At 41.7% G+C, this 71,652-nt stretch overlaps 4 protein-coding genes across 7 annotated transcripts; 2 read left to right on the top strand and 2 right to left on the bottom strand.

Annotated features, from left to right (window-relative positions):
• Positions 1-6,457: 6,457 nt before the first annotated feature.
• Positions 6,458-9,049, top strand: LOC6593409. 2 transcript variants are annotated; one of them, XM_002018827.2, is made up of 3 exons: positions 6,458-6,520; positions 7,404-7,471; positions 7,535-9,049. In XM_002018827.2, exon 3 carries the CDS (start codon positions 7,547-7,549, stop codon positions 8,951-8,953), a length of 1,407 nt encoding a protein of 468 aa, XP_002018863.1. In that variant the 5' UTR covers positions 6,458-6,520; positions 7,404-7,471; positions 7,535-7,546; the 3' UTR covers positions 8,954-9,049. The 2 variants fall into 2 exon arrangements, with proteins under 2 accessions (XP_002018863.1, XP_026843488.1); XM_026987687.1 differs by having other exon boundaries at positions 7,530-9,049.
• A 21,104-nt stretch (positions 9,050-30,153) lies between these two features.
• Positions 30,154-54,254, bottom strand: LOC6593410 (zinc transporter 2). The gene is made up of 8 exons (XM_026987856.1): positions 54,115-54,254; positions 51,775-51,953; positions 45,749-45,859; positions 44,616-44,736; positions 39,964-40,143; positions 31,542-32,076; positions 30,927-31,074; positions 30,154-30,470 (listed from the first exon to the last, which is right to left on the bottom strand). The coding sequence occupies exons 1-8, from the start codon at positions 54,144-54,146 to the stop codon at positions 30,325-30,327; spliced, it is 1,452 nt and encodes a 483-aa protein (XP_026843657.1). The 5' UTR covers positions 54,147-54,254; the 3' UTR covers positions 30,154-30,324.
• A 382-nt stretch (positions 54,255-54,636) lies between these two features.
• On the top strand, positions 54,637-59,163 carry LOC6593412 (SET and MYND domain-containing protein 4). 2 transcript variants are annotated; one of them, XM_026987500.1, is made up of 7 exons: positions 54,637-54,686; positions 54,851-55,441; positions 56,086-56,326; positions 56,385-56,665; positions 56,730-57,777; positions 57,846-58,188; positions 58,478-59,163. In XM_026987500.1, the coding sequence occupies exons 2-7, from the start codon at positions 54,990-54,992 to the stop codon at positions 58,783-58,785; spliced, it is 2,673 nt and encodes an 890-aa protein (XP_026843301.1). In that variant the 5' UTR covers positions 54,637-54,686; positions 54,851-54,989; the 3' UTR covers positions 58,786-59,163. The 2 variants fall into 2 exon arrangements, with proteins under 2 accessions (XP_026843301.1, XP_002018866.1); XM_002018830.2 differs by lacking the exon at positions 54,637-54,686 and having other exon boundaries at positions 54,800-55,441.
• Positions 59,164-60,697: 1,534 nt separating this feature from the next.
• On the bottom strand, positions 60,698-62,904 carry LOC6593576 (nucleolar protein dao-5). Of its 2 annotated transcripts, none has more exons than XM_026987371.1 (2): positions 62,698-62,904; positions 60,698-62,163 (listed from the first exon to the last, which is right to left on the bottom strand). In XM_026987371.1, exon 2 carries the CDS (start codon positions 62,131-62,133, stop codon positions 60,841-60,843), a length of 1,293 nt encoding a protein of 430 aa, XP_026843172.1. In that variant the 5' UTR covers positions 62,134-62,163; positions 62,698-62,904; the 3' UTR covers positions 60,698-60,840. The 2 variants fall into 2 exon arrangements, with proteins under 2 accessions (XP_026843172.1, XP_002018867.1); XM_002018831.2 differs by lacking the exon at positions 62,698-62,904 and adding an exon at positions 62,225-62,282.
• Positions 62,905-71,652: the final 8,748 nt, after the last annotated feature.

The following is a 71,652-nucleotide window of genomic DNA, read 5'->3' as shown; positions in this document are numbered from 1 at the left end:
AAAAAGAAAAAAAAACTGAATACTTTTTGTTTTTCTTGGAAATTGCTGTTAAAAATAACAAAGCACATCGTGAGAGTTCTTCCTTGCTTGGCTGCCAACTTACTTCCTTCCTTCCTTGGTATCCCTCTGCTCCTTCGTCCCCCCCCCCCCCCCTCCCCTTTTACCCCACTTGTTGTTGTTTATCTTAGTTATACCCATGGCCTCCTCCACTTATTCAGTACCACTCTGATTCAATCCTCCCACGAAATCTCCTCCAACCTCCCGTTTTCATTTACTTGACTCCGAATCGGTGGAAATTGAGACACACACACAGGAGACAGCCAGCCAGCGAAACGGCAATTGTATTTATTTGCACTGCTAAATGGCATAATCGAAGACAAGTCGGGTCAAGGACTTGCCAACAGGCGTCGCTGCTGAGGGAATTCTCGAAGCGAATACCGGCCGTGACAGGCTTTGTTGCCATGTTGTCTCTCAATTGCAATGGATCTTCTTGTGCCCTCGCTCTGATTCTGGTGTTAGCCTCGCATTTTGACATTCACTGGGGAGAGCAGACAGAGGAGTACACAAGTAAACAAATCAGAAAATCTCAAACAGATTGAGGACTTGGTTTTTGAAGAGTCACAAAAGGAATGATATAATGATTTGCAAGGGAAATATTCGATGGAAATAAGGCAGAACAAGTAGATACATACTTCCTTAGAAAGGAAGCTTAGAGAAAGGATTGGAGCTTGCTAATGTGGATTGGAATTTAGATTGGAAAAAGGAACAGATTCAGCTTGAAAAAAAATATGAAAGACCACAACATAAAGGTTCCAATAACACCAAAGAATTTCTTAAAATAATATCTTATCTCAAGATTGAAAAGGGATTGATGTTAACTATTATTCGATGAATAATATCTCTGTTTATTTAAGTACAAATACAACAATTAAACAGTTTCCCTTTCCTTGAAATAAGTCCTAAATTTGATACACTTCTTAGGTGAAAAACGTATAAACTTTTCCCAAAGAAAACCCTGAACCTCAGACAATTATTTACCCAAAAAAGCATTGGTTGCCATTCGGTTTACCCTTCAGAATCTTTGTTTGCTTTTCCCTAATGAGCCCTAATCGATAGATGGATGGATGGTTAGATGGTTGGGGTTGTAGGGAAGGGCACAGAGGCCTCTTGTTGACAGATTTTCTCCCCACAAAAACATTTAGAGCCTGCTTGAAAACCAGGGAAAACTTCAAAGCAATTTTAGGTAAAGTTAACAAGGAGAGCATTTATTAAATTCCACTTAAGTTTCCGCAAGTCTTTAGTTAAGCGCCCCTCCCTCCTCCCACTCGCCGACAGTTTCCCAGGAAATTCCCAGCTAAATAGCAAGAAAAGCTAACTAAAAAGTTGTTGCTTTTTTCACTCTCAACATATTTGAGATGCCTTCTCATCTCTGGAAAAGCGCCTGGCATAGCTCTTCGTCTCTCTCGCAGAGGTCTTTCTCTCTTGAATGAAGGAAAACTTGCGGCCTTGCGAGCAATAACTTTAAAAGAAAGACACAACTTGGGGCTTAAATTGTTTGTCATCAAATTATGTGCAAGTCGATTGTTGTTGCTGATGCTCTGGGCTGTGGTCACTGGGCTCGGGATTTTTTCGTTTCGGCCAAAAAAAAACCATAACCAAAACTGAAAGAAAAATGTGGCAAGAACTACCGTTGACACTGCAATGTATGAATACTCTTTCTATAGCATAGTAAAAATATATTTTAAGCTAAAAATCGCTTTATCAAGCTGTTGCCCAATAAATATATAAGGAAATATTCTTGAATATTTGTTGAATTAAATACGAATCATTTTCCAACCTTTTTTTATAGGTTTAGATTATTTTTTTTGTTCATATATTTTTTAAACAATTTTTTTAAAATACTTTTTTTATTTTTTATATTTTTTATATTTTTTTTTTTTTTTTTTTTTTTGTCATTTATTTGAATTTTATTTATTTATTTTTTTTTGTGATATTTGAATTTTATTTATAATTGTTATTATTATTATTTATTTTACTTATTTTTTATTTTATTTTTATTATTCTGTCCATCTTGTTTTCTTTCACGCATTTTTTATCCTTCTCAATTATCCATAAAAAAAAGAAGCTTCCCAAAAGTATATCCTTCAGATACGTATTTTGAAAACTAAAGATATATATGGTTAAAATATACTTCCTCAAATTGGAAATATTTGTCTTTCTGTTTTGCAAACATCTTTTAAATTTTACAATACCCTTCCAGAATATAGATACAAAATTTTAAGGAAAGGGAAACAACAAATGGGCATCATTAAAATGCTGTTACCGAAACGCCGGAACCTTTGGACTCTTGGGCAGTGGGCAGTGGGCAATGGGCAATGGGCAATGGGCAGTTGGATCCTGGGTCTTGACCCCCGAAACCACTTCGAGATTCGGGAGGCTTCTGTGCTTCTGTGTCGACAGAGGGCAACCGCAGCCAAGATTGCTCAGGCATATACCCTTTTTTAATTTGCAACATGTCATTGGCAGAAAGACAAGCAAAAGGGACGCGTGGCGTGGTGCAAAAACGTGGAGTGGTGCCCCATGAAGCATGCCCAGAGTTTTGGTTCCTGCCAGAGGAGGCTCCGCAGCCACAGCCACAGCCGCCTGCCTGCGACTGGGCCTCGGCTTCGGCCTTCGCCCGCCAGTCAGTGCACGCTTTGTTGCGCCTTTTGTTGGGCTTTCTCTGTGTTCTCTGCTTTCTTCTGTGTTCCTCCTTTTTTGGCCGCTTTACCCGAATAACCCAAGCAAAAACAGAATTAGCAGCAGAAGTGGAGGCAGGAGCGATGACGACGACGACAGGACATCGAAGGGGAGAGGGAATACAAGATGAGAAGCAGGCAAAACAGGACACAGCCGAAATATCCAGCGAGGGGAAGTTCTAGAAGTTATTGAAGAATATTCAGTGCAAACAATTTCTATTTAGACCAAAAAGAAGTTCAATAATTGGTATATACTCAATTTTAAATGCTTAAAAATTCATTGGAAGAATGAATATAATCATTTATGAAAGGGATTTGAAATATTTACATTCGGATTCTGAGAAAAATGGCACAGTAAAAAGAAATACACCTATCTAAGGATTAAAATTGTAAATATTTATTTTAAATACGAAAGTCGTAAAATTAAATGGATTTTTCTTTTATTTAAATAATAATAATATTTAATTCACAAATATAAAACACTTTAAAAATATATATGTATTATATTAAATTTATAGGAAATATATTGAATTGAAATATAATAAAATAGTTAATTAAAATATGAAATGTATTTATTTTATTTTTCATTTTAATTTGATTATTGTTTATTATTACTATTTTTATTATTATTATTTATTTTATTTATTTATTATTGCTATTTTATATATTTTATTTTAAATATGAATTATATTTAGATCAAATATTTTCATATTAATGTCAAAATTTAAGTGAAAACAGTTAAATTTTAATAATTCCAGTCTTCACTCAAAATATAATATAATATAAATATTAAAAGTGCAGTGCTTTTTTCTCTAAATGTCCTAAATATAATTTTGTTGTAAAAGAGCATAATATTAAAACTAAACGCAGAAATACACCTAGAGTGTATAATATCTAATATTATTTTTATAAACATATAAATTTAAACATGCTTTATGCAATTTTTTTCTGTACATATTCAAACATTAATTTATTAATTTTGGATACAAAATTTGATAGTAGAGGGCAAAATGGTCTTAATTTAATTAATGTAATTCACTTTTAATTCGTTAATAAACGTAATTAGTAGATCCTTTTATTTAGCTCTATATTTTTTATTTAGACATTAAAAATTTGCAAATGAACCTCACGATCAACCCTCTAGTATGGTCACCGCAAAAACATATACAATGTGATAGACGATGGGAAATGACCAAAAAAAAAAAGAGAGAAGAAGAAAAAAAAAAGAAGGAGGAAACAGAAAAAATAAAAGGTAGGTGGAAAAGCAGAAATACACCAGAGAGTAGAAGAAGGGAAGGCGGTGGGTGGTGGGTGGTGGGGATGCCAGATAGGAGTAGAATGTCATACAAATGACCCATATTAAATTTATTACGGCAACGGGAGGCAGCACAATGAAATCCAATAGCCAGGGGATAAAAAGAGAGAGCGAGTAGCAGGGGGGTGGGGGGGAGAGCGAGTGGGTGGGGGTAGAGTAGTGGGTGTGGAAGCTAATGGCAAACAAAACAAATCACCGACGCCTAAACCGACAGACATATACATATATAATACATAATGCTACTATATATAGGAAATTGTTCTGCTTTTTCCAAAGAGGGGGGATGCCGAAAAGAGAAAAATCAGCTTAAAGTCGATTTTGTGGGTAAACTTTTTCCGTCTTGTTTTACATGTTTTTTGTTTTCCCAACGTCTCTGGCATTATTGTACTTGTCGTTACTTTTTGGTCGGTCGTTTGGGTACCCAAATTGATTTATAATCCTGTGCCTGTCTCGAATTTCGCCCCCTTTTTTCCCCCGTTGTTGTAGAAAGTTTTGTCTTTGCAGCGTTTGCCTGTTCGGATTTTAATGAAATATTTCAATTACTTTTCCATTAATTGGTAAAACCTTTTCCACTGCATAATCGAGAGGTGTCGCGTCGCATCACAGCATTGCGCTGAGTCGTGTCGAATTTTCCTTTTGTCAACCGGTGTGCGCCACCGACGACATGTGGCACGAAGCCCATTATCCTTGCAGCTAATTAAGAAACGTGAGACAAATGACAAGCGCAGAAATATTGTACGACAACAAGTATATTATTTTGTTGTGCCACTGCCACTGCCACAGCCACAGCCACAACCTCAAGCGAAAGAGACAAAGAGAGAAACAGAGAAACAGAGACTGACGTGTGCGAGTGCAAATAAAACTATGAGACGACTACGCGTACAATAAATTGAGAGGATATTGAGGGAGACGGATGTTCAGTGATCGTCGAGAAGGATACTCTGCATATACAAAAAATATCAAAGAACTAAAAGTAATATTTATATATTATGTAAGAGAACATTTAAATACAACTAACCAATATTATTGGGTGCCTAAAATTAAAATATAAATATATCAGTAAAATCATTTTATTTTCAAATTTTAAGCCCCACGGGCCTGTTAAGGGTTAATCAACATCAACACATGCCGTCTTACTCACACTGACTATACTATGTGCCTTTCACTCGCACTTATTGCTAGCATACGTTAAGGGGTAGCTTTTTACCGACGAGACCACCTTGCAAAATTCCATCTTGCATAATGCTATGTCCTACGATATCTCTCGTCGTGGTCCCGATATTTTACTCATATCGGCGCGAGCGAACAAGGCGAGTGGGCCGGGGGTTGGCTCGCGAGCGACTACCTCATAGTAATATCATATATTTCTTTAACCACTACAGCCCTAGGTGCAACAGTACACGCACTCGATATAGAGCTAAAAAAAATGAGGAGAACTATTCAATCGTGAAAATTAAGTAACCAGAAAGTTCTGCTCTTCCCCGTAAATGTTCTGGAAAAAATAACCTATTATGGAAGCATCGTGGAAGCAGGAAGCCGACAGACTATTCCTTACCTCATGGACTTATCGTTTTTTTTTTTTGTATCTCTTTGTAGTTTTATATTCATATATTCATGATATTCATAGTTAAAATGTGTATATTCTGTTACATTAAATTGTTAAAAAAGTTGCACATAATTTTAAGAGCGAAAATTCTACACATACAAAGCAAACCTATAGCAAAATGCAATCAAATCAAAAGAAATCAAGCGAAATTTATAGTTTCTCCCAACGCTGATGGGAAATTGTATGTTGGCAACTCTGTTCAAGGCCTCGGCAAAATGCAAGTCATCGTATAGTGTTAGAAAACTGAGCCAGGCTTGGCCTACTTAAACGATGCAGCAAGAGGAGCCGTATCGATGTCCTGAAAAGTTGTAATACTAATTTAATTTTCAATGCAGCCTGTACTTTGCAATAATGTCGGAAATAGTGTGACACGTGACACGGAGACATGCTGAGGGACTGCTGCTGTCTTAAAATCAATTTAGCTGTCATTTACATACATTTTTCAATTGTTGGAACCCTTTCCCGAATGTGGAAAGTAGGCAGAAGGCACAAACCATAGAGCGCAGGACATTTTCTTCTATCTGATTAAAGTCCCAACTTAATTAAATCAACTCCATTACGATCTATTACAGATTTGCAACAGCTTTGACTAGGTGGACACCCTTTAGGCTGGCAACCCTCTTGATTTAGTGGAAACCCTGTTTTTTGATGGCCCTGTGTCAGGATGAAAATTGTGTGTCAAAGTGAAAATTTTTCATAAGTCGTTTTAGCAAATAGGGATTTATTCAGACGTATATTTTCCTGTGCACCACCCAGAAATTCCCAATACCCGATTGAAAAGAAAAAAAAAGGAAAAACACATCGAATAAGAGTCAGATACACACACAAACACAGAAGCAACAGCACGGCACTAGAAAATAAGTAAGTACATGTCTCCGGCAAAAACATACTCGAACGTATATCCAAAAAGCTCTTCGGGGCTTAAGACAGACGCAAGAAATTTATTAATTATCAATCCTCGAGGTCCGAGGTCGAGGTGGCAGAACCTTCCTCCTGTGGAGCTCCTGCGACGGCTCTCAATCCATACAAACACCCACAGACAATCACAGCAAAGTCCTGATTGGCATTTAAAGCTCTTTAGGAGAGAGACAGAGAGAGAGAGAGGGATAGAGAGAGCTCTTCAAGACGGAGGCTATGGGCTATGAGGATGGGGGCGTACTAGCTGAAGAGGCTGACAGCAAAAATCGAAGTAGAGTGGCTACAGTGAGCCTCAGCTGAGCTGCTTAACGCTGCCAGAGTTCTGACATAATCCATGCAATTGTAAATTTAATAAGGGTTTCCCTGGAAAGGGGCATCCGCTCCGCTCAGAGATTTGTTTGGGGATTGACCCCCCCTCAAGACAGTGAGTAGTCAAGGCAATTAAGCGTACGAAGTGGCTCTGGCTCTGGCTCTGGCTCTGGCTCTCCGGTTCTGCCCTGCTTCTGAGCTTTAAGAAAATGAGCAAAGAAAACTTTCAAGTGTTCAAGTGTGTAGTTCGAGTGGCGGCCAGGCAAGGGGCATCCTCCACTGCTCTGGTCTGAAGGTCAGGCAAAAGGTTGCCAAGCCATTCATAGGGATTCTGCTTACACTGAAACAAATTAAAGCAGGCTAGAGATTAGCAAGAAAAGAGAAAAAAAAACCCCCCATCTAGTGGTCTTACAATTTCCCATCATATTTTCAGCAAATCATTTGAACAAAAGCCAGAAGCCTGCAAGTATAAGCCCCATTTTTAAACAATATTTAATCTAAATTATTTTATTCTTAGGTTTTGCAAGACCTTCCATTACAAAAGGACACTCTTGAGTCTCTGATTAAGTACCCTCTCATATTTTGGTAAATAAGTGAAATATTTGATATGTTTTTCAATCGAAATGAAAATCCTTTTTTCTAGAATAGCAAATAATCAGAATGGACCCGCAATTTTTCTCTCCGCTCTGTGATTTGTCACGGCAAATGGGTTTGATCTCGCAGAATCAATTGAATATTATTTACGATCATCTGGCAATCTTTGAGCTCCTCGACAACGACTTGAAGTCGTCGCAGAACTATGGTGACTGGATACTCTCGAATATGGATATTTGCTGGCGTGGACGATTGATTGAGACACTCTTTTTCTATTTGGAGGCAAATGCTTGCCAGCGGGATCCCGATAATGCTGTGAAAGCGCTGCGAGTCCTTTATCATGTGACCACATATTGCACTGAAATCAAAATGCAGCACATTTCGATGTTCTCAAATCTGTTCGTCGTTCTGAAGGTCGTACTGGAGCTCACTCAGGTGCTGGACACAATAGTGGATTGCACCCTGGACTTGGTTAGCAATTTTTTGTTTTCCTCCTGGATGATACGCGATGCCATCGAGTCCTCTGGGCTGCTCAGTGCCATGCTGAATAAACTAGACTGGCCTCCTGGAACGGATGTGGTGAAGCAAAACTCGCTGATCGCCAAGATTGGGCTGCTGTTGTATCAATTCCTCAGGCACAAGACACCCGGACCAGCAATCACTGCTCTGGAGAAGATAGCCAAGACCTTGGCCGCTCTTCTGTCGGTCAATCAGGACTTGACTATCCTTATGCCGTTGCTAAAACTCACACGCCTAGTCGCCGAGCACCAGTCGGCCACTGAACGGGTGATGATCAAGACGGGCCTGTTTGCCAACACCGCATCGTTAGTCCAAAGTCCTCTGTACGAGGTCAAGTATGAGGCCATCTTCATTTTGGCCAACACATGCCAGCTGTACGGCAGAGTGAAGCGACACAACCTGTACCGACTTCCGCCAAGCACTCTGCGATACATTCATCACTTGTTCCTGCATCGATGCATGAAGATACGTATCATGGCCTTGCACCTGCTCACCGGCATTACGGATAATCGTGCCATAGACCCGAGCCTAATGTGTGGCATTATGCCGATGGTCATTCGGTGTGCCAGCGAGCTGGAGCTTGAGGTGGAGGTTCGTGTGGCCGCTGGCTGGACCCTGGCCAGCCTTACCCTCCACTTGAACGTGAGAGGCATGGCTTACTTTATGCACTCTGGCGGGGTCCATGCCATGTGCTACCTGCTGAAAACAGTCCAAGAACTCCCGATACAATTAATCAGAAACATCCTTACTGCTTTTATAAAAATATGGGAATCATATAGATACCTGGCCAGTCATCTAGTGAATATCCTGAGAGAGTGTGGCATTATGGATGGGCTGCAACAGTACATGGACAGCCCAAATCATGCCGTCAGGACTCTGGCAACCCTTCTAAAGGCTCATAAGGGCTATGACATTTGTTGGGTCGAAGTCTTGGCTATGTTAAACATTGATTAGAAAATATTTATTCATTATTCATGTAGAATTCAATCTATCCAACTGCAAATAATACAAAACGCTGCAGGCATTTATACAGATTTATCTCATTGAATTTTGTATGGCTCAAATTATAATAAAATTGGTTTAATAAACAGAATTGAACTCGTGATGTTTTTCGGGTTCCATTGTGACACTTGTGCCGCGACAAAAAGCTAACGACTGGCACACTGAAATATCATGTGAGTCGGTGGACGAGTTTGTTGTTGGTGTCTATCTCATAAAAGTGCGCATTTCGGACTCGATCTCCCGTAAAGCCAAAGCAATAAATCGTCGATAATGTAGCCACCGAATTAGTATTATTTATTTGCTCTGCAAACAATAGCCATTGGGACAGGGGAGCGGAGGCAGCAGAGCGAACCCGACAATCAGCAGCAGCGGCGAAGTGACGGAAACGAACAGTGAATAGTCCAAAGAGAGGAATACAGGCAATCCAGAGAGAGTAAGAGCAAGAGTGCAAGCAACAGGCCCGCTTACGCTTTCCAGAGAGTGAGTAGGCGATGCGCGAGAACAGTGCACACAGAAGAACGATGATCCAAAGCAGAAGAGATGAAAGTAACAACATGCTTGCGCGAGTCTGTTTTCACGTTCAGAATTATAAATTTATATTAAACGACTTGTTAGCTACCGAATCACAGTTGATCCACTGCACACTGTATATAAGCGAAAGAAGAATCGCCTCTCTATCCCGCCTCCTTCGTTCCGCGCTCTATCTTCGGATCGTGCTCGGCTTAGCAGCAAGCCCGAGCCGCTCTAATGTTCTCTCTCTCTGGCTTTCTGCTACGATTTGCTACGATAAAAGATTTTCTCAGTAGGCACGAATGCGTCGAATATTTGGTCCGCCTCGAACATGCCGGAGGGACGTACGACATGACGATAGATCCCTGCACTTGGGAGGCTCTGAGTAATGCGAAAGGCATTCTTGGTTCTTGCCTTTTCCATCTTTTTGTATGGATTTCTTCCTCGATTATTGTGTACTTCCTTTGCCCTGTTTTCCCCTTATGGAATCAGCTTAAACACCCCCTAATACACCTTAGTTTAAGCCACAAAAAAAGCAAAATCTAAAGCGAAAAAAGGGAATGTCCAATTGCTTTGCCTAGTTGGGGAACGATTCAATTATTTTTACACATGCTAATTGAATGGCAACCAATCTATGCTAATACACATATTATTTATGCATTTTTCCTCCAAAAATTTGTTTTTCCACACATTTTCATCGAATTTTTTTGCGTTGTTTTTGTTGTACATTTTCCAGACGAAAACCATAAAAGTTCCTCTGTCGCATGGCGTTGCCGCTTTTGCCATTTCAATTTGTTTGTTGGTTTCGCTTCTCTTTTTTTGCTTCTCCATTTGTATACCCTGTACGATGTGGGAGGTCTTATTATTTTGATAAGATATTTGCGACAGCGAGAAGATAAGGGATAACGAGACATGGACGTCTGCCTGTCTCTTTCGAGCTGCAAGGGATGGACAGTCGATAGTTTTCGAGGCTTTAGTTTCTCAGGGACTCCCAGTACATCCATTGACTGCTCTTTCTTTCTTGGAATCACTTTTAGAGGCATTCCAATAATTAAATTAAATTATTTAATAATAATACGACGAGTTTTATGGTAGATAAAGCTTTTCAGTTGATTATTAGTTTAATTTATAATTATTAATTTTATTTTTTAATATTAGGACAATTATTATTGGAAGACAATTTGATGAATATTTGGAACATATAGATATTTAAGGACAGATATTTAAAAGTATCGCATTAGTTAGAATTATAGAAAGAATGGTGTCCCTTCTTGTCTCAAAAAATCTCTAAGGAAACCCAAAAGTGGGAGTGCCTATGGCTCTCAAGAAGGAGTTTGATTTTTCCCAGAGCTATTTTCCATCAATCCTCTGTCTCTCTCTCTGGATGGTTCTTTGTTGCTTTGAGTATCTACCTTTCTCCTGGTAGCTCTAAGAAGCGTATCCACATCTTCGTCAAAAGTAAAATTTACATTTCTAGGGGATTTACATTTTTCGTTTTTGTGCAGAAATTTCACAAAACTAATTGTATGTAAATATGTCAAATGTATGTCGTCGACACCTGCATTTGTATGGGTGCATGGATGTGTTTGTATCTGTGTTTGTATTGCATATTGACAATTTCATAAATGCGGTAACATTTTCAATTAAATATGCGCAACTCTCGCAAGCACAGCTGCACAAATCGTGAGAGAGAGAGAGAGAGAGAGAGACCCAGTCATGTAGATGGATTTTTGTGCCACGCCCACACAGGAAAGGCCCACTCGCCCCTTCCGCTCGTCTCTGCCCAGACATAGAGGAGATACACCCCATCAATCCTTGGGAAAAGTCGATTGATATGTACACACACATGTGTGTGTGTGTGTGTGTGTGTGTGTTAGTGTGTGTGCAGGTGTGCAGCTTTTTGGTCGGTTACAAATTGCAAATCAATCAATAAATAATTGAAATGAAAATCATTTTGCTGGTTTCAACTTATCTTCTTCAGCTTTTCCTCCCACAACACACCGGGAAAAACCCCACCCCACCCCACCCCCCACAAACACCCTAACGCCATGCGTTTCGCTTCGTTTCGACTGCGTATGCAAATGGGCCAAAAATTGTGTACATCTATCACTGGGATCGCATCAGAGAACCCAAATCGAAATCGTACCGACGGACAGACAGAGGAGAGGGAGATTGGGAGAGAGAGAGAGGAAGAAATGTGTAAGAGAGAGAATGGCAAAAGCTGCCATGAGTCCTTCGCCAGGTGTTTGAGATTAGTAATGGACAAAAACTGAAAGAAAGTTTCACCTTTTTATACCCGATACTCAAAATGAATATTGGGGTATATTAGATTTGTGGTAAAAGTGGATGTGTGTAACGTCCAGAAGGAATCGTTTCCGACCCCATAAAGTATATATATTCTTGATCAGCATCAATAGCCGAGTCGATTGAGCCATGTCTGTCTGTCCGTCTGTCCGTCTGTCCGTCTGTCCGTCCGTCCGTCTGTCCGTCCCCTTCAGCGCCTAATGCTCAAAGACTATAAGAGCTAGAGCAACGATGTTTTGGATCCAGACTTCTGTGATATGTCACTGCTACAAAAATATTTCAAAACTTTGCCCCGCCCACTTCCGCTCCCACAAAGGGCGAAAATCTGTGGCATCCACAATTTTAAAGATACGAGAAAACAAAAAACGCAGAATCGTAGAAGATGACTATATCTTCTAGAGTGCAAAATCTGAACCAGATCGTATAATTATTACAGCCAGAATCACGAAAACAATTTCACTCTTTCTCGCTCTGTCTCACTCTAACACACAGGTTTCATGGTCGGTTTTGCCAATTGCTAAATATGAGTTCAAGGATCTCAGAACCTATAAAAGCCAGAGCAACCAAATTTGGTATCCACACTCCTGTGATATCGGACCTTGACCGTTTCATGTCCAAATTTCGCCACACCCCCTTCCGCCCCCGCAAAGGACGAAAATCTGAGGCAACCACAAATCTCAGAGACTATTAAGGCTAGAGTAACCAAATTTGGTACACACACTCCTTTAAGATGTCACTATAAAACGTATATCTCAGAATTTCGCCCCACCCCCATCCGCCCCCACAAAGTACGAAAATCTGTTGCATCCACAATATTGCAGATTTGAGAAAACTAAAAACGCAGAATCATAGATAATGACCATATCTATTAGATTGCTGAATCTGGATCAGATCAGATCATTTTTATAGCCAAAAGGAACAAATCAATTTGCAGTGGCTACGCAGCGCCCGACGTCACGCTCAGACTGATTTTCTGTCTCTCTCGCACGCACTCTTTGTCGTGTCGTTAAATATTAGCGGCGTCTGTCGGAGGAGAGCCATACTGACTTAGTATCGGGTATAACCGTAGAGTTGCGGTGTCCGCAGCAACTCACAACGTTCCCCCTCGTCTTTTTTCAAAAAGATAAATCACATGGTAATTTTCTATAAATTGGTTTTCTTTGGGACTTCAGCCCCAAAGAAATTCAGAAGAAATTCTTCTGATGGATTTGGAGGAATTTTCTAAAGCTCTAAGGGTAGGCATTACTTACTATAGTTTCTCTGAGATTTCAAAATTAAAAAAAGAACTACAGAGGTGCTCTCATAACTCTTATGAGAATTTCAGAAGAGTTCTTTGATACCTTTTTTTTCTATGTTATTCCCTTATTTTTGTGATTTTTAACTAGAAAAAATTAGTTCCTAGGAATTGTTATCCCTAAGAAATTTAGTAATGAATCAACAAGAATTCCCGAAGATCAAGACTTTTCTAAGGTTTCAGTAAAATGGTAATAAAATATGAAATAATCCTATAGATTATCTCTCCTTTGGGAGCCCTAAAAAGATTTTAATAATATTGTATTTATTTGAAGCTAAAATCTCAATGACATTCCTTTAAGATTTTTGTGATCTTAAGCTAGAAAAAATTAATTCGAAAAAATGTAAGGATAAATCAACAAGAATTCCCAAAGAACAAGACTCTTCTGAGTTGCAGTAAAATGGGAAATAAAATATGATATAATCCTACAGAGATATAGGAGTATTATCTCTCCTTTGGGAGCCCTAAAAATATTTATTTATATTTATTCTCGCTTTGACATTACCTAATGATTTTAATAATTTTAAGTTAGACAAAAATAATTCCTAAAAAATGTTGGGATAAATCAACAAGAATTCCCGAAGATCAAGACTCTTCTAGGGTTGCAGTAAAATGGGAGCCCTAAAAAGATTTAAATAATATTTTACTTAAATAGTTTTAATCCTTTTACTTTTATTCAGAACACAACATTTCATGGCTCCAAATTACCACCTTTCCAACAAACTTTGAACTTTATTCTGCTTATGAGGCTTTTTGAAATAAAAACAAAACGCTTTTGTATTAAATAAACAACAGACTGCTTCTCTTGCAGATTTTTCAGTGAAGAAACGACAAATAAAAGTCCATCAAATTACGAATTAAATGTCCATCTATCCACCCTTGTCTTTCTCGCCTCTAAACTCACTTTTTGTGTCAACTATTATTGTGCTTATATATTCAAACAAAACTCATCCATCTCTGTGGCGCCATAATATTTTTGTTGGTCTTGTGTTACAGATTTTCCAAAATTCAGTTTGTCCATTTGGCTTTGCTGACATATTGCCCCGCACAGCCACTCCCACAGAGGTCGGGTCCATAAATATATACAATTTATAACAATATTTTGTTCAATTACCAATTGCATGAAATATATTTTGACAGTTTCCTTCTTTGCCTCCTCGTTTTGTATGCCCTTCCAGAGGGGTATTATGAAATTTATTGGTGGTTTGTGAAGCCTTGGGTATTTGGGTATAAATATAGCCTGGCTATGGCACAGGTCCGTGGCCTATCAAGTGGACCAGGCGACAGCCAAGCCGAAGCTTATTACGCACAGACCGAGGGGCGCTGCTGTAAGTGACGCTAAATGAAGGAGAGGAAAGTGATCACTTTTCTATCCTTTTTTATAGAAATCTTGGACCCAGAACATTGCCAAAATCGAATCACTATATCAAGTGTTTAAATTCGTATTACACCCCCTAGAAGGGTATCAAAACTGTCGACCTGCAAAGCTAGGTTTATCCTCTGTTGTTGTTCCTTTTTGGGATAATGCTGCTAACCGATTTGGCGCCTTGGTTTGCCAAATGTTAGTCATTTTTAAATTGAAATTCTCTCAAAATTCCCGCTGGCATTTGGGCGGCAAGAGGTTGAAAGGATAGACGGGTGTATAACTTCCACTCAACTCGTTCTCTGAGGGGGTACAAATCGCTTAGCCAGCCACTCCACTCCACTCCACAGCTCCGCTCCCATCCACTCTTCTACTGGTTAAATTTAATTTCCAAAAGTTCTACTCTTGTTTTTCAGTTTTCTTCGTCGTTTTTTTTATGTTTTTTGCTTCGTTTTTGTCGTTATGGGAAAATCCTCGCACAAATCCTTTGAGCCAGCACACGAACAGCTGCTTTTTGGGGAGAGGAGCCAGCCGCTAGCCGCCCAGCCTCGCAGCCTCCCAGCCGCCGGAATCATATTGTTGCTGCTTGTTGTTCTTGTTTGGCTGCTTTGGTTGCAGATTTACGCACCAACAAATCGTGGAATTTTATTTTCACTGGGTCCAGAGGGCACAGGGGACGGCATAGATGCTGCAGTGAAAAAAGGGCGCGACATTTTCAATTTCGTTCGTCCAACAACAACTGTCCGCACAGGCACAGGCACAGGCACATCCATCGATCCGATCTTGATTGCATTTTGTAAATGCCAACAGTGACAGGGCGACACAGATACTCACGCACGCACACAGACCACTCCGCCACAAGCACATAGATACTCTCACAGACACTTGGGCACTCGCTCAAACAGTGTCACAACCAAAGTCTCACCGCTGCGGCGACAATTCAATCAAGTTGAACGCTCTTCAAACGCCTCAGCCATGGAGGAGGTGGACCAGCACCCCCCAGCACTCCCCAGCACCCCCCCCAGCAGCCCGGCATCTGTGGTCTGGCGTCTGCGGATGGTCTGTTGCAGTTCCAGTCACTACCGGCTCTATCTTTTAGTGTAGTTTGAGTTTAGCTAAACCATTTTGTCTGTTTGTAAACCTAATTTAGGCTTTGAATTTTGTTTTAATATAAGTTCTGGTAAAAATGGAACAACGTCCATGGGTTGGAGTGCATCTTTTATAACACCATCTTCTCTTAAGTATAATAGATATTATTAATGATGAAGGGCTTTATGAATAATCTATGTATTATAAACAAAAGTTTCGGGTCGTTTTCGTCGCCCAAAATATTATTTTGGCGGGGGGCTTGCCTGTAGTTCTTTATTTATAATGATGTATTTTTGTAGGTTTCTTTAGGACCCAAAAGTTCGATTTAGTTCACTAAACGGTTATAAAGTGATATACCAGAAAAGCTGATCCGATGATGATGATGATGCTCTTTCCTGTTGAACGAATTGTCAATCCGCATGTTGGGCATTCAGGGAGTTCCTGAATGCATCTTTTGCCAAGCGATGTTCCCCCGCGGATGTCCATGGAGCTTGGCAAATGGAACAAGTAATATTGGAATAAAGGTAATCAACTTTTTCCAGCAGATAGTACATTTGCTTTTTGTATTCCAGCTTTTCAACAACATTGTGGAGAAGCCCATGGTCTTTCTCAGGATCTGCAATTTGGTGTTCCTTAATGATTACTTTAGTTAATTTCTCCTTCACTTCTAGGGCCGAATTTTTGGAGATCTGCTCTTCCAACTGTCGTAGAAGTTGATAAACTTCACAAGAAGCCTGGGCCACTTGGGAGTACTGACGATAGAGCTCGTGATTTTTCTGCTGAATATTGACATTATGCGATTTTATATCGGCAAGAGCTTACGGCTCTTATCAAGCTCCTCGATTTCCTGTTGAAGCTTCCGAAATTGAATAGGTAGTTTTTGTTTTTTATCAGGTTTGGTCTGCTGTTTCTCACGATCGGGGGCTGTCATCTCTTCCCAGCGTCTCTTCTTAACAAGCTCCAGCATTCTATAGCGGCTACACGATCAAGGCAATGTTTTTTTTTAGCATCACAAAATTGTGACATTTAATTTCATTAAACTTTAAAAAAAGGTACAGAAGTTGGGTCAGTTAGCCCAGCTAGAATCAGTTAATGAAACCTCATTATGTTGAATCTTGTGGTAGACTATCCAAGAACGAAGGTGTAGGGACTATTACCTGCCTGATTTGTCTTTCCTGTTACACTAATAGATTTAATAACCCTCTTAAAAGTAAAACAAAGAGAGAACCCATAGATACGCCTACAAAACGGATCGTTTGCATCGCAGCCATAGGCTTAAAACCCGCACTCTGATATTCTGGGAACTTATTTTCTTCATTTGCAACTGCAAATTATTATTAACTACATGTTTTGAGAGCAGCTTTTCTACCCACTCGAATTACAAGTAAGTACGAGTACTTTCGGTGCAAGGCCTTGCTCACGGGTGCTCAAGGGCTCAGCACATTTTTAATTTCTAAATAAACTTTGTGGTTGCTGTCGGAGCTGTGGGCTTTGCCTGTTGTTTCTGGCGTGTCAGGAGCAGGACCCTCCTCTACGGGGCCTTCCAATCTAAATACAGAGCCCAAAAATAACCCCGAAAAGCCCTTCAAACAGAACTTTTCCTACTTGCAACGGCGCAAATGAAGTGCCGCATCAGGCATGGATGGGATGGGATGGGGTGGGCCGGGAAGGGGAAGGGAAGGGGAAGGAAAGGGCACGGGTAAGTGTGAGAGTGCATTTGAGCGAGTGTGTGGATGAGGCAAAAGCGAGTGTGATTGTGCAAGTGTTTTTATTAAAACCAAATGACAAAGTTTTCCCTTGAACAGCAGCCGGGAGTCAGAGCCAGAGCCAGAGCCAGAACCAGATCGAGCCAGAGAACGAGCTCAAACCCAGAGACCAACAATAAAGAGCTCTCGATTGCCTCGACCTATGAGGTACCTGGTAGTCCAAGGGGGGCCTGCATATACAGCAGAGGCTTTAGGATTTAGATGTATCTTTTAAACTTCAGTAGGTACAGGTCTTGCCTGAACAGGGCCTGAACTATGAGTAAATGCTATAGAATCCTACCCTTGTAAGGAAGGTATATGTTTTCTTCATTTAAGATGGACCTGAAAAGATCGTTAGAACGAATGCTGAACGCTTTAGCCCAGACTGATCTGCTGGTAACGTTTTGCTACGTTTTCACGACTTGGAGGACCTGTAGAACAGGTGGCCAGACAATGCCTTAACTACTGGAAAGGTGTTCCATTTTAGTTCTGCTCATCATCACACAATTTTTGATATATCTTCGTGGATAAAGACCTTTTTATAAGCGATAAAATGTAAAAATCTGTTCTTTTTTGATCCAAAGTGAAACCAGAAAAGTATGCTCTAGCCCTTATAGTAGCTAATATTCATACAGATCAAAAAGGCATATATTCTACATAATGACGTTTGAAATTTAAAGAATATACTCCCATTTTCCACAACGATTAACGGGGTATACAAATAACCCAACAACGTCAACAACAGCCAAAAGCTAATTTACACTTTTGTTGTTTCGGTTACTTTATATACGTGGCAGACCCCCCGCCCCCCCCCTCCATTACCATGCCCCCCATCAGCAGCCAGCATGCACCGCCGCCGCCGCCATAATGGAAAAACTATTTTGCGAGGAACAAATGTTGTCAAAAAATTTGTGAATGCTAAAAAACAGTCAACACACACACACACACAGGAGTCAAGTGGAATGTGAATGAAGGAAGCACACTGCGAGGGGGAGAAGCGGAACGGAAAAACTGAAATACCAAAAAAAAACAAAAAAAAACACACACACACACATAAAAAAACAAATCAAATGTGTGAACTTTAACACTATTTACCGCCCAAAAGAGTATGCAGCGGAAAAAGTTTATTCATTTAGCTGAACGAGCGAGCAGACGGCAGGAGCCAACCAACCGGCACTCCCACATTATAGCCGAGTAGCCCCGTCGATCCATGCCGCAAGCACTTGCCACTTGCCGTGGCTGCCGCTCCGCCCCGCCATTGGTATTCCATTCAACTCTTTCCACTTGAGGTATAGAGCATTTCGAGCTCATTTTGCTCGCAAGTGGTCTCAATTTAAATTACTTATGCCATGTAAGCTCATTAAAATCACACACAGATACATAGATACAACGTGTATGCACCGATACAGCAGATACAAATTGCAGTTGCCGATACAGTGATACAAGGATACTTGTACAAATACAAAAACAGTCAGAGCTACAGATGCAGATACGGAAACAGAAACAGATACAGATACAGATACAAGTCACAGCTTACAGTGTCACACACACACAAACACATTCAGCGTATCTTCTGTACGTATCGCGTATCGTATCTTGATATGTGTGCCTTGATTTCAGGGTCTTCTCTAATGAGGTTTGAGGCTTTAGCCAGCATTCGCCGGCAAATGAGGCGTATCCGTTAATTATTGACTCTAGTCGCACAAAAGGGAATTAGAGGATGAGGAAAGTCATGGGAATCCGCTCATTACACAACAGCGGAGGGGCATAATCCATGGCATACGAATGATTGATGTCCCTTCCATTTTTGGCGTTTGAATATCATTCGCTTTTCATTCAACTTTCCATTTCAATTAATGTTTGCTTTCAAATAATCGGAAGTTTTCCCTGTATCGATGGGTTTTCCTTTTCCTTTGGGCTCTAGGTTTCACTTTCCATCCATTTAAACTTCAATGAAACTTGTTCATAATTAAAATAGTAAAGAAATCGATATATTTCTGCGATAACGATATTATTCATATGATAATCGATTTTTATATATTTTTATCGATTTTATTACCGATTTATTTAATTTACAAGAAAGGAAATTGTCTCCATGGATTATTCAACTTTTTATTTGAATGAATAATCGGGAATTTTCCCTGTATCGATGGGTTTTCCTTTGGTCTCTAGGTTTCACTTTCCCTCCATTTAAACTTCAATGAAAATTGTTTATAATTAAAATAGTAAGGAAATCGATGTGTTTATGCGATAACGATAATATTCATATGATAATCGATTTTTGTATATTTTTTATCGATTTTTTACCGATTTATTTATTTTACAAGAAAGGAAATTGTCTCCATGGATTATTCAACTTTTTATTTGAATGAATAATCGGGAGTATTTTCCTTTTCCTTTGGTCTCCAGGTTTCCCTTTCAAACCATTTTAAAGAAATCTATATATTTATGCGATATCGATATTATTTACATAGTAATCGATTTTTTATCCATTTTGTATAGATTTGTTTACCGATTTATTTAATTTAAATCAAAGAAAATGGTCTGCATGGATTATTTTTCCTATTCAGTCGATTTCTATAGATCGATTTTTTGTCATTTCGATTAATTATCGATTCTAAATCGACTGATTTCAGAATTTTTATATAGTTTTAGGCCTTTCAGTAACAAATTTCATATGATGGCCTGCTTATCCTTTTCTCTAAAGCCCAAGATCTTTTTAGTATTCTTTAATCGAAAAATCGCCCCCTAAGAAGTGTGATTAGGTGTCTGTGGGGATCCTCTACCCTTTCGTTCTGTTGCCAAAACTAGCTCCGCCTTTTTTTTTTTTGGTTTTTCTATTCCTCCAACTATCTCTCTATATATCCATTCCAGAACGAGAAAACTTCTGCTCCATGGCCGCCGTGTGGCTAGGGTTGAGGTTGACACCATGTCAGCGGTGCACAATTTATGTGTAGTACTCGCATGTGTGGTGCGGACTCCCACCCAGCGCAAAAAATGGAATGGCATAAAAAGAGTTCAAACCGCCAAGCGGCACAAAAATGTCCCGCGGACTAAGCGGACATTCATACCTCACCTCTCGCGGGCAGGCAGAGGCAGAGGCAGAGGCAGTATTTCCCCAGGAATCATCCTCTGGACATTTACCCAAGGACTGAACCTCTGGGACACCCCCCCTCCCCCCACCCAGGCGGGAGTGGCGCAATAAAAACTAGAAAAATCTGTGACCAGTCAATGCGGGTGCTTCGTTTTCTCAACGTTGTTTTTTTTTTTTTTTTTTTGATTTTGTTGCTCCTCAGCGAGAGGTTCATCAGCGTTTGTGTTCAGGTTGGCTGGGGGTTCCAGTTCCATCTGGTTTATTCCGGATTCCGTAGTTGCTGCGCGGGTTAATTGTTTTTCTCTTTTTCGCTGAGTCGGCGAGACTTGGGGAAAACCGCGAAAAAACAAAACAAAAAAAAGAAGTGAAACACAAAGCCCCGCGCACACACAGAGCTTTGAATAACTTTAAGCAGCAGCCACAAAATATTGGCTTAACATGCCGGGGCGTTATATATATATTTTTTTCTTTGCTTTCGGTTGCCACAAAAAATATATAAAAGTGTGAAAGAAAGCAATAGAAAAAGGAGACCCGAGGCTAAGCGACAACATGCGGTGCCAGAGGAGAGTCTGCGAAACCCGTCCAACCCGTCCAGCCCGTCACCGAACCCCGAATTGGAGTCGCAACAACCTGCGGGGTGGCACGAACGGAACACGGTCCAAGTTCATTTGCAGTTTTTCTCCGCTCTGAGCCAAGTACAGTGGAGCACAATACAAATTATGTTTAGGCTTTGGGGGTATGCACGAACTGGTAGGTAGATTGGACTCTAGACTAAAAACCACATTATGAACGGGGGCAAATCTGAATGATGAATGGTGCGAGTGCGAGTGCGATTGTGTGGGATGCTTAAGAAGAAGCTATAAAGAAGATATGATTAAGTACTCCAGAGAAATTGTGGCTAAACAGCTTTTGGCTTAGAAGGAACACTTACAAAAAGAGAGACGACTGCCTTGAAACTTTGAAGATGGGAGAGGAAATCCAACTTAAACTGATTATAGATAAATACATAGATAGATAGATAGATCGAACTGAGGTATTTGAACCATAGTGTGGAAGTGTTTTAAAAATAAACTGTGTATGCAAGAAATTATACTACAAAAATTCGTTTATTAAATATATTTAATTCCGAATAAAAATAAAATAATGAGACTAACTCAATAATAATACGCTTTAACTTGGGGCAGTGGGATTAAGTATTCAAATAAAAATTAAGAATAATAAAAAAATAACAAAACATAAGAGAACTGAAAATAAAAAAAGGATAATAACAACAAAATAATGAATAATACAAAAATTAATATACAACATAAATAGTACAAGCTCCAAAAAAAAAATATATATATAAAAAATTTAATAAACTAAAAATAAATACAATAAAATACAAAAACTACCAGAAAAAATAAAAATATATACAATAAAATCAGAAAAACAAAAATAAAATACAGTAATAATACAAAAAATACAATAAAATAATAATAAAAAATACAATAAAATAATAATAAAAAAATACAATCAAATAATAATACAAAATACAATAAAATAAAAATTTAAAAAAATACAATTAAATAAACAATTAGAAAGAAAAAAAAATACAATAAAATATGAAAAAAATTAATATAAAAATAGGTCCGCTCTCTACGATTTCTTCTTAATAATGATTGATAAATATGTACATACAAAAATATATTTAATAATATTATTTCCCATTTTCCTATTAGATATACATATACCGACAAATCGAATGCATTCCACTATATCGCATATAGATATTCTTACCGATAAAATGGATTAACAGCGATTTTTCAATTAATTTCCTAACAAACAGGACACCAAGAAAACATATTTCCCACAAAATAAAGAGTCCATAAATTTATTTATCTCAATGCGGTTAAAGATACTTTCCTTAAATATCCATTAATTCTTACAGATGAAGAACAGATAGTTATACAGATACAGATTAAACACACTTTTTTCCTATCCCGCCTACAAAAACGGGAACCCTGAATACGAATTCCCCTGACAAAAGTGGCCTGCATCTTAACCATCAAGATGGCGGGCTAATCGAATTAAGGATCCCAACGCGTGGCTACGCAATGAGATACATCCTTTTTTCCGGGGTAGATTGTTTAATTTGTGTCAACAACATTTTTTTTCGCTCTACATATTGACTTTATTTATTTATTTTCCACACACCCCCTCTCCCCCCTCCCTCCAGCCCTTTGTGCATTGTTTTGGTTGCATTTTGCAGCGCAATTACACAGTCGCCTATGTAGTTATATCTTTTTTGGTCGTTTTTTGCGAACGCCTCTCCATTGCAATGGCAACAATTGTGCTTGTTCTTGTTCCAGCTCCTGTTTTCAAGAGACGAGAGAGAGGTAGAGGGAGAGGAAGAGGGAGAGAGAATCCCTTCCATCCCTAGAGCGCCCATGTATTCCCTATAAATTTTTTACGATTTTATGCAATTGTATAGTTTGCAAAAGTTTGTTGCAGCTATTTTTCGGTGCCACGCCGTCGTGGCATTGTTTTTAACAGCAGAAGCAGCAACAGCAGGGAGTACATACAATGCACCAGTCGACCCGATCCGACACGCCCACTGGCCACTACCATTCCTAGTCCTCGTGCCCCGTGCCCCCTCAGCAGACCTTCTGCATCCTTTAGACCATTGCCACACCGCAAACGCGCCGAACAAATGAACTCGAATGTCCTTTTATATGCGTTCAGTGTTTATTGTGCCATTTTCTATGCCTCTGTGTCCTAGTCCTAGTCCTAGTCCTACTCCTAGTCCTAGGCTTCTGCGCTACAAAACTTGCCAACAATTTGTTGGTTTCTCTATCTTTTCTTTTTTTAGCTTTTCCTGGCAACAAAAAACATCTTCAAGGCCCCTGCCACTGCAGGGCACCCGACCAACATCGATCGTTTTTCCCCCGAAAAGCTTTTGGATAAATTCTACATAATTCATGGAGTTCCCCCCGGCCGCCATCGCTGGGGTCTACCAAAAAGTTAGGAGACTTTAATGTGGCCCAAGTCTTGCAAAGAAAAGAATGGGTGGCCCGGCCCGGTCCGGCCCGGTCCAAGCACTAAACGGAAGGAAGTTGCTGGAAAAGTTTATGCCGCTGTTTACTGACAAAATGTGATTGCTATGACGGCTACGACTTTGGTTTTGTGGAGGTCTCGGGTTTTTTATCGATACAAATATTGAAGAAGGAAATGCTGATTGTAACTACAAAATGTTGCAGAAATAGATTTTCTTTGATTGTTGATTTTGTTTAGTGGACAAGGGAGAGAAAGTTTTCGTAAGGAGAAAAGGCATGAAGGAGGGATCTTTGATTCCCTAAAGACCATGTATCCAAAACCATGTACAATATTAGACCCTTTTTAGATCTAACAAAACCCAGTTCCCGGTTCTTAATGGCTTAGGGGTGTTCCATAAATACCATTAAAGCTACTGAAACTCCAATTAAATTGCCCCAAATATTTATTCCCTAATAAAAACACCACAAACCGGAGACCAATCAAACAGCATCGATATCTTTAAAGATCCTCAATTTTATTTTTAAAAGACAGTCCCCAATCCCTTTTTTTTCTTTTGGTATAAAAACCAGAGCTAAGCCCCCTCAGATATTTTTATACCCCCCAATCACACACAGAGAGAGAGGCACGCATATTTTTATATACAATATTCTGTAGAAAAAAGGTAACTTTCCATGCCAATCCATCACTTAAATATTTTGCTGTTTCAGCCACCGAGGGAGGCCCTCTCGACATTTTTTGTTAAAGCTTTATTAAGCAACTGCAATGCATCCGTTGCGGGGCATTATATTGGCAATGCAGCCCGCAATACAAGCCGCGACGCCTGTCCGGCCACGGGTGGGGGGTGGTGAGGGTTACCGGTTTTTCCACAGTTCCCCTACAGTTGTCACGGCTTCCTTTTCATAGACAAATATTGCACTCGACGGCAGATGCCCTACGGCAGGGCCTTCTGCCCTTTCCCCAATGCACCGGCACGTTCTTTTTCTTTCTTTCTCTTTTTTTTTTGTTTTTGTGCTGTAACGCCGCTTTCAACGAACGATCCACGTGCCACACTCCCACTCTGCACTCCGCACGCTGTCCGACTGGTGGCGGCACTCTGTACACAGTATGGCAATGTCGCGGCTTTTTCTTTTCCCCCCTTTCTTTTATTTTACTGAGAACACAAGGGCGAAGGGTATGCCAAGCACGTGAGTCCACATAAGCACTGGAATAGCTGATCCCTAAAAGCCGTGAAAAATCAAACAGGTAATAAAAAGCCTTGGCCTGAGCTCCACTCCACTGAAAGGCCCATCTGCTATGGGTTTAGACCTTTTTTTTAGCAGTATTTATATCTAAAACTATTAAGCGGATACGCTGGAAAGATGAGATCGAATATTATAACTTTGGATAAGTGAAAAATATCCCAAGGGTGGGATGAAGAAGGACAGAAGGAATGCCTGAAGGTCTGCTTTGCAGCTAGGGAGACCCGTCCTAGACACCTTCTCGACCAGTAGTCTTCGCTGTACACCATCTAGCTTGTCAGCAGGTGAAGAGTATATGATCTCCGATCTCATCTAGACCGCAGGTCGGGCACGTCGGGCAGGTGTGCCCGCGCATATAGTCTCTAATTATCTGGGGGGTATAAATGCCCCAATTCCATCTTATCCCCACGTCAGTCGAGACTTCCATAACCATGAAGTTGCCTCTGATAATTCTAGCAGGTAATCTATCCATCTGAATCAGTATCTCTAACTATCAAACCCTTTTTCAAGCTCTGATCGCACTCGCTGCGGGTAAGCCGATAGAAGAATGCGAACAATGGTGCAAAAAAGATTCCACAGAGATGTCGCAGTACTGCGTACAGGAAAGCCAATGTTACATTATGATCCCCCAATGTATGGTGGACCAGATCAAATGTATTGTCAAACACGGGGGTCAAGGTGGGTCCAGGTATCATTGCTATATGGCCGCAAATCGAACCTTTTAAATTTTTTTGTAGATCCAGCAGAGGTTCTATCTACTTTCGAGGAGAATTGCAAGGACAAGGAACCCAAATGTGATAATATTGTATCCCACTTTTAACGCTAAAGAACGATTTATATTTTTAAATATACATTTTCAATATATAGTTTGACATTTAATGTACCATGAATATTTCCAAAGTGGAGTTATGGAAGTAATCTTCTTTCCATAAGGGATCTCCCTTCCCTTCCCTCCAAATTGGAAATATTCATGGTATAATTGTATAGCTAATCCGTTGCAAATGAGTCGAGGCTATAAAAACCTCACTCATCACGCTATTCGAGTGTTCTACCACCATGAAGTTGCACGTATTGATCTTAACAGGTAGTCTATCCATCAAGATCCAGATCTATAGCTATTCCCTATATAAATTCCCTCTCTTATATCCTCAAGCTCTAATCGGACTCGTTGCGAGTAAGACGATAGAAGATTGCAAAAATTTGTGTGACAATAATTCGACGGAGAAGTCGGACTATTGCGAAAAGGGTGTAGGTTGTTACGGTCCGATGGTCCCTCAATGTTATTTCAACAAGCTACAGTGCGCTATCGACGTAGGACATGGTGGGTAATACCCCTAAGACAGAGATTTATAGATCAACTTTTGTCTCTTTTTGTTTTTAGCTGATGTAAAGCTTCTATATTCTTTGTCAGAGAATTGTCTCGACAAACAACCCAAGTGTAAGAAGAAAATACATCTCTAAAATATATTTAATGCCATGAGTTTTACCGAAGATACAGATCTGATCGGATTTGCTGTTTATAAGAAATTTACTAAATACAATTCGAAACCCTCGAGGTACTGCTGGAAAGGGCCTCTAGATCTCTAATCGCAGAATGAATTAAGCTTTCGAAATGGGGCATGAACTTCATCGTTTTCTTATTTTCTTTTGGCTACAGAAGATATACAAGAATTTTTCCAAATCATTTGCAAAGGCAAAAAACGGGTATTTGAAGATTGATTAAACATTTGCCAAATGCACGTGTACCTTAGGAACTAAACAGATCTCGGTAGAGAGTCATGGAATAATTGTATTAACAGGCATAGCTGATCCGTTACAAAAACGAGCGGCAATAAGTTCCAAGTAAAACCATGTCTCCAGCTATAGTACCAAAGGTTTCTTCCACCATGAAGTTGCAGCTATTGTTTCTAGCCGTTCTTCTGTTGGCCTCTCTTCAAGCTTCGACTGGACAATGGAGGAACAGAAAATGCCAAGAACTTTGCGACGATAGGGGTCCCAACAGCCACTGTATATATTTGGATTATTGCTGGCAGCATGTGCCCGAATGTGAAGTGAATACGATTGTATGTTTTGCCAGCAAATATAATGAGCCAGGTAAGACATAAGGCCTTACAGAGTAATACAAAATTAATCGAAATATATCTGAATCAAACAGGTTTAAAAAATAAAGAAGTTATTAAGGGCAACTGCTCAGAACACTTTGTATTGTGTGACGGCTATTAAAAAAGCATTAATTCAATGATTATTACATCAAAAATGTCTGTTTTTCTCTCATTATGAGAGTTTTATTCGAATCGTTGCAATAGTCTCTATATTCCACGCTGCAAGCCGCAGCAAACTTGGTCACACGTAATATACCAAAAAAAAAAAGTTCATCTGAACGTATTTTGGTATCCCTGCACATCTGGTCACTCTTTTTTGCATTGAAACTTAATTTTAATTATACAAATATAATTAAAAGTTAATAAACGAATAGCCATACTTAGCCTTGTTTGATTACCAGGCATCTGCTAGTCGAAACCACGATTAAATTTCGCCCAGCTCTCTCTTTCTTGTTTTTTCTGTTGTTCTTATTGCAAGTATTTCATGGCAGTGGTCGTTTACGGTTCCCCCCACCCCCCCAGTCCGTGGCCCGGACATTCTGGATATGGCCCCGACAAGCGTTCGGTTTATATTGAAAAATTTGAATGCTAGTAAAAAGTTTTAATTGTCGCCGCCATTGCTGTGTGTCACATGTTGGCCTCTGTATGGGCTTGGGTCATTTAAAAATGCCCGCCGCCACTGCCTGTTATTCTTAACAATATTTTTCAATACAATTTTCCCTTGATTAAAATATGCATTGGACAATGTTTCCCGTTTGGTGCATTCAACTGGGGAATGCTACGGAAATGTATACCCACCACCCCCCATAACACACACACAGTGTGTTCTGCTGTGCAGAATTAAAGTGATTTTTCACTTAATTCTTGGAGAGATTTTCCAGTTGTATTTTCTTGAAGCACATGACCGCTGTGTATACGTATTTCAAAAATAAATCTGCAAGTCTCATTCCCCGGTTGCTCCGGTTCCGGTCTCATCTCATATTTCCCAAGCATTTTCGCGCCCTTTTCGTTTACTTTGTGAATTTTATAATTTACACTTTTCTGCGCTTCTTGTGTTTCTTGTTGTTTATCTCTCGGCTCAGAAAGTTCCAACTGGCTAAAAGTTTTTAATGAGCAACGACGTTGGACGTCATCGTTTTGGCCCTCCCCATTCCTGACCCACTCTTGTTGGCAGTACTTTTGCCCTCCACGGCCACCTCACACCCCCACCCAGACGCACTGCTTAGGGAAAATGCACGCGGAAAATTTGTTGCGAAAATGCAGAGTGTTTCAAGTGGAGGGACTGTAACAGGGGTTGGGGAACACACAATGTGGAGGATGACAAACAATTTCCAGAGATTTAAGTTTAGCAAGATATATTTTCAATTAAATTTGTCACAATATTTGCACTAACCTTGAAATGGCGCCATTTTGTGCATGCCGCATATTCTTCTAGTTTTCACACTTAATACACTATTATAGACTCTGATACACTTTAGTTCAATGTTTTATTCACTGTTTCACTTAAAGTTCTACAAATAACATCACTTTACGCAATAAAACCTTTATTTTTATTTTCCGCGCACGATCTGACTTTGTCGTTCGAGATGAGACTGGCCTTGTTGATCCGCCTTCACGGCGATAGTGTGCAATACCGATAGTAGCTTGGAGTTCTTTGGCGCCACTGTATACATATATTCTTATGATATAATATGTAACCACCATAGCCCGCACGAGCAATCTGCTCTGATAATTTTAATAGAAAATATATTTACTGATAGATCAATAAAGCTCAGCTTAATAAAGCTTTTGTGTTATCGATATCTGATCTTAGCTAAAATCCATAACGCCTTGAGAAAATAGCCTAACGCTTTGCAGAAAACGACATACAATATCGATAGCCCAAAAACCGCCATTTTATTTGTTTACAAATGCAAAACAATTCGATTTTTGAGTTTAAAACCAATTGGGGCTATTTAAAACAATAAGTAAATGAACATACAATCATTAGGTGGGGCTGCCTTGCAGGAACTCTGTGGCCAGCCTCTTGGTGCCTCCTGTGTCTGTGGGTGTTGCATGTTAATCACTTAAAGGATGTGTGGCCGCCCAGTCTGCATCCATCTGGCTGCCGCGCTGCCGAGCCATGTGCATTCAATTCCAACTGCAGGTCAAGTGGCCGCCAAAGCAAAAGCCGCAACGTGAGAATCCGAACTAAACGAAATCCCTCTCTCTCTTCATTTCTGCTGCTCTTTTTAGCACACTTGGAGCTGCGTCTGCGCCGGGTGTTGGTACTGGGAGTGGGTGGAACCTCTGGATGCCGGGTTTTACTAAAACTTTGGGCCTTACCTAGCGTGGCCCCTCCGTATTCTTCGTTTGGCTAGAATTTGCGGCATTTGTTCAAGGTGGCAGCCGCGTCGTCTTTGTTCGCTTGGAGCATGCAAATCTGTCAACAAATTGGCGGCGATTAGGCGTCACTACCCACCACCCACCACCAGGAGGAGTAGGAGAGCCTCCCACGTGGGAATCATATGCCGCCTAGAGATAGAAATGCCGGCCAGTTTGTCGGTCAACAATTTAGACATAATTTGAAAGCGTCGCCCCGTTTCAGTCCACACGCAAAGCGTGGTCCTCGCTTACGCAATGGCCACATGTCAAATTATGCATAATGGGAGCGCCAGCAGTGGAGTGAAGTGGAATGGAGCCAGGTGGTTTGGGCAGGAGGTGGGCTCAGATAAGCCGATGGATAGATTTTTTGGGGGAGTATGAGGATGTGGCTGCCTCAGGGCAGTCCCCTATAAATTGGCATTAGTTCTGGGTTCGGTGGCCATTTTTGTGTGCAATGCCGGTGGCGGATGGTGGCGGGCGGGTTGCGGGCAACGACGAGCACCGAACGGCAGCTTAATAACTTTTATGCGTGTTTGCATATCGCTCATGCATCGAATTTGATGGAAAATACATACATGAAAAACTCTTCCGGCCAATGCACCATGGGGAGCGATGAAAAATTGTTGTGAACAAAAAACGCCGTAGAGATTGGCCCAGTGTATGGGGAAATTCGATTAAAAAATTGTACATACAAATGGTTTTAGCGTTAGAGGGGTTTTAGCGAGTTAAATGAATTGAGATCGAGTTGATTAGAATCCTCTACGAGTGGGGCTACACACAATCACTTTGATGACAATACCAGGAGATGGTTAATGGGTTACATTTATGTTTAAATCACCTAAGTATTATTCTAGATAAACCCACGCCCAGATGGCACCCAACGCAAGGCTGAAAAATGTCCCCTGTTCCACATTATGCACGAGATTCATCAACACCCAACGACCAGCCCCACTGTAAACCAGCTTTTGATGAACTGCTACTGATGATGGGTAATATGTAAAGCAAAAGCAGACACAAACATGTAATTTCGTTTATAGTTTATAGTGGATTTGTGTTCTAGTCTCCAGCCAGACACTCATTACATATAATATATATGGATGGGTAAGTGTGTGTGTGTCTTAACAAATACATTTAATATATATATTCAACATTATATATTTCAGTTGTTTGGATTTTGTTGGGATCCTCTACTTTTGTGGGACATTGCACTGCATGCAGCTCTCCATCTGGGCCGTATAATCCTCAATTTGTATGGTCGTCTCAAAGAAGTTGTAGCGCAAGTGCACCGCCGAAGTGGCTGCATCCAGTATCTGCTTTGGATTGGCATTAGAAGCTGTTTGTGTGTGTGCGGGAAGAAGAAGGAAACGATTAAGCGGTATCAGCGTAGATGATAACATTAATGGAAGGAGAAGGGAGGAGGGAGGAGTGCAGAACCCCTCTGTTCAGTTTCTCTCTTTCGAAATTGTCCACGCTTAAAAAGCCATTTCAAAAATAATTAAGCTAATTGCGCACTGACTGCCCATGGACAGGGAGCAGTACCAGGCAGCCGCAGCAGCAGGAAGGACTGCCACCAGCATTGGACTGGAGTGGAGTGGAGGAAAAGCAGCTTAAAACAACAACAAATCCATTGGGATAATTACCATACCCAAAGCGCGCTTGGTTGTGGGTCGACGGGGGCCATGGACAAACACATGTATCAGCAAGCTTTTTGGCCTGTTTCGAGGCATGGACATGGGCTCCCACACACACACACACACGGAAGGACGAACACCCTGGGGCTGCTACTCACCAATGGCCAAATGCGCAGATAGCGCCACTTTATTAATGCTCAGCGCCCAGATGCGCAAATTGTGGACCCGCTCAACGCCCTCGATGCCTTGGAAAATCTGCAGTACTTCGGTATAATGCATATAGTTGGGTGTACCCTCCATCAGTACCTGCCAAAAAAAAAAAAGGAAAGCAACGAATATATACGATTACTTATATGCTTTTGCCCAGCCATTTAACATTCGCTTTTTGTTGGTTGTTGTTAAATGAACTTAAATCCTTGATAATTGTTCCTATTCAACGTTTTAAAACTGATTCAAATAACAATATCTATCAAATTATTGGATTCAATTATGGGTAGTCAATTCATTCAATGAACGAGTGAAATTTTAAATGATATTATTATTGAATTCATGTTTGAATGTACTTGTTTCTGTTGTTTTTTGATGGATGATTCAAGTCACGAAAACGTATTTTCGCCATTTCCAATATGGTGTGTGTGAAAAGAGCATTTAAAATTGTATTTAAATGAGATTCAAAGTTTAAACTGTTTAAATGATTTTAAGCTACATTTTAAGGATTAATTTTGTAATGGTTTAAGCGAGAGTTTACTAATCGCCCTGTCTGTCTCACTTACCAGGAGGGCATCCTTCATGATCGTGAACGTGGTGAAGAGCACAATGATGGAGAACACAAATGTGCAAATGGGATCAACGATGGAGTACTCTGGCCAAAAGTAGATCACGAGAGCAGCAACAAACACACCAACACTCTGGATGACATCGCCAATCACATGGATCAGGGCCGCCCGGACATTCATGTTGACGGCCTCCCGACCCGTCGACCCGCCATGATGATGGGCACCCGGCGCCGTCTCGGCCAGCACGGCCGCAATTTCCAAATCCAGCGTCGGGTCCACCAACTTGGCATTCTGATAGGAGTAGGTCGGCAGTCCGCTGCCCGGCAACTCAGCATCCTCGGGGGCAAAGGCCACGCCGCCCTCAATCCGCTCTGTGGGCGATGCAGCGCACGGCGTGGATGTGGCATGAGCATGGGACGGCAACCGGGCCGTTGTGTTTGACTTCTTCGTCTTCTTGGATTTGCCGCCATGGCTATGGCCCTGACCGCCGCCCAAGCCATGCGAGTGCCCATGCTGCAGCTGTACGCCCATTCTAGACGGCAAAGAAATTGAAAACGTTATCAAAAATATTTAATATACTTGAAAATGTAGCAAGAGCTATGTGGCGTGCCCTCACCGCCTCACCGCCTCTGCGCATCCACTGTCTGGGCCACGTTAGCCAGGCCACAGTACGAAAACAAAAACGCATCCCAAAAAGTGGGATTCTTCCTCCCTTTTTTTCGTTTTGTGTTTGTTCGTTTGGTGGCACAAAATGGTGTGGCGGACGGGACGGGTATGCGGGCAACGCTATTGCATTGTTTCGTATTTTATTTCAGAATTTTAATGCACCAACAACACTACCACAATCGGGCAAACACACAGGTCACGCACTGTGGGGCCAAAGTGGAGGGAAAAAGTTTCACATTTAAAAGAGTTGCAGAATTTAAACAGAAAGTAGTATAAGGCACTAGTTTATGAAACATTTTAAGCAACTAATCTCCAAATTCAAGTGTAAAATAAACATTTTGTAAATTTCTGATTGCAAGAAATATTTAAAGAAATTGTGAATTGTGCCACGAATGCAGAGTCAATAACCAAAGGATGTTTCCTATTTAGGGCAGGGAAATTCCTCGTAGCCGGCAGTGCTTTTGTTCAGTTATTGCATTGGAATTGTTTTTGTATAGAAAAATGTGTGAAAAGGTATTTAAGTTGTAAATGTGGGAATTTTCAGTAGAGTTAATTTTAAATTTTCAGTTGTATTTTCTAGATAATAAACTAGTGTTTTATATTACGATCTAATAATGTAAAAAATTCAAATAATATATTTACATTTATGTAGTAATAAATTGTAAACATTTTACTGAAAACTTTTAAATTTGTCTAGCAAAAAATACCATAAATTTATTTTTAAAAATAGACAATAGAATAAACCCAATAAGAACTGATATTTGCACACTTTGCTCTCTATAAAATATATGTTCAGATATTTTTCAACCACTTAAACTTTAACTAAATTTACGAGCAATATCCATAAATCAATTACATTTTTCTTTTCAAAAATAAACGACTCCATCACACTGTAACCCCCCACACAACTCTCTCCTTCGGCCAGTCCCGGGAACCACCTTCTCTGACTACTCCCTAGAACCTTGTCCCGTTCCCCATTATAGGTTCAGTTTTCAATGTTTTGCTGTTCTGTGTACCGGAAGGTGTGTGCGAGTCGGCGTCCGCCCCTCCATCCTCCGCCGGGTGACCGTGCCGAAAATCGAGGCCCATTCTGGTGGGGTCTGGTGCTGCTCCAGTTCCAGAGTACGGCCGGATGCATTGCCGCATGCAAATACAAATGTATTGTCGAAAATGGCAACCGGTTGACTGGTCTCCACTGTACTCCCATCAAGCCCGTCCAGTACGTCCCCCCCCCCAGTATCCTCCCTTGTTCGTCCGTCCTCACACGGCATGCATCAGGCAGTTAATAGCTCGGCACATTGACTTTTTATTCATTTTAAATGCTCCGACATTGAAGATTTATGGGTTTTCTATTTGGGAGGAAAAAGGCCATGGTCGGGCCAACCGACATACCAAAACGGACGCTGCGGACAGCGGACAGAGCCGATTTCTGGCTATGGCTATGGCTATGGCTATATGGCTCCACTCTTGTCCGCCGGCTGCACTTAGCCGGCTTTTTCGGGGAAAACAATGCACTGTGCCGGGGCATCAATAAATAAACTCGCATAAATTACGCACAAGCCCATTGGCAGGTCCAAACACAAAGCACAAAGTGAACAGTCACGGAGCAGCAGCAGCAGCAGCAGACGACTCTGTGAGAGAATCGGAGTATGGAATGGGCTGGGATGGGCGGGAGGCGGCAAACAAACCGCAGACCGAACTCCAACCAACCCCTCCCCTCCCCCCTCCACCCGAAAATCCCATTCAAACCCTGCGACGACGATGTCGATTTGCGGCTAATTGACGTAACGTCAATTGTTGACTCAAAGACAATTTGATGCTCTTAAAAAGATATCACGTAGCGCGGGAGGGCCCATACTCGTACTCGTAAAAGTTCATTAGGTTGGATGGAGGGGGCTACGAAAACTGGGTTGATGTACGACCCCAAATGAGAGCGAACTTCGGCGTAGACAAATGAAAACATTTGGAACTGCAAAATTAAATTTAACAGGAAATGGAATGCAAAAAGTGGAAGTGGAAGGGACAAAAAGGTTTTAATTGAATCGGTACCCTCATAAGAATCTCAATCTGTGGAATTTTAGGTTTACTAAAGAAATCCTTACCGAGGAAATAAAGTAATATGTATTCTTTTACGATTCAAATTGCAATTCAAGTGCCACCCATAATTCCTGAATAAAGGGCAATCCATTCTCCATGGTAAGTCTCCCTCTCTCTCTCTCTCATAAGCAATTTGTCTAAAGAGTCCTAACGATTTCTTCCACTTAGACCTCCTCTTGGATTCTTCTTTCTTGCAGTTAATTTCAAAAAAAGTTTTTGAGAAGTTTTCAGCCCTTTACTCACCCGTATGTTGGGGAGGGGGGAGGGAGAGGAGGCGCTGTCTTAGACAGACCACGAACAAAATAAATAACAACACCCGGTTGTAAAATGCGCGTTAAGATGAGCGCAATAAACGTGTCCCCTTGTCGTTATCCCTGTGTCTTGGTCTTGGTTCTGGTTCTCCTGGTTCTGCTGCTCGTCCTCGACAGCTTAACGAGCTGCTCATCCGGGTGACACCCAGGACTGGGGGCTAGAGCCAGAACCCAGAGCTCTGTGCACATTCCCGACATGCCCCGAGACATCCTGGAGCCGGGCGGCAAATCCCGGCAACAGTCACATACGATCCCAACCGAGACCAGACCAGACCAGACCAGACCAGAGACCAACACACAGAAGCCCAAGGAAAGGAAAGCCAAGGCGAGTTGAGTCAAGATATGCGCTAATATTTATGTTCCTGTCAATTAAATCAGGACATGGCGTATACGCCACGTTGCCAGCCAGTGAGCCAGGCAGCCAGGCAGCCAGCAAGCCAGCAATGGAGCCCGTCCCGTCCGTGGGTCATGGCTGGTGTTGTCATGGCTGCTGTCGTTTGTTGGCCACTAACGAGGCGAGTAAAGATGCCGCAAAATCAAGGGAAATGCTTCATTGCGCGCTACAAATTACAGCGACACAGTTGGAACAACAATGCCATGGGTTAGCACTGGCTGGGGGCAAGCCCTCCAATGGCTGGGGTGGGGTGGCGGACGGGACCCTGATGTTGGGGGCATGTCGCTCGCATTGGCATTTTTTGCGCTCCAGGACACACACACACACGCTGGCAGGGGCACAGAAAGATAGAGAGAGGGAGCAAGAGAGAGAGAGAGAGAAGTGGCCCCGGTAATGCCTCGGCAATCGGATGTTCAAAGTCAAAAAGCGTATGTGCTTCGCATTGAATCCCTCGCATCACAGGAGGAGCACCACCACTGACCACGGAGCCAGGGCGAGCCTGCAACTGGAGATGGAGACTCGGAGCATCGGAGCATCGGAGCATCGGAGCTGAAGCTAAAAGCTGGATCTGGCTCTTGGAGCTCTGGTGCTGTGTACAATTTATTTAGTGGCCCATCAACGCGTTGCCTCGCGTCTTCCCCATCTTCATCATCGTTTATATTTCTTCTTTCTTGTTTTTTCCACCATTTTGTTGTAGTTTTTTTTCTTGCGGGTTTGACAAATTATGGCCACATTTGGCCTGGTAGCTTCTCTTTCGAGAGAGAGCCAAGCAGCCTGGGAGACCATCACAGCGAGGTCTTAAGAAATTGAAAATGAAATTGAGTTGTCAGGCTAACAAGCTTTTGGCCAGCCTTGGTCTCAAGTGGCTGACTGGCTGGCTGGACAGGAAAGTGGAGAATGGAGTGTGGATTGTGGAGTGTGGAGTGGAGTGGAGTAGAGGCTCAATATTCACATAGTAAATACACTAAGCTAAGCATATACAATAAATGGCATAGCATTTATGAGTAGTGAAGGCACATAATGGGGAATCTTTAAAGAGAATACGGAAAATACATTTTTGGTATCCCTTAAGCATCCTACTCTAGATTCAGTAAAGTCTCTTGAAATAAGGCGACTTTTAAAACTAAATCTAATTTCGATTACATTTTGGGATTGCTTTTAAACGCTTTCAATTATGGATGCTATTTTAATAATCGATTGAAAATAGACTTAAATTGTACGCTGAAAAACAAATTCTACGCTACATCCGGACAAAAATTACATAGTAAAAAGAAACACACCCATATTTAAATTAAATATTCGATTTTTAAATGCAAACATTTTTTAGTAATATTTATCTTTGCTGTAAACATAAATATATTCAAATATCATATTAATACGCCCAAAATTTAATAAACAAAATAAAAAATTTTGAAATAAATATAATATAATAAATAAATAAAAATAAAATAAAAATATATAATAATAATAAATATATTTAATTTAGAATTTAGAAATTTTAGAAAAGTATTTAATCAAAATCGGAAAATATTTTTTTTTTTATAAAAACCTTTCTTTGTACAGTTTTAACTCTTGTGGAAAAACTATTGGTATACATTAAAATATTAAAATATTTTTTCTTTGGGTGTACATTGCCCCTAAGTTTTTCACATTGTTTGACTGTTTTTCGGTCCAACATTTTTTAGCCCCCCCCCGGTTCGCAATGCTATTTTTAGATTCCAACACAAGAACAAAACCTTTGGACCAAAAATGTATTTGATTACTTTACCGAAAAATTCGGAGCAAAGCATTCATCCGTCCAAAAACCTAACCTGCCATTCTCCCATTCTCTGGCCCATTCCCATTGCCAGCAGCACCTTCCTGGGGCACACTCTGGTTGTAATTGCTTTAGCACCTCTTTACCCTTACTCTTCCCTTCACTAAGCACCGCCTGCCTGCCTTCTTCCCCTCACTAAGCACCGCCTGCCGGCCTTCCTCCCCTCACTAAGCACCGCCTGCCTTCGTTCTCCCTGCTTAAAGAACCACCAACAGACCCCTCTTCCAGTTGCTCACAAAAAAACATCTCATATTTCACTGACTTTTGCTCTCGCTAATGTCCCACTTGCCGCTTAAGGTCACGCTACATGAGTGTCGTAGTGTTTGTGGGTGGTACAGTGAAGAAACCCTTTTCAAAGGTCATCTAGGAGGTCCAAGCGAACGAGGAGCGCTGCTGCACGACGCGCACATGCAGAATCCTGGGGAATCATCGTCTACAAAGTCAGCTTTTGCCACTTCCTTGAGAGTGTTTCATGCATAAGAACAAGATTTATGCATTATATCCCAAAATATCTTTTAAATCGACTTACTATAGAGATTTCTCACAAGATCATCTCTCTAAGAGGGATCCCTACAGTTCCTATAACGATTTAAACTCCTAAAACCATACAATATTTCATTGATCTTTCAATTTGGAGCTGTCTCTCTAGTTAGTCCTGTCCCCTGGTCGAACTTTCACTGTATTTTCTCCGTTCATTTCTTCTCTCTGCCGTTTTTTGTTTCTCCATTTTCTGCTGGTACTCGTGCTCCTCTTGCTCCTTTTGGTCCTGCTTTTGGCGGTCCTAATGGGCGTTTTAACGATGTGAAGCCGTCGGACGACGCGTCGTTGCCGCCACTCAAAAGTTAACCCAACAACAACAACCGAAGGCACAAAGAAAAGCGGGGGGAAAATTCCGTTGTACGTGTATGTGTGAGTGTGTTTGCCTGCCATTTTCGGCATTGTGCTAATTGAACTAAAAACTCGGGGGAAAATAGAACCAGACGTGGAGTAGCCTCTACAACTAAATGAAACTAAGTAAAAAGCCTTCAATGGTAGGAAATAGTTTTCGCAAAACTTGCCACCGACTACCGACTACGGACTACGGACATGATCGCCAGTTGCCGCCCAAAACGCACATAACGGGTAAAAGGTGGCCATTTAATACCGTTGTTCGAACACAGAATGAAAGCAAGATGGCAACCATTCGAGGAGCATCGGTAAGGAAGCCCAGACTTGACTTTACTTCTATTTTTATGGCAGCATCTTTAGGATGGCCTTAGCTAAGACCACCGTGTTTTCCCCCCCATGAAGACCACTTCTTCTTCTGGCCAACATCTAAGCCAAGAAGCAGAAGCAGGCAGGAAGGAAGGAAGGAGAACACGAGAGTTGCTTCTGCTGCACGTTTTTCACAATCAATTCACGTAATCAAACAATTCAAGTGGCAAACAGTGAAAATGCCAACGTCAACTGGAAAATTTTTGCGCTATCCCCGGAACTAGTACCAGAAACAACAACAACAACAAGATGGGGAAAGAGTGGATGGTGGGTGATGGAGGTAAAGAGAGGTGAGGTGAGGTGAAGGAGTGAAGGTGGAGTGGGTATAGGGCGGGGGGTAGCATGTGCACATGCACATGTGTGTGCGCTGCTCTCAGCATTGAACGTTGCGATTTATGCGCCAAAAACTATGCTTCGACAGCCACATGAATGAGCATGAATGAGGCAGGAGATGGAGAAGGTGGTAGGTGGTAGCTGGAAGAGGGGCTGATAACGGGAAGGGTGGTGGCAGAGGGGAATACTGCTGGCAGGTGCTGCACTCGGCGGAATCACAACAAGCAGAAAGCAGAAACGTTTAGGAAATTAGAAAACGAAGAGAAAATGCTCTTACATGCTCATTAAATACATTTTTAGTTTGAAATTCGATAATTTATCGATTGAAATCGACATTTCTCGATATTTTATGTGATAGTTCATCGATTTTCATACAATAAGTTTAATATACCTATAAAAATAATAATAAAATAATAATAATCATTTCTGCCTGATTAATTAATTAAATTAATCTTTTTAAGTTTTTATTTTTAGTTTTTTAATTTCTTAAAAGAAGATGAATTTTTTAATTTTTAATTAATTAATTTTTCAATATTTTAAGAACGGAAATTTTTAAAGTTCTTAATTAATTCATTTTAAATTGTATTTTTAAGTTTTTTTAAATTATTACAAAAGTAAAGAATGTTTTGGGAAGAACCTAAACCTAAAGAGATTTTTCTCAGAATTATAGGAAATGTAAAATATCGCAATATAAATATAAGAATTATGTTAACAAATAAAATTCCAAGTCCCACTCTTAATTCTTCTGTGAAACTAAACTCTTTTCTTAGAAATTTAAGCCGCCTCATAAATTACAGCCCCATCAAAGGATCATAAAAACCCTCATCGCTCGTCCTTTTAAAGATCGTAAAATCGTACCCTGGTCAAACTGCAGTTTCAGAAGCGTTGAAAACTTTGTCAGCCGTCGATTAATTTTTTAGCTTTCCAAATTGAAATTAAATCCAATCGCATCCACAGCGACCAAGTCTTCAGCAGTCATTATCCGAAGGGTAGACGGCAACTGGGAGAGGTCCCCAGTCTGGAGAATACACCACCTTTGGGGCTAGCCAAGGCAAACACCAGCAAACTCCTCTTCGTCGTTGCCGTCGCTTTGGCCTTTTGTTGACGCAGAAGAAAAAATCGCACAAAAAGAAAAAGGGCCATGGGAGGGGGCAAAAATTCTAAACTTGTGGAAAAAGTTGTCGCTAAAATGTGGAGAAAGTTGCCGCAACAACTGGCGGATACGTAGGGGAATGCCGATAGGGAATGGGCATGGGAATGGGCATTGGCAATGGGCTTGAGGATCGACGGGGAGACACTTCGCAGAGACATTTTGCAGCACTGTGTTGACCCATTTGCTGGCCCTGCCATGACCCCACCTTCCTTATCCCTGTCCGGGACAAGTTGATTGCGGCAATTGCAATTGGAAAACTGCCCGGGGGAAAACAGCGGAAAACTTTTCAGTCGCACAAACAGATAGACAGACAGAGTGACAGCCCCAGACAGTTTGTTTTGCCATCTAAAGATCTACATATAGCACTATCGAAAAGGTGGTAGCCGTTTACTTACATGACATTAACCAATATGGCCAGTCCCGATGTGATCAGCATGATCCTGGCATCCACATCAAAGTCCCCGGTAATGAGGCGTCCAACGGCCAGCCAGACGAGTATACCGGTGATGACCCAAATCATGAATACCGAGGCCATGGCGCCAATGACCTCGGCGCGATACCAGCCAAAGGACATCCTGTCAAACGATAAGAATGAAAAGCATAAGAAATTAATGTAAGTTTGTCAGGGAAAAATAAGAACGAGAAATGCAGTTGCACCAGGGAAAACTTTGCTTCTTAAATTTATCAGAGGCATTCCTTAAAATGTGGCTTCCAGAAGAAGAAGAAAACGAATAAATTTCATCTGTTTTCCATCTATCATTAAAGTGAAAGCACATCTGTCATTGTATCACCTTGAATTCGAGCTCTAAAATAAGTTACGAATTCAAAAGGCAACTTGTATTGCATTAACTTTAATTTATTTCCATCACTCATTGTTAACTGGTGCCCGAAAGTATAGAGCAGCATTTAATTGAATTACTTGCAACCAATCAAAGGAAGCTTCATTTTCAGTAAATTTCCAAGTAAACCTCAAAGAAAAGGCATGTCAAAACCAAAACTCTTACAAAACAAAAACAGACACACAAATTGATGTGGGAATACATACTCGTATATGGCGTGGGATGTCATCCCCCGCTTTCCACAGAGTGGGGATGACTTTTCATAGAATAGAATTCTGGCATAAACATGACTTGATAAATGTGACCAAAATTTGTCAAATGCCATTTTAATTTGAGTCCTGCACACACACACAGGCTTTCATTTTGGTTTTTTTTTTTCTGGGGTGTGGTTCTACCCAGATGATAATTTTACGGTGTTGGAGGGTGGTCCCCTCTTTCCACTGTACGAGTATTTTTCCCTAATGTAATGAGCGTTTTGCATGTGCGTTTACATACACGTTATATTCGTATATTTTTCGTTGAATGTATACTTTTTTTGGTTGGGTCAAAGTCAACACCTCAACGACGGGGACGGGGAAGGGGAAGGGGACGGCGATGGCGACCAAGTCGAGGGTCGTTCAATTAAAGCCCTACCTAGTGAAAGACCAGACCGTAACCGGTAACCGACAGGACGGGGGGCCCCTGCCACTCTCTCGTTATAAAATTGAAATAATGGCAAAAGGCAACAATTTTGCCAGCCTGCTAACTAATGCGATGCCAGCCAGCCAGCCAGCCAGGCAGGCAGGCAGGAGCCTCCAGGAGCCGGAGCAGGATCCGGAGCAAAAGCAACGAATGTCTCGCCATAATAATACAATTTAATTTCCAGCAAACATCCGTCGTGTCCTCCAACTCCTGCCCATCCCTCGCCCCCATGGCCCTCCTGCATTCCCCAGATTCTGTCGAATATATATATGTATATAGTGTATAGGTATGTCGGGACGGGTGCAGTCGGTTGCTGTTGCTGTTGCTGTTGCAAGTGCAGCCATTTGCTTAATGACCGCCTGCTGCTGTCGGAGGAGCAGCTCTCTGGCTCTACCATCGCTACCTCAATGGCGGGGCGCACTCACAGTGGGTCCTGGCAGCACGATAATTAAAAGTAAGTAGCCAAAACACTTAATTGGGATTAGCGAAAATGAAATATGTTGTCTACTTGTATGTAAGACAAGCACGAAAAACATACCACTTTAAATGCAAATCAATGAAGGCAAAAAACATAGATCAAGAAATTAAAGGTTTGTGGAGAAGAAAGAGAGATACATGGAACGGAAAAGGATCCTATTTAAGGTTTATCTTTTAGTTGGGATACTTTAGACTTTATTTAAACGATAAAAGGGGATGACTTGAATGTGCGAATGGACTTCAGGAACAGGTTTAAGTCTGGACACGTGTCGAAAAGTAATTTCCGGTAGTTCCCGATACGCAATATAAATCAATTAACTCATATTTGAATTTGAGCGCCTCACAGAGTGGACATTCTTTGTCCAAGGCACCAATCAGCACTTTCGGATGAGCGTAATATTCCATATTTGACTCAGTATTTGGTTCCAGATCAAAGCATACTTAAATATCTTTACATTTTATATGGGATATTTGCATAATGGATTAAAAAATGGTTTGTTGTGGTAGGAAAATGGAAAATACTTGAAAAGCATTTGGCTTTCTGGTAGGAATTGAACCAAAAACACCGGGGGACGAAACTTTTATACATTCGATTTCTCTTTCCTCTTCGATTTATGCCTCAAATTCATGTGAAACGAAAAAGGATTCTACTGTTTCTATTTCTATGAATTATTTCATATGATATCTATGGTACATAATGATTCTTAATCATTTATAAGTATTTTTCCTGCCATTATCCCCTAAAATATATATTTATTCCTACTCAAAAATAACGAATATTTTCATTTCACTGTGTTCCACTGTTTTAGTTTTGGGTTCGTTTTGAGTTTCGTTTTCTGCGTTTGCCGCTGCAATTGTGCAAATGTGTTTTGTTTTGATAAATTAGGCTTGTCAACTCGGCAACGGCGGCGCCACAATGGGTGGGGCATGAAGAGGAAACCAAGGAGCGTGGGGGTTGGGGTGGGGGTGGGGAGGGTAGGGCAAGTGGAAGGTAGAAATTCTGCGAACCGCACAGAGACCAGACTGAAGCTGAGGCTGAAAACTAAGGCCTCATTGCCACCACCATTCCAGCAAACATGCAGCAGCAGCAGCAGCAGCCATGCAGCATGGAACCAGAAAGAACACAAGACAGAGAGAGAGAGAGGGAGAGAGAAACTGGAAACAGAAACAACATCAACGAGGCTGGGGCATAGTCGGAGGCTGATTCAGAGTCTGAGGCACCAGCAGCAGCAGCAAAATTTACAAAATTACCATGCAACACGCTTGAAATTGCAAAAGTTTTTCATTATTCACTTTGTGGCTGCAGTCGAGTCGTCGAGTGAGTGAGATTTTTGCATGAATGAGCAGAACGTGCCGCTTGCCACCCAGATCCTCCTCCTTTCGGTTTGAGCCCAAGATGGATGCAGGGGAGCAGCAGCAACAGCGGCAACAGCAGCAGCAGCAGAGCAGGGAGTGCTCTTGGTCCCAAAGACCAATTGAAAAATGTGCAACGGCCGAACGTACGCAGAAGCAGCAGGAACAGTGGCAGCAACAGCAGCAGCAGCAGCAACAACAGCAGCAGTGGCAACTGCAACAAAAGCAGCAACTGCAACAGCAGAACTACAACTGCAACAAAAGCAACCACACGACGCAAGAAGAGGAAGGCACTGAAAATTTGGAAACAGGCTTTTCGCCTAATTAGACGATGGCGAATGGGGAAATGGAGAAACAACCGGAGACACGGCTGGTTGCAAACACACAGAGCGGGAGAGAACGAGACGGGGAGATGGTGAGGCACAGGGCACGCCCATGCCCATGCCCATGTGCCACGGGCCCAGTCGAGCGACACAAAATTATGGTGGAGGCGCCACCGAAGAAAAAACGGAATATAAATTGCCATGCAAATACTCTAGTTTTCAGGATCAACATAAATTACATAGAGATATTGGACATACATATATAGGATTTATCTGTTAATCGCAGATATTCCGAGGATTAAGAATTATAGAGAGATCATCAGATATAAGGAACAGATATATAAGGATTCTTCCTAAGCCCCCCTCGGATTTCCATTTGCTTGTGCGCCAACCCCCGGCTCACTAGCTTTGCTCGCTCACGCCGATATGAGTAAAACATCGGGCCACGACGACAACCCAAAACTAGTTTTTATAACTAGAGAGATATTAAACCAATAAATATTCCCAGAACATCTTACATTTTCTAATAATCTCTATTTCTAATAGTAGTTCGAGTATCAGAATGATATACCCGCTTCAATAAATATTAATAATTAATTATTGCTACCTATAGTGGCAACTTAATCTAGTTTTACATTCAAGGGGAGGTACAATAGATCACAGGTAATACATACATAGAATTATTTACAATATTTACAAAAATAAATGTAATATTACTGTAGGGATCTTGTAGGCTGATCCAATGTATGGCACCTTTTGAGTCTAATTTTATTTCTTTATAATTTAATTATTCAACTTTAAATTATTTCAATTTGTTTTACTTTTTACTTCATTTTAACTTTATTCCATTATCAAAATACAATTACTGCACTGTAATAGCTACCCTTGCCAAACAAAGAATGTTTTTCATAGACTCTCAAAATATTTCTAAATATAAATCTTTTCTAGCAAATTATTTCGTACAAATACTTCTCTAAAAGTTTAGTTTTGGGGAATACCTACACCTACATACATATATCCTTCCTACCTTTTGAACAACTTAAGCCCTAGAAATAGTTCTCTCCAAATAGTTAACATACCCAACTTCCAAAAGAAAGGATAAATATATTCAAAAAATTGTTTTACATTACTTTCCCAAAAAGAGACTTTTGGACTCCATCCAGATGAAGAGGGAGGGGAGAGGGAGCGCACTCCCCAAAATGTCACAAAGCAGTTGGCAACACAAAAAAAAATAAAAGACGAATAGAAGTAAGATTGAAAAAAAAGAGGGGAACTTTACGATTTATTGATTTCCCTCTTCCGATTGCCATTTGGCAGTGTCTCCATTTTTTGGAGGAGGAGAATGGAAATTTCTGGCTCTGGCAGTACACTTACCTTTGCGTAGATGGACGTCCGGCAATCCAGATGGCAAACAATGAGATCATAAAACTGGCAAAATCTGTGAGCAAATGGGCGGCGTCTGTGGCAATGGCGAGACTGTTCGATAGGTAGCCACCTGTGGAGGAGACGAGAAGGTGCGGTGCGGAGTGTGTAAATAAATGCGCAAAAAATTAACTCGACAATCTGTGGGAATTGCGGGAGATGATTGGAAGAGGGGGGTGCGAGAAGTACGAGAGGTACGAGAGATACGGGTACGGTTAAGGGTATACAAGGACTCGACAATCCCCTCGGCTTTGCTTTGGGTGCAAAAAGCAAAAAAACAGCAAAAAGGAGGAGCTCGCTTGGACAACAGTTTCGATTTGAAAGCGAAAAGAGAAGGCCACAGCAAAAGGCACTGGGGAAAAAATCCCTTTTGCCTCTCCCTCTCTCCAGTGGGAACATTGTAGGTAATTGCAAAGCGATTAACGGCAACAGCCGTCCGTCCAAGGACCCCGACATCGCCGCCACTCGAAAATTAAATGTTTATTGTATAACCAACAGAACCCTTCAACCCTGACTCCACCGACTACCTCCTGTTCCTGCTCCAGGGTTGCTTCCCCTTGTCATAAATGAAGCGAGAGGCGAGGCAGAGGGTTGACAGCAGACAGTAAGCCCTTCCGGTCGCCATATTGTTGCACTTCCGGTGCTCAGTTTTTAATCGTCTCGTCGCCGTCCTCATCGTCATCGTCATCGTCATCGTCGTCTTCTGCTTGTCCCGTGTCCCCATGTCCCCATGTCCCCATGTCCTCTGTCCCGTATCCCGTATCCCTTTTCCGTTTTCCCTTTTTGCTGCCCGAATTGTTTGACTTTCACATTTGTTCTCTTTTTTTTGGGGGGCTTTCTGCTTTTTCTCTCCTTTCTCTGCTTTCTTTTTCGTCTTTCTTGTTTATTTGTTGGCTCAGTTTCTCAGAGGTGAGCGAAATTAGTTTGGGAATTGAGACAGAAAAAGCAAAAAATGGAGTGAAAAATGGGTGGGAATTTCAGGAATTGAAAGACCAGTCGCCGTACAATGAAAGGGTGTGAGGTTTTCGCGTAATGAATGGGGGACTTCCCGTGGCATTAAAAACGGACTCGAAACTCCAACTCACCCACAATTTCGGCAATCATGAAAACCAGACACAAAACACTGGCAATAATCAGCTTCCGACGTGCCTTTATATCCACGCCCTCGCTCCGGGCACGATGGCAATGATCTCGAACTGAAAATAGAAGAAAATATGCAACGGAAATGTTAAGAATATTTACGTAATTTTATGATGAATAAAGCTTTAATCTAAAATGTGTAAAATTCGGTAAAAAGCTGAGATTTCGGTAAATATTATTGAAAAAAAATAAAGAATACAGCATTTCAAACTATTATTAAAAAATAATTGATAAATGCGCAATCCAAGCCATAAAACAGCTTTTTTATGGTGGCAAAAACTTAGGCATGATTTTTGTGAATAATTTGAAGATGGATTTTTTAAGGATCACCATTCCAATTTTCTTTTCATCCACGAAAAAAACAATAAATAAAAACTTATATCAAAATCTTATTGGGATTTAGGTCTCAGTAGAAATGTGTTATAATATTTGAACTCCTCCTATGATATTTTAGTTGTATCATTTCGTATTGTTTTTCGTATCCTACCACTACCCAGGGTTCTTGAATCGGGATTTTAGTATTTTTAGATGAACAATATACAACTATCCCATATAAAATATAAACAAAGTCAAGTACGCTTTAATCTGGAACCAAATATTCAGCCAAATAGTAAACGTTCCGCTCATCCGAAAGTGCTGATCCAGATTCAAACCTGTCTCAGACATCGACAATGACATCATTCGGAGCATCAGAAATAGTTCAAAATACTCCGGCAAATGGTTACGAGATTATATACATTAAAGGAAAGATAGTCACGAAGCCGTTCCACCAGTATATAATATGTTGTATTCCAATTTAATTGGTACCCAAACCTATGTATACAAAGGTCCTTGAAACGCATGACAGTCCTTCCCATTATTTTATATAGTACACAATTTACAATGATGGTTTACATACTGGAAAAATAAAGCCCTTCTTCGTTCTTCTTCGCTTTTGTTTGCACTCATCCCCATATTTACATTTCTTTTTCCCCTTTCCGTTTTCATTGAATAAATTTAATGATTGTTTCCTTTAAGCCCTTTCTTAAGAATATAAACTACGATATTCTTTTGGCTGCGAAAGTGTTAAATTAACAATGTGGCAGGGCTCATGTGTGTGACTGTGGGGGAACCCTTTTTTTTCTCTGGAAAAGTAGTTTGGAGCTCCGGCATCTCGGCTCCTCCTGCTCCCTGGGACATCTGTTATGCCGTTGAGCATGCAATACATATTTACAAAACAGGCATTTAAATTTATTTAACATGGTACGTGAATAATGACCACCAATGCTACTGCGACTGCTCCTGCTCCTGCTCCTCGGTGCTGCTGCCACGCCTCTCCTATATGGATTCGTTACGGGGGTATATGACCCATTTCCGGGAGTTTTCCCGCTTCGTTTTTTGCTGCTCTTTTGGGTTTTATTTCTCCTTTTTTTTTTCTTTTGGGGTGTCAGTGGCAGTGGCAGCGAAAGTTGGGTAGTGGCTGCTGTTGGTGGCCGCTTCGTAGCATTGGCTAGGAGCAGTCTATTAAATACTTTATTGCATTTGTCGCAGCCGTATTTCATGCTTTGTCATTTCCGCATGCATTTTCTTTGCACTTGCAACTGGCTTCAGCTCCTGCTTGCCTCCTGCCTCCTGCCCCTGCTGCTGCTGCTGCTTCCCTCTTTCTTCCTACAGCTCTTTCTCCTGCTTCAGTGCCTTTTCCTGGTCTCCTTTGTTTGCTGGAGCAGGGGAGTCTGGTGGTGGAGCAACCACCAGGAAGGTGCCTTCACACATGTGCATATGCTTCGATAGCCTGGTCGCTCTGCCGTTCAGATGGTTAGGGATGAGTGCGTGAGGGATAATGAAAGAGTACTTAGGGATCATTTTTGTGCCTTCAAACACTGCAGTATTGAGACATTTTCTATGTAAACTCTAAGAAAATGAAGAATTTTTCTCTAGAATATACTCATAACAAGTTTAGGATAGCCGTCGTCCGATAGATTACTCATATCGGCGCGAACAAACGAAGCGAGTGAGCCTGGGGTTTGTCCCCTAGATATATTATAGTTCTCTTTATCGATAGCTTCATATTCTGGACTTCTGTTATTAAATATTATCTTTTAAAAGTATTTTTCTTTCATTTAAAGTACCACAAAGTTCCATAAAACCTAACCCTTCGTGTCACGCTTTACTCCAATCTTCTCTCATCTCTAAAATCCCCGTAGTTCCGTTTCTCTTGCACCGTTTCGTGTCACGCTGCCTGCCGATCGTCTCCCATCTCTAATATTCACATAGTTTCTGTAGTTTCGAGCGCGGTTTCTTCATTTGAATTCAGAGCAAGGACACGCCGACGCCTGGTCTCGTCTGCTGCTGGCGACCTCTTCTCCGCACCGCCACCTCCGCATTTTCCCACATGGCACCGCTTTCTTTCTTTCCTTCTTTCTTTCTCCCTCTCTCTCGCAGTAACAATGCCGGCAGCGAAATTAAATTCCTGTGCATAACCAAGGCTCGGCACTGGTACCTTCAACGGCTGAGGACACAGACGACGACGACGACGACGACGACGATGATGACGACTGCGATTGTGGCACGTGCAAATTTCACTTATTAGACCCGCATCCGAGGCAACCGGCAACCAGCTGCACCTCATGGCCGGTCGTCTGCAGCAGCATCAGCAGCCGCCATCTGATGCATAAGAATCATCATACTTGCAATTTAAACAACTCCGATCCATCTGCATCTTTAATTGGTCGCCTTGGACCGTCCACGTCCACGTCACATGGTATTCGCGTCCTCCTTTTTGCGTCCCTGTTTGTTTGCGCAATGCGGAAAGTATGTGGAGGGGGCATGCACCTTCCTTCCACCCAGCTATAACAACAATTGTGCGCTGTGTGTACTTATAAATAATTAATGGCAGAACGGGATGCAATGCAAGTGGAACCCAAATGTCGATCCCAAGTGCATACAAAACGGGTTCGTAATTGAATAGAAATAAGTCTGCAACAAAAGCCACGAGTACGAAGTATTCCATTATTTGCAAATATGAATGCCATGCCACAAAGCTCGTCAGCGGCTAAATCTCTGTTTGTTTCGTCAACACTGCGATACAAGGTGTTCCATCATCCGATGAAGGGAATCATCAAACATTCATGAATATGAATTATTCAAAGGGCAGATCTTTTTATACAGATTATTGCATGTTATAAATGGTTAATCCGGTGATTAATTGAATCATTTAGATAATGATTTCAAAGAGATATTAGATCTCTTAAGGTTTTCTTATAATTTATAGATTTTTTGGACTACCTAACCTAACCTTTTCTGCGTCCGATGTTTTATTCAAATCGGCGCAAGCGTGCGAGGCGAGAGAGCCGGGGGTTGGCGCATGAGTGGGGTATCTAAAGATTTTCTTTCGTTTTTATGATCTTTTAAGATCTCAAATTAGTAAAAATATTATAACAATATAATTTACTTGATTTATTCCCTCAAATTCTTAATAATATGCTATTATATCTATGAGAAATATCATTAATAACCAGTCTGTAAGTTTCCTCAAATCAGTATTTCCTTGATCTACTTTCTCGAATTCTCAAAGCCACAATAACATGAATGAGAGATAGTCTCTATCTCTATCTAATCTCCGAAGACTGTAGTATTGTTTTACAATCAGAATAAAGACAACACGGTCTTTATTCCCTATAAAAATAATATATCTTTTAGATGATCATTTGTTAGACAGAATGCATCCCCATTACATTGCTGCTGAAAGTTATTTTACAACAAAATCATTAGCCTTCCCCACCATTGCATATTCTCTAGTATGTACTCTCATCTTTCTCAACCTCCTCCCTAGCCATAACTTATCTTTCATTAAATTTCCTTTGAAATGCAATCTCCAATTGTATCCAAAATCACCTCCACTGTGCAACACAGCTATGCATCTGTTGACTGTTCCTCATTAGCCACAATAGTATGATAGTTACCTTCTGTGATACAGTTCTGCTCTTTCCGATTGAACAAATCCATGTTACCCAAATCCAAAACACGCATCGATAACAATGAGATGGCGAATCACTATTCATGGAAACCATGCGAGGGAACGAACTGATTAGTATTCCAGCATATGGGATATTGTGTGCTCCCATCTGGGCCGCGTTTAACGAACGACTAACTAGGGACTGGGCTTACAATTGGAAGCAGCTGCTGCCTGCTGCCTGCTGCAACTGCTTTTGACTTGGTCTTGAGTCTTCAACTGGAAGCGAGGGGGGCCTCTCGGGTCATTTAATGGGGGAGCTTGTTACTCGAACTATGATTGAATGAATTCACTGAAAGCGGCCAGATGATTGCATATTATATGTAAACATCCCACAGATGTGTGGGGGGTTACTTATACAGTGAAAGGCCGTTTGAACGAACCCACTTTGGTACGCCCTTAGTCGGCGTGGGCTTAAATCTTTATGTAGACTTTTAAGGCGTACAAATAAAGTCTTTTCGCCTACACGCATGCCTTGTGTTTCATTTACTCCCTAATTAGTTCAGAAATAGAAGGAGCTTTGGGAGAAACCAGGGTTTCTGCAATGGTAATTCGTATATTCGTTGATGAGAGCTTTATATATAGCCGCCAAATGGATCCACCTCTATCTCGAGGCAACATATAACTTCTGAAACTTTAAAGCCATTATTTTCCTAGTCCGTTTAAAGGTGTTTCGGTCTCTTTGATTTTGGTCCAGAAAGGTGTTTTGGATTTATACATCTGCCATTTTTCCCTTTCAAATACTCTCCTTAAACAAATCCCTAAAACTTCCTTAGTTTTTGCCCGTCTCTAGACGGTTAATACCCTCCTTTTCATGCCCTGCCCTAGGCGGTCAATAAAAATGCATCCGCCAACAGTTAAGCTCTACTGTTTATAAGACTAAAACTCTCTCTGGTCTGCTCCACCACCATCGTCTAGACACAAGTTAATGTCATTTAGGGGTCGACGTCGTTCATCGTTCATCGTCTGCCAATAAATCGAATCATCAACCAAAAAAAGCGGAAAAATTGAACATCTTGCAGACTCCGTGGAGAGGAAATTAAAATATAAACTTCAACGGAGGTCCACGACAACGATTCTTGGCTCCTTCAATATACATATGATATATATATGCTTGAGGAGATGGAAAAATGACCCCAACATTTATTTTGGGGGTCCATCGACGTTGTCATACGTAAATTACGAGGAGGAGAGATGTTTCTCTGGTGCGATTTATGGCAATAGTCGGATGCGGTCTGCTCTCTCGATGCTGCTCCCATTGGCGGTGTGTCACCAAAGAGCATAAATTTTGATTATGCCCCAGATGGTGGGGCGGGCAGTACTTCCTTCAAAATCGAGGAGAAAACAGCAGCAGCAGCAGCAGCATCAGCTGATTGATGGGCCCCATGGAGGAGTCGTGGAGTAGGAGTGTAGGAGTGTGTGGTGTGTGTAGCTTACCGTAGTCATGCAACATTTCCATGCGGGTTTTATCCGTCGTCGTCTTGCCATAAACCCTGCTACGAGTATGGGCATCGGCATCGCCTGAACCATCACCACGGGCATTATTCATTTCCTAGCGATTTCCGTGCCGTCTGCCAATTAGCGAATCGTTTATCCTATAATGTTGTTTCTCTCGCACAAATTGCACCAAAATTTTCGATTTCTAACCAAAAACAAACTGAACGAAACGGAACACTTAGGAACAATCAACAAATTCACGAGAATATTACAAAAACAAAAAAGGAACAGAACGAAAAGAACGTTCGCGAAAAACTAATTTTTGTTTGCTTATTTCTCTATAATTTAGTTGTTTGCTTTTTTTGTCGATTTTTTTTGCATTTGACTTTTAGTGAAAAATGCCTGCCTGCTGCGTTTTCTTGATCATTTATGAATGACTGCAAATTGCTCGCTCCCCCACTGATTGAAAGCGACACGAAAGTGCCGCCACAGTTGTGTCACAGTGTCCCCCACAAGTCGGTCTACGGGCTGGGCTCTACGTACCTTCCACGTTATTCGAACGTCCGTGCAAACAAAAAATTTGTGAAGGTGTTGAGGGCGTTGCTGGGTTATTGTTGTTGCCATTGCCACCATTGTTCTGGGCCTGTAGCTGTCCCTGTTCCAGCAGGCGAAAGGATGGGGCCGTACCATAGTTATTCCGTCGGGTCTTTGCCGAACTGGGTCTGCAAAAAAAAAAACATCAAAAAAGAAGTGCAATGGCTAGGTTAGAGAGTAGGTTTTTTGGGTATTCGTGGTCCGAAGCGAAGCGAGTGAGCCGAGGGTTGACGCACGAGCGAATACAATCTATTATAAGCTCTTTCCGTTGGAGCATGGAACATGTTTAAGGAATGAACTCTTACTTGATCTCTTAATCTCGACACAACATCACGAGGGTTCCCCGTATAATTTAACAAAATTAATTTAAAAAAACTTATTTAAGTACAGAGCTTTGTGTTTTCCCTATACCACATCTGATATCTCAAAAAACCTTTTGTTTAAAACTGGAATTTTTTACATTTTATATCATTTTCAAGCCGAAGTTTCTATAGAAATGTACTGTTTCGGCAATAAACAAGTAAAAGACGATGCAGTAGCAGCCGCAGCGACAGGAAGGAAAACTTTTTTTGGTGCTGGGTAGAGTGGAGGGGTTCCCACTTCAACTTCAACTCCGAGAAAAAACCCCAAAAGAGAATTAAAACGTACTGGCTGCCTGGCAAGAACACTGCGGCATTTAAGCAGACACAATGTAAGCGTGCCCCTCGCCCCCTCGCCCCCCCCTTTGCCACCCACAACCACAGACCATCATCAGGCAGTTTCCACTGTAATGAGGCTGATGCTTCGGAAAAAGGGGTTTTTTTTGATAGGTGCTAAAATGAAAAGTGCAGCGAAAAATTCAATTTGAAGTTTTGTTACTTAACGAAAACTACGAGGACTACTTAAAGGCCACGCCCCTTTTTGCCATGCCAACTCCAGGAGCACGAGCTGGAGGAGGTGAGGCGCCTCCATCTTCATCAGAACCCCCTCCTACCCCCACCCTATCTGTATGTGTGATAAGTTTTCATCGTGTGCGAGAAAGTCGGGGTACAAGTGTGCGTAATTTTTACTACGAAAAGTGCAAATGGCGCTAAACTACTTGCTCTGCAACTTTCCCGAACGCAATTGCAAACGGTATGAGGGCCCCAGAAACAGAGAAAAAAACATGAGATGAAATGAAAGGCTGGCTAGCGATAAACGAAGTTTCAGATACCCTTAAAGGTCAATGGTTCCGAATGAGAAAATCAGAAGGTACTACGAAATGGGTGGAATTCTAGGGATTTTTCCATAGGGACTTTTCAAAAACTAAATACACCTCTGTATCTGTGTCATTCCAAACCCTACATTGAATCTAGCTATACATATCGAGGAGTTAAATTGCAGGTGAGATTAAAGGAAACGCAGAAGAGACTACGAAAAGGTTTCCCGGTCTATATATTTTAAATATATGTATATTGAATCTGTAGGGTGATGCTTAACAAATTTTCACATATTTTGTTCGCTTTAAAATATGACTCAGAAGTACTCTTGGATCAGAAGATCCTTTCTGGATCACCAATAAGTCCCAAAGGGGAACTTTTCGTAAACTTCTTGCCATCATATTTGTATTAATGGTCGAGAAGGACCTAAGAAATAAATTTATGAGCTATTGAATCTATCGAGAGAATGGAATATCCTTTTTCTCAAGAAAAAACACCAGAAGGCATTGATCAAGGTGGCACAACAATTTTTTAAATAATTTAATAATAAATTAATAGATTTCGTTATACCATTCAAGTATTTATTTATTACCCTTGCATATCGGATACCTATAGCCCATATTTGATAAACGAAAGATCAGTGAAAAGCTCCATTAAAAAGGACACAGACAGTCGGACTGGGTAGGACTTTCAAACATCTCAAAATCGCTACATATACCCTTTACCAGAAGGGTGTGAAAAAGGGAAACTAAAAGAAGAATTTCGAAAAGCAAAATACGTAGCGTACCCACTTCAATTTAAGCTTTTTCTATCCAACTTTTCGAGGCCTTTCAGAAGCGCACCTACCGCACACACACACACACACACAAAACACAGAGTGACAGAGAGAGAGAGAGAGAGAGAGAGCCGGCACAGTTGTCGCCGCTCCCACGCTGTCCGCTTTTACGGTTATTTAACAAATCAGCAGCTCATTTGGGGCTCTCGCTTTATGTTAATTTACCCAAAAGAGATTTTATATTTGCCAAACTTTTTATTCCTTTCTTTTCACATAAATTTATACCAAAAGTCAGACGGATAAGCCGCGTGCCCGTCCCCGGGCCCTAGCACTTACTTGGCAATGGGTGTATCCTCGTTTTTGGACATATTATTGCTTAACAATTAAACGCACGGCACAACACAAAAACAACGTGACAACAGGAACTTCGACGGAGAAATGTTTCTTATATGAAGGAATGCCAGAGATTCGATCCCCCCCGAGAGAAGCTGCGAGAGATAAGCGAGAGAAGGAAGACTGGGCCTAACAGAGAATGATAAGATCAAAGCAAACACCAGATAAATGACAGATAAAACTTACAACTTCTGCGGCTGATAGACGCGACAGCGAGAGCCGAGTGCAATGTGTAGGTGCGTGTGTGTGCGTGTGTGTGTGAATGGATTAATCTGGAAAAGAAAGACAAGAGCAATTGTGTATACTTTCTTATCAAGTGTGACTATAGCACACGGACTGCTTATTCTACGGTTTAATGATGGTAACGTGCGCTATAAGAACTTATTTTCACAATTTCACACACAGTTTTGTAGGCCGTCAGATAACACATGTTCAAAGCTTGGCGGTGCCCACAAGTTTGCCAGACAGCTAGAAAAGGTTATGTTTAGTATTTTCTGCTGGTATTTTTTGCAGGGGTAAGTTTTAGTACCTTTTCGGCACGCGCTGCCACCCTGGCGATGTTCAAAAAATCAATATGAAAGCCATAACGTGCAAAAATTCGCCCAAGTTTTAGCAACTCTCATTAGTTTAAGCATGTCGGGATGTAGTGCATACGAATTGATAGCCATTAACTCGCCAGGATTAGCGCTGCATTGACCAAAAGAGGGGAAAATCATGGCCCATTGAGTGGATGACAGTGAGACCGTGAGACGCGAGAAGACGTGAAGACCAACAAAGCAAAGCACAAGCCCCCCCAAACAACAGCAAGGAAGCAAGTGATGGCCTCTTCCTCTTCATCTGCGCGTGTGAACAACAAAGCTGCCACCGCCGCTCCTCCTTTTGCTGCTGCCGTCGCTGCTTCTTCTTCTACTGCTCCTCCTGCTGCTTCTTCTTCTTCTGCTCCAGTTCCGTCGCTGGGTGATTTAATTGGCCACCAGCTGCGACAACTCAATCGGGAGGAGCTCCACTATAAAGATGAACTGCAATTGCTTCTGCTTCTAACGCCAGTGCAACGGCAAAAACTCAATCGGGAGACGGACGGCGATGGACAGAAGGATTGCAATGGCGGCGACACTATGGCCGCCAGCACATCGGCGCCACTTTCCAGGCCGGAGTATGGCGGGGAAGAGGATGACGACCTGATTGGGGCGGTGGGCGGTCTCAGTATTTCATCCCCAACACCAGCAACAACAACAACAACAACGACGAAGGAGCCGCTGTTGGATTTTAGGTGAAACAAACGGTTGTTCGTGTCGGTGTGCGTGTGTGTGTGTGCCCCAGTGCATGCGCGTGTGTGGGTGTGCGTGTAAGAGCGAAAGTGTTTTTGTGCCCCCAGGGCTGCACAGCAATCAAATTATGCAAATTCCCCGCGCAACAATGTGAAATTAATTCCACATTCGTGGCCTTTCTAATCCGCCATCATAATGAATGGCTTCAGAAATGTGTTTTGTAATTGTCAGGTGTGTTTTGTAATGTTGTGGGTGGGGGGAGGTCAACTGTTCAGCCCTGGTTGTGTACTGAAGTGATTGCTTGCAGAGTATATAAATATAGGGTAAGTCTGTCCGTTAGGATAATTTGCTGGACAGCCTTATCTCTCATTCCCACTCCTTGTGAGCCGTAACGGACTGCGCTACCGCAAAGAAGGCCCTCTCTTGGACTGCAACCACCTTATATAAGGCCTACCTTGATTGCATGCATTCGTACGGTTAAGTAGCATTTTCGCTGTCGATTTTGGGAATTTGGGTCACTTCGTTTTGACATTTTCTGTGAATAATTAAGTGGCCTCCTTACACCCCAACCCACACCATCCCCATCCCCATCAGATATACAACCATGTAACGGCCTCCACCCCCTTTTTGGCATAATTACTCACAGAACACATGTACTCAAATGGTTTCAACATCTACGCCACCAAACGGGACACTTTAAGTCGGAGGAGGAGTCGCGACGTCTGCGCGAGGCCGGCAATGACTCATACCGCAAGGAGAAGCATCCGCTCAAGGCCAGCGATCTGTTCACAGAGGCCATCTTCCTGGCCCCGGCGAGGAATACTCTGGCCGCCGCCCTGGCCCATGCCAATCGCTCACTGGCTCTCTACGATTGCGGTCTGTATGCGGTGAGTGCGCTTTCTACTCCTTTCAAGATCTCTTTCAATAATTGTTATTGTCCTTTAGGAATCCTATGATGACTGCCTGTGCGCCCTGGATTTGGGCTATCCGGAGGAGTATTTGCCATTGATAAAGCTGCGGCAAGCCGCCTGTGCCTTAAAACTGCGCAACTTTGCGCTCTGCGAGGAGCATCTGCACGAGCTCCTGCACATCGAACTGAACCAGGTCTTCGAGACGCGCACCCACGAGCTCTGGCATCAGTGCGAGGTGCTCAAGGTGGAGCGTTTCGAGATGGCTGTGCAAACGGGCGATGATCTCGAAACCAACGACATGAAAGCCTTTGAAATGTGAGTGGAAATCATCCACAAGGGACCGGCATTAACAAACTGATCGTTTCAATTCCCAAAACAGTGCCTGGTTGGACAACTCCTCGTCGCTGCATAGCACCCGTGCCCTGGCCAGGAATGCCCTCATCTTCGAGTCCGAGGCGGTGGCCATGGTGCCGAGTGGCAATTGTCGGGTGTGCGACTACTGTGGCATCACTCAGTTCATTCCTTTTCCCTGCATTTACTGCTCCAACCGCCTGGTTGTCTACTGCTCGCGTCAGTGTCGCGTCAAGCACGCTGCCATTCATTCCGTGGAGTGTTTTGGCCATCAAATCGAACTGTTCGAGTCCTTCGGCGAAGTCTTTGGAATGCCGCGTCTTCTGCAGCTGGCCCTGCGAATGCTGATCACAGGACTGCCAGAGCTGCTGGCGCATTGCCGGAAGAAGCCGACACTCAGCAAGCTCTGGTCAGCCATCAACGGCGCCCTGCTGGAGAGACAGGACATTGGCTACAGCTCTATGCTGCGACTGGAGAAGCTTAAGGAGGAGCACACTTCGGATACGCTGATTGCCCTGGCACTGGCAGCGCACATTCTGGCCATTTACCTGAACAAATGCACGACCTTCTTTGAGCAGTTGGAGAAGAGCCTGCCCTCAGCCTCCCGCATGTCGAATGCCGAGTGGGAGCTGCTCTGTGCGGCTCTGCTGATGCGCCACATCAGTCAGCTTCGCCATCGATCACTCACACACTGCCGCTCCTTTGTGCTGCCCGCAGATCCGCATGTATTCTCGCCTCTCAACGAGTTCCAGCTGTGGGCAGCGCCCATGCGGTTGCAGGAGGGCCATCTGCATCTGCTGGCCGGCGAGGTGGCGGTCGTGGCCTATGCCGTCTATCCAGAGACACTGAGTCTCTGTCGCCACAGTTGTTCCTCTACCATCTGCAGCAAGTTCTCGGGCAGAAAGATGACTGCCTTGGCCCTGCTGGATCTGCCGGCGGGATCGGGTATCTATAATTGCTTTGCCAGCGGCAATTACCAGCAGCTGCGGCAGGGCGAACGCAGCAAACAGCTCAAGGAACACGGCATCAAGTGCCACTGCAACGCCTGCCAGCTTTCCTATACGGAAGATCAGTTCGTAAGTGGATGGGGGGGAGTATGCTCTACATTTACATTTCAATTGAATGCTTTTCGCTCTATTTGTAGGACAAGTTCCATCGCTACCGTTGTGATAATCCCAAGTGCATGGAGATCTTCACGCCTCATGCCCTGCCGCATGCCCCGAACCTTCGCTGGTGGCTGTCCGAGGAGTACACTCAACCGGAATACAACGGAGCCGAGCTGATTGTGTGTCCGCACTGTGGCGAGGCACAGAAACTGGAGTGGTTCTGGTCCTTCAATACGTCCCTCATCGACTGCGAGCTGATCGAAGAGCGCTGCAAGCTCTATGCCGCCATTGAGCGGGCCGAGTGCCACCTGATGGAGCTGCACGAATGCAAGGTGGCGCTGGCCCGGCTCCTCCTAGAGCAGTGCCTGATGGTGCATCGTGGTATGTCCGTGATAGAGAGAGGGAGAGCGACCGCTTCGATATTTAAAAAGTTTATCATTTACTTTGTTTTTATTCATTGCCAGCTCTTGCTTTCGCACTGTTTCCACTGTATTTGAGATGTCATTTGTTTCACATTCATCCAGATTCAGGATTCTCTCGTTTAACTGATTTTCAAAATCCAACTAATTTCCTTATTTTCGGTTTGTGCAAAACTACTATCACTATCTCTATCTCTGTGTGTGTTTGTCTTTCTATCTATCGTCTCGTCTAATTGCTCTCTGGTGTGAAGAGGGGGCCACCGTCCTGGATGACTGGGAGTTCAATAAACTGGGATCCATTATGCGCGCCGTGCTGCCCGGGGTGATGGCCCAATACGGCGGACAGTCGATCGAGTATGTGAAATACTTTGCTTACTTCTGGGATGTGATGGCATTGAGCAACTACAAGTGCAACGATCGGGAATTGATGCAGATGCTGAATGCCCTGGAGTTCATAGCCGATGAATTCAAGGATATATTCATCAACTACTACGAGGATTACATTGCGCCCAAATTTGCTGAAGAGTCCTATGGGAGTGTTGTAGATACACAGGTCTAGAAAGCGATCAAAAAACCAAAAACAACAAAAAAAGCAAACCAAAAACCATAACTTAACTTAGATCTATTTTATTCTGTAGAGCAAACCACAACAAAAAACACACACAAAACCAAACAAAAACAAAGCGAAACGAAACGAAATGAAATGAAAAACTTCTAGGAAAATTCTACTGTTGATTCAAACAATACAAATATTATATATACTTTGTGCTATTATTAAAAAAATGGTGCTGAGATATTAAATTGTACGAAACGAATGTTACATTCATTTAGGTGATTAAGTAAATGAAGACAAACAAATTGACGAAACGAATCAAAGGAAAAATCATATTTAGTAGAGAAATCATATCATGCACACCATTATGTTCATATCACACCAAACACCCTCTAGGACAAAACGATCAACTGATTTTTATAGCAAATGAGTTTTACATTTTGCATATGCGAGCAATATTTTGAAACAAACAAAAAAAAAAAAGAGCTAAAACTGCAAAGAAACACACACTCTCAACCCGCTGTACGCTCCCTAAATTTAGTTAAATTTTATTCGGAAATTAAATGAGATGTAATGGCTTATTCCCGGCGTACAGTGGGGTGGCGGTGGTGACGCACCCTTTATGAGATATATAAATCCAAGCAAAATCCAATTTAATTATAAGCAAATAATTTTAGCTTCTGAGAAGCTTCTACCTAAGCCTAGGCATTTCGAACCGAACCGAATCGAATCGATCTTGTTAGCCCTCAAACCAGGAACGATATATTATTGTTGCAGATGCAAATCCAGACACAGATACAGATACAGATCCCTCCCTCAATCACGTATATATTTGCTTGCCATTGGGCAGCCCGACTGTAAGCTTTTAATGCTTAAAAATCAGATAGGAATCAAACGCAATCACTGCAGAAACGAACAACAGAATAACTTAATCAATATTCAAATTGTATTAAACCTCGCCTTAATTTTTGAAAGTGTTTTGAAATACATACAATACAAAGAAAGTTGAAAATGATGATTATGAAGAAAAAGAAAATATACGAATATGAATCAATCGAATACAAAACGCACTGATAACGCGTAGGCCAGGCAGTCTTCACACAGATACACACACACAACACACACACAGACACATTCGGACACACATCCATACAGACACACACGCAATCGAATATGAATAATTAAACAAAACAAATTACAAAACAACAAGATACTCAAACAAACTTCTAGCAGCTATTAACAAATGCAATAAAAATTCTTTTTAACAACAAAAATTCAAGTCTTTTGTGTATTTCTTGGATGAAACATAGAGTGGAGCTATGAAATTGATCTGTGCTTAATTTTTGAAAAGTATTTTAATTTACAATGAAGAAATTGCATTGATTGTTTCACAATTTTCAAAGTTATTACAAATTTCTATTGAGAGTTCTATGATTTACAAATTCCTAGATATAGATATCTTATTATTCCTTAAAACTATTGTGAACTTTTCCAACTATTTCTCAAAATCAAAAGTAGAATTATGGTTTTAATTCTCTCTCTTACAGACAATCGATTGATCTGTGCCTATGCTTTGATATTTATTATTCCATAAATTCGATCATTTAGTGCCATGCAAAATTATAAAGAATTCCATACAATTTTGATTATTTCAGACCTTTACTATAGAAATTTATCCCTAATCCAATCGACAAGAGCCTTAAACAATTATGCTTTTCCAGAATACAAAGTATTTATTGTTTCATTTATCAACACCTATATTTTAACAATTTTTCTTTTTAATTTATGTGAAATTACAATGTTTCTCTCAAAAATAACACTTCTAGATATCAGATATTGACAGAAACGAAAAGTTTATATTTTTTATAGATAGGTACATATATAATTAACAGAGCGGAATTGACCCAGCCAATAGGCAGAAGATTAATAATAATTTATTTTCGCTGGTGTATATGAAATTCATTCAAAAATCTTAGATCAATACATTTTCTTAAACACTAAGCAATTAAAATCATTCTTTTGGATTCATTCCAGTATAATTTTTCCACTCAAATTCTCCTGCTACTTTTTGGTAAAGAAACTCATGATGTTTCCTTGCTTTTGTTTGGCTGCCTCCTTGCTGACTTTGGTCGACGCAGGAGGGGATTTCTTCTTGGCCGCTGGAGCCGAATCTGACGGCGAACCATTCTTTTTGGTAGCTGGCGGTGAAGCCTTCTTTTTGACAGCCTTTGATTGCTTTGTGGGCTTCCGCTGGGTAATGACAAAGCCCTCGTCATCCAGAAAGGTTTCATTGGAGGGTTCCGTCTCCATTTCATCATCCAACGTGACGACTTCTTCTTCGGCGTTCTTCTTGGAGGGCTGCTGTTCGTCGTCGTCGGAATCGCTGATGCGACGACGCTTGCTCGTGGAGGGCTTCTCCTGGTCGGACTCGTTGTCGGAGGCCATTACTTTGCGTCGAATCTTGTCCAGTTTCTCCTCCTCGTCGGAGGATTCGGCGCTCTCTTCGGCAAACAGTTGAATGGACGTGTTGGCTGTGGGTTCCTTCTTCGCCTGAATCGGAGGTGATTTCTTGACCTCACTTTCAGGGGATTTCTTGACCGCAGTGGGAGCTGCTGCTCCTGCTGGTTGCTTCTTGAAGAAATTGTCCATTGTGTTGGCTTTGCTTGGCGTGGCCTTTACTTCTTTGGGTTTGCTGCCGGCCGCAGGAGCTGCTGCTGCTGAAAAGAAGCTATTGATGCTGCCCTTCTTTGCAGGTTTGCCCTTTGCTGTCTGCTCCTTGGGGGATGTCTTCTTTATTTCGGTTTCAGAGTTTTCCTTGCTGGTGGCAGGCTTTACAGACTCTGATTTCACTCCATTTGTAGCAGCAGCACCCTTGGAGCCGCCATTCAAAGCAGGAGCTGCCTTTTGGACACCATTGGTAGATGGCCCTGCGTTCTGCGCACCATTTGTGGGCCTATCCACAGCTATTCTGGTGCCAGAGCGCCTCTTCACGCCGGCCAGCTTCACCTCCAGGTGCTGCATGGGACGGAACACAGTCGCCGGCGACTTGGAGCCCCCTGCAATCTCCACGCTGTAAAGCTGCCACTGCGCATCCCGCAGCTTGTTGCGCCAGTCCTCCAGCTTGCTCTCTTGCACAATGGTGTAGAACTCATCATTTGTGCCATTTGTCAGCCCCGTGCCATGGACCAGGAATCGCTTCTCGAATTTCGTTGCCGGCTCCTGCTCTTTGATATACGCCTCCAAAGTGTCGTTCACCTCCTTGTAGGATAGTTTGTATTCCTCCAGCAGGTCGGTGATCATCACGCGACAATCGAAATCAATAAGACAATCGTCCAGAGCCTTTTTTAAACCCATTGTTGTTTATAGCGTGGAAATGTGGAAGGCCTAAGCGAAGTTTGAAATTGCCAAGTCAAAGAATTGTATATTATACTTTATATATACGTACTTATTAGAGTTTTACCTCAATTATGGTGGATAGTTAACTTAACTTTTAATCTAGTATAATTTGATGAAACTATTTTTTTTGGGCGATTGCTTTGATTGTTTCGATTAGCCCACTTAAGCCCCCTCTATTTAAATAGTTCAACTACATGAGGTAAATGGCAGAAAATATTAACGACTGAAAATTCTTCTTGTAAATCCATGCCATCTTTCATCTGATCTTAAGAAAAACCACGATATCTTTCACGTGAACTGCGCTAAAATGATTCAATTTTCATTATTTTAAGTGGAATATTAAAATACCTCCTTGGTCTGCAATGGGTTAATCGTTCTCCGTCAAGGCTTGGAAACCATATTGCTAAATTTCGATGTTCCGTCGAATATTTCTAGCTAGATAGAACCCTCAACCATGCCCACATAATTTTATCCGATTAATGAATCAATTTTCTACTTTATTGGCTTATTTTAAATACTTGCTTTTATTGGATTTATTGGAATTCCAGTTTTTCAGAGTTTTCAAAGTCAGAATTACGAAAAATTATACAGCGAAATGCGGCATTCGACGGTTTAGTCAGATGCCAGCAACCTCGCAGGAGTTGCCTCAGGGGAATATATTGGTGGACTTTCACTTTCCATAACCAAGTAGAATGCATTTCAGTGTTTCCATCGGGCTTGACTTCTTATTTATTTGTTATTTGGGTTATTTGTTTGTTTGGGTTTCAATTCCTTGTCAGGCACTGCAAACTATCGATACTTCACATTTACCAAGCGATATTTGAAATGAAAAAATAGGGGGCGACTGTAATATAAAGCAGATGTCTCTAGTCAAAGAAATAGCAGTTAGTTCGTTTAAACGACAATAGATGGAGCAGACTGTCGGTTTCTGTGGTCAATATCCAGCTTTATTAGATATTGTCCGAGCTATGATTGCTTTGCCTGCTTAATACCTTTACTCACTCGAAAGAATACAGAACATGCATAGAACTGAATACATATCTATTTAGAAAAGAGTCAGAGTTAGATGTAAAGAATACAAGTACAGGAATACGTTGCAGTTGAATATACATATATTGAATATCTTAACCAGCCACAGGTCTTCCAGTATATTCCCTTACCGGCCATGCTGTTTACCTAACCATTCACATACAAGCCGAAAAGGTTACTGAAATTATGAGATTAGCAACAGTCATTAGCATAAAGTAAGTACAGACCCACCTATCCGTACAATCTTTGTGCCACCAGGCCCCCCTGTCGTAAGTGGTAAATATCTGATCCCTGCTTGAGTACAGCGAATCACCTGCATCTCCAGTGAAGGGTGCCTTCATTTCTTCATCCGAATCCGTTTTTGTACTCCAGCCAGTCGCGGAAGAAGAGCTGCTCCTTGTTGGTGCGACAGGCGATCACAATCCGACCAGGACCCTCAATCTCTGTATCGCAGAACACTTGAAAGGGTCTTAGTCGTTTTCGTTTTGTGATAAGGCTTCCCATTTCTGTACACATCAATTCTCGTTATTTCGTAATATTTGAAGACTTTATTCAGTCCTCTGTTCCGAACAGACTTTGAGCTCCGACTGACTATTCCTAGGTATATGTAGCCTATATATTCCTATATGTATTTTCGTTTTTAGTACAAAAATATGTAGAAATTATATCTCGTTAGTTCCTCTTCCATTTAGACTATTTATGCCACAATTCTACTCGAAGTTCAATTGATAAATGTGTAAATCGTATTGTACAACTTTATAAATCTTAAATTATAATAAATACAATATGTCTAAGGGCTAAGGTTATTTCGGTTACCCTTTAGATTTCACAAGCGACCAAGCCACATCAATCTTATCTATGAAGAAAGTTATGCAATATCTGTGGCTAATCCGTGACAAATCGCGAAGGTAATAGAAAAAACCTCGGACCAAAACCTTTTTGGCTCCACTTATGTCAATTCCTCCCCATCATGAGGTTGCACTTAGTATTGGTAGCAGGTAATCCATCGATCTACTATAGTAGAGCATATTAACATCATATCATATTTTCGTTTCAGCTCTAATCGGACTCGCTGCAAGTGAAGACGATGAATGCCTTCATATATGCACGAATAACTCTCAAGAGGAGAGAAGCCATTGCTTGCACATAAGTGTGGAGAAGTGCTGGGTGCCGCTTTCGAAATGTGACATGGATGTACTCAATTGTACTGCCAAAACAGAAATAGGTAGGTTCCCATAGGCCCCAAAATCCCAAGATCAATAGGATGCTGATATGTCTGTCTTCCAAAACAGCTGCAGAGAAGGCAGAGATCGAACTTTGTGCTGGCAAAACAAATATCTGTGTTCCTTGAGGCTATACCAAATATCCCAAAAATACCTCAAAATACCTTAATACCCGAAAATTATAAGACCTATTCATTGATTTTGTTTCAACCTGTTTGGGCTTTGAGTTTCCTTTTATTTTTCGGGCTCTTAAGCAACGACAAATATTTTGATAGATGAGCTTAAGCACTCACCGATGCCGTTGTTATTTGGAAACTGGAAACTCCGCTTCGTCTTTGAGTTTACTTCCCCCTACCTCCCACCAACCCCCCGAAATGGTGTCAGATCTCACCTCTTTTTGGGGGGCGTCGCTGTGTTTGCTCTTTGTGTGGCAGATGAAGTTTCGAGTGCAGCTCTTTAATCGGTTTCAGAGAGAGTATAAGGATAAGGTGCATGGGGGCCGGGGGACGGGATGTATCCTGTTTGAAGGAAATTAGTTTAATGCAGCGAAAATCGCACTTCTTGAGGGAAACTTTTGGGTATTCCGAAAAAATAATCAAGAAAAACTCTATAAACTATAACCACCCAAAAAGGAAAGTTCTACTTGGGGGAAAGTGGAAAATGAAGGGGAATATATGCCTATTTGGGAAGTAGATGGAGGAGGGCCTAGGAATATTTACGATTAGACGCAGGACATCATGGATTCATGCATATGTATTATATGCACTCTATAAGTGTGTGTGTGTGTGTGTGTGTTGTGTCTGTGTGGAACGGAAGTGGAAGTGAAAATGGCACACGCAGTGTGTCCTCGAACTAAGTCTCCGTCGTCTCCCTTTTCAGCCACTTGGATCGCTGCCAAAGCCTCCAGCTGTGTGTGTATTAGCGTATATCCTGGTGTATGTGTGTGTGTGTGACGAGCAGAGGACAGTCCTGAGTCCTCCTGACACTTGAGTGGAGACAGACAACCACTTGACTGCTGACTCGTCCCGACAACAAAAGCGAGGCGCGGCCAGAACCAAAGCAAGCAATACGATAGAGTGGAGACAAAAGGGGGCACAGAGTAAAGTGGAGTCAGAGAGAGAGGGTGTAGAGGGTGGAGAGGGGGAGGGGAATACACATATAGCATGTCCTGTTCCCATATCCTTGTGACGAGGACATTAATGTGCGTAACTTGGACAATTACGACAATGAAAATGACTAAGAAAAGATGAGGCATGACAGAGAGAGACAGAGAGGCTGGTGGCAGGATTTAGTGCACAAATATTTGCAGTGGCAGACAGCAGAAGGAGAGAAAAATCGCAATGAAAATCCAGCTGTAAATATGATGAAAAGTCCAACAGAAAGGAACGGAACCATATTAAAAGCTCACTGCAAAAGTACACTGGATAAAAGCTAGTGAGAGCTAAGCCACACTGGAAAAGACAGCCAGGAAAAGAACTCCATCAAATGATTCAGTGATCTCTGGTGGATCCATTCGCTAGATAAAGGATATAATTCATTTAAGAACATTTTCCTCTGTAGATATTCGTAATACTATGATGTTTCTTCCACTGTAAGGGCATATGCCCTCTCCTCGTACCTGTAGTCCCTTAATTACAGGGCGATTTAAGTGCTGTCCGGAGTATTGTAGTTTTCATTTCAGTTTTCGTGGCAACAATGCGCAAAGTCCTCTGCCAACAAACTGAAAAGAATAAACTTAACTGAAAATAATAGTAAACCGAAGCGAAGTGCCGTATCGAAAGTGATTTTGGGGTCGATGAAGTGGGAGTACATATCGAATTTAATTGAAAACTGAAGCCGAAGAGCTTTAGCTAAAAGGTTTTTGTGTGGCATAACTGAGTCCTAAGCGGAGGGAGCATGTGGCATGGCTGTCATTTGATAAAGTGGCAGGAAAGTATGAGCATCTTTAGAGGGGCGTTGTTTATTTTTGGGAAAAGGCATGCAGCTTCTTGTGGGGCACAATTGCAAGGTTTTGAGATTTTTTGTGAAGAAACTGAGAGTCCAGACTGGGGAAGTGCAGTTCTTTTGTTCTAAATCAGCTCCTTCTATATTTTAGAAGAGTCTTAGGGGAGTGCCGCTCCTCATTTCCTGTAATCCCCTGACCAAAATCTATGCAAAGATACTCCCTAATAGTGCGTAGACCTATTTGTATGCCCTCCGTAAATACTCGTACAATCCAGAGCCCACTTACCCGCAGGTGTTGCCCCCACCCCCACACACTATTTGCTCATTTCGCACTTACTATTTTTGCCCTCAATCCCCGCCCATTACCTACCAGCCTGTATCCTGTATCCTGTTCCACATCCCCCACAGCAGCCATTCACTCATTTGGCAATTGTCTTTGCTGTGTAATTGTTGCTCTCTTTCCACTTTCCACTTTCCAAGTGGATTCGTTAGCCTAGAGGCAGCCAACACTTAATTTTTTCCGTTGTCGCTCTCCGACGACCTACGCCTAGGGGTTTATGCAACAGCTTGTGTTAATCACTCCCCCAAAAAGGTCCTTAATGAGCACCACAACAACACCAGCAACAACACAAGAATGTGCATGTATAACTTTATATACATATATGTATATGTATGTATATAAAAACTGAAGATTCAATTTGTAATTATGTGCACCCATGAATGTGTGTGTGCGTGGAAAAGAGACAAAAATTATACCACGTTTGGGGTGAAAGGGATACGATACAGCATTTTTACTAAGTGAAAAATGTGTTAAGTGCATTAAAATTAAATTTCATTTTCCCGGTGGCTGGTCAACAACATATGCGGGATATTTACATATAATTATACAGTGGAGGCTCTTTGGGCGTGGACAGGTGGCTGGTTTCCAGTATTCCATTGAAAGTTCAAGGGAAATGTCGCCTTAGAGCATAATTTGCACGCTTTTGCTCTCCATTTGCACGCATTCCCTCTCCATTTGAAATTGAACGGTGGGGGGGGAAGAGATATTAGCTCTTCATTTGCAAATAAATAGGAGAGGGAGGAAAGACATTCAGCACCAATCAGCTCTCCCGCTGCATTTTTAGCAGAGGAGAAGAGCAACACGTTGAAATGAGAAAGCACTAAGCTGGCAGCGCACATTAACTCTCTCACTCACACCCATTACCGCCCAAGAATCAACAAGTACACACACACAAAACGCTCGCTCTCCTTATGCTTTAACCGATAGAGACAGCGAGAGAGAGAGTGGAAGAGGAACAGAAGAAACTTATGAAAATGAGCGAGTACCAAGCCAATCTCTTCCAGCTTCAGCTTCCAATTGCACGCGTCCATAGTCAGCTCCGCGTTCTTTTGCCGGTTTCGGGTCGGGAAAAGCGGGAAAATGGTGAAAATCGTTCGGAAAATATTGTGGCGTATGTGTATTGGTGTAGGGCAGTGAAAAACATCCAAAATCCTGGCTATAAAGTGTAAAATCGAAGAAAATGTGTGTTTGTCTAGTGCAGAGGCGTACCAAGAGGCAGAAGGAAATAAAAATGGCAGCAAAGCGGCAGATCATGGCTAAAAATAAGTGAAAGTGCAGTGCAACAAGTGTGTTATATATTTTTGTATGCATTGATGAACTTTTTCTTGTGCAAATGCAGCGCAAATGCAGCGGAGCACCCCTCCCCCGTCTCATGCGTGTCCATAGATTCCTCACATTTTTTTTCAGTCACGCGGTCTTTTTTTTTGTGTGTGGGTGAAAAAATGCAAAAAAAGGCGCGAAGCTGCTCTCTCTCATGTTGGGCGCATTAAAGGAGAAGAGCAAAAACGAGAGAGCGAGTGCTAAGCCTTCCGCGCACAATTCGCTCTCATTCCAAGGGTCACAAGTGTTAAGGGTGAGGCATTCCCAATGCTGTGAGGTATGACTCTCTCTCGTTAAGTGTGCGCCCACGCATTTGGGCAAATTGTGCGAGTTTTGTAGGAATGTTCCTCACCTTATATTAATATGCTGCCAATTTGTGCTCTTATTGGAAAATCTGTAAAAAAGGAGATCGGAGAAAGGAATGCAGAAAAATGTGTGAAAATAATTTATTTAAAAGTGAGTGCTAAAAAAGTTTTTTGTTTTCCCGCTCCCGTCTCTTCGTCCGTCGTAAACTTACAATTGGAAGAATAAACCAAACGTAGCAGGATTTTGAAAGAACTGACGATGAAATGGTGAGCGCAATTTAACTTTCTATATGTTCATTTGTAGCTCTGTATTTATCTAATTTGCCCATCAAGGGATACCAAAGAAGCTTCACTGTTTTTTTATATATATATGAAGATATGTTTTTATGATGTACATGTACGATTATCCCTCTATATAGATATGTAGGTGTGTGGGGGGTTTTCTCTCCTCTCTTTTTCACTGTGGACTCAAGCAGCAGCAACAACAACGTGGCAGCGGGACAGTGTGTACCGTTAAGGCTGGCGGATTAATGCGCAAAGATTTACATGCGAAATCAGGGGAGGCAGAAGGAATCTGAAAAAAGAGAGTAAGAGCGGACGAGCGCATACGGTGGCAGGGTCAGGGTATATTCAAAATAAGGTAAGGCGCGGCTACCGGACAACATGGATGGGGGGGAGATACCTCACTTCCCCATTAATATACTGTGGTCAAGTCAAGGGGACATACACATGGCCAACAATGTTGCAACATGGAACCCAACATGGCGTCAATCCGTGCCGTGCCGTGCTCCCCTCCCCTCTCCCCTCTCTCTCACACGAATTTCTTTATTTCTTTCATTCTTTTATATGCTTGCTGCTCGCTCTTTTCTTATCAGTGAATTTCGCTCTGGCGTTTGGGACTTAGCGGCGGCCGGACATGGACATGGACATCGTATGTTCCCCTGTCGTATGTTTTTGTCGCCATGTTGTGGGGATTATTAAAATTGCCCGCATTATGAGGCGGGGGGACGGTGGGACAATGCGGCGATGAGGCGACGACAATGTGTGTGCCAGCGAGTGATGGTGGGAGAGCTAATGCTTCAGGGGAAGGGGGGCTGGGAATTTGACGACAAGTGTCACCAAACGTTAAAGCTTAAAGCTTCAACTAAAGCTTGGAATTCCATAAATCCTAGGACCAGGTTTTCCTTGGTTCCTGGGAACGCTGGAAAACGTGGCTTAAATTATTGAATATTTTTAATTGCATTGCCATCAACACCTTCAAAAAAATCTTTTGACAAAAATCAGAAAAAAAAACCTTCAACTTTTTTGGACGTCAATCGTTGTTCATGCCATGGATTCCCCTCCATTGAGTTGATTTATTTCCATTTAATGAACTGCCTGAAGCGCCCCACAGAAGGGGGGCGTGGCTTGTGCCAACCGCAGATCCCAGTGGCCACAGACGACAACACACAAAAGTTAAAGTTATAAGCCAAAAACGCGTTGCACTACCTTCTCGTTTTTTTTTTTTGAGAGAGAGAGAGAGAGATTCTGACCTGGCCTCTGATCCCACCTTTCGGTTGTGAAACCAAAGAATCCCATTCAAGGATTGGCAGTAGCCAGTCGTGCCTGGGCTTGGGGTCCCGACTACGAAGCCATCAAATGACTGCAACTAACTGCCGTTGAACTTAACCTCATACCTAATAAATAGCTTAATTAGTCCTTTGTTTGTCTGTGTGTGTGTGCTTGTGGAAGAGAGAGTGTCTGCGCTTTCACCTTGGACCCAGGAGCCAGGAGCCAGGAACAGCAGAGAGCAGCAGCAGAGAACAGCTGCTGACCCATAGCCTCATTACACATTTAAACGGTTGGCAGTCCTCGACTCCTCTTCGGCGCCAGTCGCTGCTTGTGGTTCCTTGTCCTTCCACCCAGAGCTTCTCCTTTCTCCCTCTGACTGCGGACTGCCGGGTGCTCGGCTGCCATGTCTGGTATTGGAAAAATGTTGGTCAAGTTATTGGCTTAAAATGAGCGTCTGGTCTGGCAAATTCTCGTAAATGTATTTGAATTGCTTATGGCAGTAATTTGAAAGGGCGAAAGGGAGCCCTCCGACCCAGCAGAAGGTTGTTTCAAACAGATGGGATTAATTATAAATGATAGTTTAACTAATAAAATGTTACGACATTGAAAGGGCAACGGCATTACGGAGGAAATGGGCGATTTCCTTACTCTTTTTCCAGGAAAATATGTTGATTTCTGGATTAAAGAAACAGCTCTTCGGGGTTCGATTTTGGTCTCTTCACAGAGGAGTTTTTAGACCTGTGGAATTAAGTTACCAATTTCCTTTAATTTTAAAACTTTTCTGACTTTTTTACTTAATTTTCAAGAGCGGCAGAGAGCGTGTGCTTTGTTTATCAATTACTTAACTTTTTTAACATTTAATAATAAAAATTCCCCCCATTTTTGCGAATCAAAAATTTCACGGGAGCCTGCTGTTGCCACCCGTTTTGGCCAATAAATCAGCTTAAAAATTTTTTGCGCACAATAAAAAAAAAAATGCAGGTCGAAATATTCTCGTGGCGTAACAACAATGGAAAAAGCTTAAATATTATTTACATTGCTTTTGTTTTCAATTGGTGGGGAAATCCTTTTAAAAAGTTAAAAAAAAAGAGAGAGATACTCCACAGAGCGAGGGGGAGGGACAGATTGGGAGAGCAATTACAAGGAGGGGTGTATATTTTGGGTGGAGGGGGAGCGGCATTCTGTATAGCCTACTTTCAGGCGGGCGACTTAATTATACACATTTTCCACTTAATTTTTTTACGTTGTTGAGAGAGAAAAAAAGGATGAATTCTGAAAGTCGAAGCTTTTGATGCCCCTTTTTTTTTTGGTGGGACAGATTTTTGGAATCAAATTAGTTTCTGATTTTTCTTTGGTTTGTGGGGACACCACTTTGTGGATTTTCCTGGGTTATTCACTTCGGTTTAGCGCTGATATCCTCTCCCTCCCTAGAGGGTATCGAAGGGATCCCCGCACATGCTTAAATTTCGTACAAATTGTTGTGTTTTTTTTTTTGTTTGGGCCTATTGAAAGTGCTATTGTTGCTGCTGCTGCCAGATGCCTGGCGTTGTCCACTTTATAATTATAGACGTCAGTCAGGCATTTAACCCACGTGCTTGTTGTTGTTGTTGTTGCCACTGAAATGTGCACTTGGAGCCAGAGCCAAATTCGTTGCCTCGTTTCGTGGGTTGGTAGGGGGTGGGGGGTGTTTCAATTTGTGTGGCACGTAGCCCCAGGAACAACAACACACACACACACACCAACACAAGTGGGGTACACAAATACA

This window comes from Drosophila persimilis, unplaced genomic scaffold (genome assembly GCF_003286085.1).
Source record: "Drosophila persimilis strain 14011-0111.01,24,50 unplaced genomic scaffold, DperRS2 tig00000124-arrow-pilon, whole genome shotgun sequence".
Taxonomy (NCBI): domain Eukaryota; kingdom Metazoa; phylum Arthropoda; class Insecta; order Diptera; family Drosophilidae; genus Drosophila; species Drosophila persimilis.
This window is presented reverse-complemented; position numbering and strand designations above follow the sequence as displayed.

Excerpts from the sequence above, each read along its gene's own strand:
- LOC6593409 (XM_002018827.2), top strand. The coding sequence starts at position 7,547 with ATGGACCCGCAATTTTTCTCTCCGCTCTGTGATTTGTCACGGCAAATG.
- LOC6593410 (XM_026987856.1), bottom strand. The coding sequence starts at position 54,146 with ATGTCCAAAAACGAGGATACACCCATTGCCAA. Across the intron at positions 44,737-45,748 it reads CATGATTGCCGAAATTGTGG|GTGGCTACCTATCGAACAGT; the intron begins GTGAGTTGGAGT and ends TCTCCTCCACAG. Across the intron at positions 32,077-39,963 it reads GCCATATTGGTTAATGTCAT|AATGGGCGTACAGCTGCAGC; the intron begins GTAAGTAAACGG and ends TTTGCCGTCTAG.
- LOC6593412 (XM_026987500.1), top strand. The coding sequence starts at position 54,990 with ATGGCCTCTTCCTCTTCATCTGCGCGTGTGAACAACAAAGCTGCCACC. Across the intron at positions 55,442-56,085 it reads GAGCCGCTGTTGGATTTTAG|AACACATGTACTCAAATGGT; the intron begins GTGAAACAAACG and ends AATTACTCACAG. Across the intron at positions 56,666-56,729 it reads GACATGAAAGCCTTTGAAAT|TGCCTGGTTGGACAACTCCT; the intron begins GTGAGTGGAAAT and ends TTCCCAAAACAG.
- LOC6593576 (XM_026987371.1), bottom strand. The coding sequence starts at position 62,133 with ATGGGTTTAAAAAAGGCTCTGGACGATTGTCTTATTGATTTCGATTGT.